Source organism: Euphorbia lathyris, chromosome 2 (genome assembly GCF_963576675.1).
Source record: "Euphorbia lathyris chromosome 2, ddEupLath1.1, whole genome shotgun sequence".
In the NCBI taxonomy this organism is placed as follows: domain Eukaryota; kingdom Viridiplantae; phylum Streptophyta; class Magnoliopsida; order Malpighiales; family Euphorbiaceae; genus Euphorbia; species Euphorbia lathyris.
The window spans coordinates 27,041,000-27,113,088 of NC_088911.1; the positions used below are offsets into that span (position 1 = coordinate 27,041,000).

Below are 72,089 nucleotides of genomic sequence, written 5' to 3' on the forward strand. Positions count from 1 at the left end.
CGTTTCCTGTGGGGTGAGTCTGGAGATGGGAGAAAGGTTCACCTGGTCCCGTGGAAGGAAGCTTGCCAGCCTAAAAACAGGGGGGGTCTTGGTATTAGGCAGGCAAAGGACAATAATAAAGTCCTGTTAATGAAACTTCTTTGGAGAATGTGGCAATGCCCCTCCTCTCTTTGGGTCCGTCTCTTGTGCGGGAAGTATCGGAAAGATAGAATCTTTGGTGGCCCGAAGGAGAGGGTTGTTAGCTGTTACTTCCTCTGGAAAGGGCTCTGTGCCGTGTTTGCTGAATTCTGTACGGGGATTGGCCTGGAGGTGGGTAATGGTAGATCTATTAGCTTCTGGTATGACACCTGGATTGGTGATAAACCGCTGATTGATGTGTGTAATGCCCCTCCGTCGGCTGATCTCCTTTCCTGGAAAATTGCTGATGTGGTGGACTCGGAGGGAGACTGGATCTGGTCAAAGTTCGACTCTTTCTTTAGTCTGGAGACCCTTCTTAACATTAGAGGAGTGAAGATTAGCAATCAAGAGGAGGATAAGGATAGACATTGTTGGGCCTTGACGAATAATGGTACTTATTCTTGTAAATCGGCCTATGAAGCTTTTACCCCTAATAGGGCTGATCCTCCCTTGGAGATTTGGAAGTCCATATGGTCCCTCAAGATCCCTTACCGTATCAGAAGCTTCCTTTGGCTGGGTATCAAAGACAGGCTCCTTACGAATGCGGATAGGCACAGAAGGCACTTGACTGAGTCTAGTGCCTGTAGTAGATGCAGAGGCAATGTGAAAACCTTGTGCCATGCCTTGAGGGATTGCCCAAATAGTAAGAAGATTTGGGAAGGGATCCTCCCTCATCACATCCTCCCTTCCTTCATGGTCTTTTCTGAAGGGGACTGATTCTCTCAAGGAGCCAAGGGGAACTTGCTGGCCAACATGGAGCACGGTGCCATCCTCTTTGCTATTACTTGTCACCAAATCTGGAAGTGGAGGAATGAAGAATTATTTGCGGGTAAGGCTGTCCTTATTCCTGATTTACTGTTTTTCTTCTCGAAGAAACTCTTTGTTATTACTAAAAGCTTTGAAAGAGATTCCCTTGTTCGCCCCTCCCCGGATAAAGAGATCTTGCTAGTTGGCTGGAGTAAGCCTAGAGAAGAGTTTGCTAAGTTGAATACTGATGGCTCCTGCCTTAGCAATGGCAGAATTGCTACTGGAGGAGTTCTTCGGGATGCTGGTGGCAATTGGATGGCGGGGTTTACCCATAACTTGGGGACGGGCTCCTCCTTTTCTGCGGAGCTCTGGGGTATCTTGTCAGGTATTAAACTCGCCATTCGCATGGGTGTTAAAAAGCTCTCGGTGGAATCTGATAATCTGGAGGCTATTAACAGGATTTCAGATAGCCAGGCTGTTTGTCTGAAGAGCCAGAATCTCATCAAAGCTATTTTGAGGCTTCATCCTGCCTTTGAGTATCTTAATTTCTCCCATATTTTTAGGGAGCAAAACCGCGTGGCGGATCGCTTAGCAACTGCTGGGCATGGGAGAAGGTTAGGTGTCCCTATCTGTTCCTCCTTTTCTTTTGCCTTCTCTCCTAGAGGATAGGATTGGAGTCAGCCTTCCTAGACTGATCCCGGTGTAGGTTTTTTGTTGGTTTTGTTTTTTTCCTTTCCTTTCTTACCAAAAAAAAAAAAAAAAGAAAACAAAATATTAAAAAAAACTCAAGTCTAAAATAAAGGTATCCAATACAAAGATTTTATTCCGAGTTTGTACAACTCATAATAACAGCTAAGAAAAATCTTAGAGTTGAATATAATCAGCTATTCAAAGTTACAATATACCCTCGATCCACCAAAGCCTTGTTGATTTCTGCAGAACCAAAACCTCAAACATTCAGAATCAATTCATACTTTGACAATCACTAAACCGCACAATAAGAGACATTCGCAAAAGACATATGTTCATATAAGCTAAAACTAAAATTTGTTATGTACTATAAGCATGTAAAATCCCATGTAAATCCCACTGTGTCTGTCAAAGTGAACATGCACATCTATGCGCATAAAACCATTATAAATTTTTAAAGAAAAATCTAAAAGATTGTATTTGAGAACAATACGAGCAATTGTAGACAAAATATGAGAGAAAGCATGAAAAGAACAATCAAAATGCAAAGTCCATACCATTGATAGGTACCTCTGTCACCATTCCCACAATTTCGTGTTTGCATATATATGAATTAGAAAGATGCCCATAATGTTTCATATATAATTAATACATGAACTAATTTATAAATACCCAGGGACGGGAGGATAAATTGAAATCCCAATTCATTCTTGACCATGTGAACGTCGGAGTGATGCATCCCCCAATAAGTGACTTCGAAAGAAACTTATTCCTCTCATGTTGCCCTGCATTAACAAATTCATATATAAACAATTTGTATTCACTGCTTTATATATGCAAATATTATTTATTACATATGATCTAAGAAAGGCAATCTCTTGGAGAATTTGAAAGGAGAGAGTACCACAAATGAGTACCGCGTGCACTTTAATGCTCTTCCTTCATATAGTGCATTTGCTAGAGAATGAGATCAGATGGTTCAGGATAATGATCTTGCTAATGTTGTGAAGGAAATGAAAAATGAGATCATGTTTTTAAAAGAAACTAATGATAATCTTACTCTGCAATTGCATAGGAGTCAGGAGTCAAACGTTGAGCTTGTTTCTGAATTCAGGAGTTGGAGAAAACTGTGGAAAAGCAAAAAGCCAAAATAGACAATGCAGATAAGAACCAAGCCAAAATAGGAATTATGCACAACCCTAAGTCTAACCAATGGAACAACATGTTAGGATTCTCCATATCACTGATGCACCTCTTTAGTAATAGAAAGCAAGACCTTTAAATTTATTTTCTCCAAAATACTAATTTTAATAAACTAACCATTAATGTGAACCCTTACTTCAACAGAGGAACTCTCCAACATCATCATCTGTATCCCGGTAAGGCAGCCAAGTTGATGGAGTTCCATTTTCCACCTGCTCAGAAGAGCCATTCTACTAATGCTTCACCAGATTGAATATATTATGTCTATAAAGAAGCACTTAAACTCTAATCAAAGTATTATCCACTCAAATTCATAATGTAAGCAAATGGAAAGAAGATACAGAGCCATACGAATATGAAACTAAGATGCAGACCAATAACAAACTAAAATTGAGCTCTCTGCTAAACTGAAATTAAACAATGTAACTAAATAATTAAATGTCTCGGTTTTAAATTTCAAAAGGTCTAAGAACCAACCAATTTGAACTAGTTCTAAATTTCTTAGCAAGCAAAAAGGCAAAACAAGTAACAGAAAACAGAGATAGAGAGAGTACCGCACATGGAGTTGACAACAAAGTTGTTGTTGCCCAGAAAGTGAGGAAGAGTATGAATCAATCTAGGGCAAAGAATCTTAATTTCAATTATTGGAGTCGATTAGAGAGAGAAAACGGGAGTGAGAAGAAAGAGGTAGAAGGAGCTGTCGAGAAAACAAACCTGCGGCGGCGAAGGAGGATTCCTGCGGCGGCGGCGAAGGACGGCGGTGTGAAGGAGGTGGCTGCGGCGTGAAGAGCTCTTCTCTTCTCCTGTGTTCGTGAATCGTGTTGTTGTGGCTGTGCGGCGTTTTTTGGATGGAGGAGGAGATTAGGTTTAGTCTAACAAATGTTTATATATTTATATTTTTGCCAACTCTTTTTGGTCCCTTTGTAAAGATGAAATTAGTCTAAATAAATTTTAAAATGATAAAATTAATAGATTTATAGTTTTTGGGGAAGTATCAATTTAGATTTCACGTACAAAATAGTATAAATATAGGTTTAACGTTTAAAAATAATATTAATTTAGGCTTCAATAATGGAACGAGACACGTTATTGGTATTACTTCGTTAAGTTCTGTCAATTGTACATGGAGAGAAAAATCAGAACTTAATGGAATAATATGAATGATGTGTCCAATCCGGTATCGAGACCTAAATTAATACAATTTTTTAAACGTAAAGCCTATATTGATTTTATTTTGTACGTGGAACCTAAATTGATATTTTTCCAAAAACCATAAACCTATTTTAACACTTTATCTCTAGTTTTAACCTCTCACACATAGTAATTGATTATTAATTTTTATATAATTATAGAAATTTTATTTTAATAACTTGAAACTTGTTTTATTGAAAATGAATGAAAATATTTTAAATATTAGTACAAAATTAGGAGCAAAACTAATTTTAATAAAAATTTTGAACAAAAATTAAAAATAGTACGATTTTGTAAAATTCATAGTATTAGTTTGAAAATACTATATTAAAAAGAAGAGAATACTTTAAGAGAATAATAATAGAATATCTGGTTTCAAAAAAAAAATAAAACAGTAGAATATCTCTATATCAAGTATAGAAATATTGGTATATAAATACTCTATAAAATTTACATTATAAAGATATTAATTAAATTTCAAAACTAAAATGATAAGTTTTTATTTATATAATTAGGCACAATTTTGTGTTTTAATATGTAAAAATGTGTATGGAGACTAAAGATTTGGTTAACTTAAAAACTTTAAAATATGTGTTCACTAACTAGGTAATAAGTTTCTTCAAAAAAAAACTAGGTAATAAGTTAAAACACATTACTAATAAATTATATATCCTAGAATTAATTAATTTTCTTGTCACAAAATAAATTATTCGTGGTATAAGTAATTTTAAGCCATAGGTAAGTTTTTCCCGTGGCATAAACATATATAGCCACGAAAAAAGTTTATCGTGGCAAAATTCGTGGCATAAGTGTATTTTTGCCACGAAAAATAATTACCCGTGGCATAAATATAACAAGTAATCTAAAGCTTCTACTGGATTCTCTTTTTCCCGTGGCTAATTGGAAATATGCCACGAATTTTGAATTCTCGTGGCGTGATTCGTTGCGCAAGTGATGATTTGTTGTAGTGTGAGTACCGTGCCCTAGCTTCCACATCTTGCGAATTACATTGGCTCCGAAATCTACTTCATGATCTTAATCATTCTCCACAAACCGCTGCACTACTCTTCTGCGACAATATTTCAGCTTTACACATCGCTCACAACCCTGTTTTCCACGAGCGCACTAAGCACATTGACATCGACTGCCATGTTGTGCGCGAGCGAGTACAATCAGGTTTAATCCGTCTCATGCCCATCGCGTCCTCGTTGCAATTGGCTGACCTTTTCACAAAAGCTCAACATGCTCCGCAACTCAGATTTCTACTATCCAAACTAGGCTTGTTCAATCTGTACCAAGTCTAGTTTGAGGGGGGGTCTTAACCGTACAAAATGCAGATACAATTTCCCCAATTCTCTAACCTAATTTCACCTTCTTTCCTTTTTCCCAAAACGCAGCATTTTCACCAGCCTTCTAGAAACATCCTTTCCACATCAATGCTCTTATCCTTATCCTTCCCCATTGTTACCGTTGGGCACAAGGACAACACATGGGCCAGCTCTTTTTATTACAGCACAGCTATTTTGTCATTTTCCTTATTCTGTTATTAGCTTTGCCTATTTAAGGTTCTGTAAGCTTTTTGTTTCAATCAATGAGAATAAAAACTTTATTCCATTCTTGCTTTCAGCAATTCATGAGTTTTCACGTTTTCATGTGTTTTTTTTCTAATTTTTCATGTTTTACCATTTTCATAATTTTCTATCTCGTGTTTTTATCGTGTTCACGTTCTTCCAATTTTTTTCCGCTTTACCTTCATTCATGTTTTGCAAGTTTTTCCTTTTTCGTGTTTTTCACATTTCGTTTTCACATTTTTTGTTTTTTTTTTTTGCATTTTTCAAACCATTTTTTTTACGTTTTTCACGTTTTTTATTTGTTACTATTTTCCAGTCTTTCACGCTTTGTTTTACCATTTTTTATGGTTTTTCTATTTTTACTGTTTTTTTTTTTTTTTTTGTTTTTCCTATTTTTCAAAAATTATTAAATGGGTTAAGTTGGTCAACTTAATTAACCCACTATCTAACCTTTTTATTATATGGATTATAGTTGGATCGAATAGAAAAAAAAAACACATGCATGAGTCAGGACTGAAATTAGAAAAATGTTTTTCTCTTTTGGAAAGAGTAAAACATTTTTCAAACATTTATTATATTTTTTTATTATTGACTAACATGATATTATCTAAGAACATATAAAAATTTGAAAGGGTCTCTCCAAATGTTGTGACGGTTTTTCGTTTGTCCTATCATTGTGAGGGTTTGTCATCTCTGTTATTGTGAGGGTTTTTTTTCCGAGTGCTTTTCTTGCTTTTGTTAGGTAGTGATCATTCCTTGGTTCTTTTCTTGTGTTTTCATCATGGGAAAAAAGTTGGCTAATCTCGCTATTTCTGACGATGGATAAGACGAGTTGGATCTCAATAGTTCGTCGACATCCATAATTTCCAAGCGCAGTGGACTGTCTATGGTTGGATAAAAAAGGGATAACACCATGGTTGATCCTTATTGTAATTTTGATCATACAAGAGAGGCTCAATTCAGCTAATAAATCTAGAAGTGTAAAAACAAGTTGTTACGTTATAATTATATTATGTAATTTCTATACTTTACCTGATTATATATGATATTTTTTTTGGATAAAAGTTGGGACAAACCATGATAGAACCTGGAATCCCAACTAGGTTGACACCCTAGACCCAAACACAGAAAACCTGATATTATTAAAAATAGAAAAGCGTTCAAACAAAGGGGAAGAAGAACAAAAGTAGCAAACAATTCAATGAAATCTAAAATGACCAACGTTACAAATGTCATCAAAAAGTAAATGATGACAAAAAAACGGAGCCGAATGCCACCACGAAATGGCAGATGAAGAGACACCAAAACGCGCCAAGACATCTGCAAACCGATTCCCTTCTTTGAAAATATGAGAAACCACAATGTTCATTAGTGAACATTGGTGAAGACAATTCATCCAAGCGCGTTGGATAAACCAGGGGACATCTCTTGATTTAGACTTTAATTTATTAACCACAAGCAAAGAATCTGATTCAATCCACAAGTTGTGCCAATCCTGATTATATATGATATAAATACAAACAAAATGGTAATAGTGTCAAATGGATTACGTCAAGCACGTTGTCTCTGTTAGACAAACGATTACGTGTGTCTTAAGAATGTTAGACAAACGATTACATCTGTCTTAAAAATATTAGACAGATATCGTCGCTATTGACGATCGTCTCCCAGTATACAATAGATTTCGCAAACGAACTCAAACCGTGTGTAGCCTAGTTATCACCGAAGTAGGAAAACAAGACATTATGAACAGACAGAGAGCATGAAGAATTTCAGAGAATATTTTCTCAAACAGTATTTAAATTTGACAACTTATTCTATATAAATAGAACTAAAAGGATATGTCTTTTCACGAATGAAAACAACTGTACACGGACAGACACGACTGTTCACGTACGAATACGACTATTCACGATGGACACGACTCTTCATGAAAGGAGGTGTTTGTTGGTATTTAAATTAATATATAATTTTATTCAAAATTTTCCAACAGTCTCTGTAAATTGTATTGTCATGTTAGAAATTGATTACGTCAAGCACGTAAAGAAATCCCAATTTAAATCGACCAACTAGAACATGTATTCTATTCGTAATATTGATTTGTTTTAAGTCTTTTATGGTTAAAATGTAAAGTTTGTTATAAATATTCGGATTAAAAAAATAAAAATGGCCCATGCAGGTTTCAAACCTGCGACCTTCACGTTATTAGCACGACGCTCTAACTAGAGCTAACCAGCTGAGCTAATAGGCCTGAATGGTTTTGAAAATATTTCATGCTCTAAAGAATATAAAGGACACAATGCTATAAATCGCCCGCACACTTATCTTGTTTCATCAATAATTTCAATTACTACACTGATGATTACTTGCTATTGAAATTGTTTTTCTAATAAACGAAACAAAAGAATTTTTTTTTGAGAATAGTAGAAGCATCAAAAACAGAAAATATGTGAAAACTATGATTTTTTTTTCCATTTTCGCGTTTTTTTACCTTTTTACACTTTTCATTTTTCTTTTGTTTTTTTTTTCTCATTTTCTACTTTTTCATTTTTTTTTACCATTTTTTACTTTTCCCATTTCTCGTGTTCTTACTATTTTCGCAATTTTTTGGTTTTCGTTTTTTCCATTTTCAATTTTTTTCATTTTCAATTGTTCTCATTTTTCAAGGTTTTTTTGTTTTTCATTTTTCGCATTTTACTGTTTTCAAAATTTTCAAATTTTCACTCCTTCCGGTTTTAGTGTTTTTCATGTATTTAATGTTTTTGTTTTATTTTTTTTCCACTTTTTATTTTTTTACCGCTTTTCACGCCCCATTTTTCATATTTTTACGTTTACGTGTTTTTCACATTTTCATTGTTTTGTGTTTCTCGCTAAGGTACAGTCAACAAAGGAGGACATGCATAAATTTTATTCTCTCCAACACGAAGAAAGTTCAAAGCAAGGAAGAAGAAAGCTTACAAAAACAAAGAAAACAAACTTTTATAATCCATAAGAAACTCAAAGGACACCTCGAAAAAAGTGATCATGCAAGTCTTAACACCTGATATTCACACACTGCAACTACAGTACCACCTCATTAATGCAACTGACAGATGACATCACGTATGGAAGGGCAAGTGTTTTACACTTTAATAGTTTACATCTGACAACAAGCGCACGAACCAGCCCCCTGCCATCCGAAATCAATCATTGAGCACAACCATCGGAAGATTTTCTACCCGCCAACTAGTGAACAATATACAATTAATCGGAACATATGACCATGAATCAGCACTAGTGGTAACTCCGCATGAGGTGCTCACATCAAAGGGTTCATCGGACGGTTCGACAACCTAATCAATTAGGGAGGAGGGGTACTTGATAAGGGATATGGGCCAGGACCATCCCACTTTAACTCAACCTGGGCTCGAGGCCCACTTGAACATTTGCTCTATCTATAAAAGGGGCACTCAACCACCAATAAAAAGACCTAGACACACACTCTCTCTCTCATTGATTACTCTCTCTCTTATTCTCTTATTTCTCTCTCTATATAAATTAACTTGGGTGTTAGAGTGTTTCTAGGGAGCGCTCCCTGCACAGAGAAGATATTCGGCTCCGAAGGTCCATAGCTGCCCCACATCTACATTAGAAAGTACTGAAGGAAGGGGTTCACATAATGATGGAGAAGGTGTGATGGAATTAGACCTGTCAATTATCGTGTTCGAGTCGTGTCATTTTCGGATTCGTGTTAAAAAGAGTAAACCAAAACCCAAGCCAAAAACTTTCGTGTCACAATCGTATTAACCTGTTCGGGTTAGTATCGATTTCGTGTTGTGTTTTTGGGTTACATGTAATTTTTTTATGCATATATATTAATGATAATTTTTAAAAATATAAAAAGATGGTACTATTTTTAAATAATTTATGTTGTTTTTAAATTAGTATGTTAACACTAACCATCGAAAAGTCCGCTAATATCATATTAGGAGGTCATATAATTTGTTTATAACAATTTAGGTGGTTCAAATCATATTTTCAAGTAATAACTATTATTTTATTATCGTTATTAATAAACTGACATATAAATACATTAACGTCCTTCAAGGCATCCACACGACGTGTGGGAAACTCCACACGCCGTGTGAAAACATTTTAAAGTGGACGTATGTTACTAACATGCGTCACTATTGATGAACGAATTAACAATTTATGTAAGCTCAATAACAACGCACGAGACTTACGTGCATCACTATTGTCCAATCAACAGTGATGCACTTTATCTACATATGTCGCTATTGATAAATTCATTTAAATTAGAGGTTTAATAGTGACATACATGTATTAAGAGTGTCGCTATTGACCCATCAATCGCTACACATGGTACACACGAGCGTCGCTATTGATAGTGTCGTCACATGGACCGTCGCTATTGATAGCGACATGCGTCACAATGGGCGTCACTAATAGCCATTTTTCCATTAGTGAGTTTTACTCCTAACGTTTAAAATTGTTCAATTTTATTCTTAATATTGGCACTAAAGAGCAATTTTAAACCTCTAACATTGACAAATTAGGTCAATTTCAGAAATTATTAGAAAACACACATATTTTGTTTGTTATTTTGCACCGGTTACATACCGACTAGTTTTAAAAAAAATTCATATTTTTTTTGGGATTTAGTAATATAATTTGAGATTAATATTTTTATATCCGACGAAATATTTTGGTTTTTTTTCCAACTCGTACAAAAAATAAAGTATAATTTTCTAATTTATATTTATATCATTTTCACATCTATTCATGTGTTTGTAATCTGTTACAAATGAGTGATTCAATGACGCATATGCGAAGTGTAGATGACAAAATACGTGATTAAAAAGACAGTTTGATGAATTATTTCTCAAATTAACAAAATTCACTAACGTGATGAGTAAAATTGCTCTTGGCTTATAATGTTAGGGGTAAAATTATACCATTTTAATCGTTATAGATAAAATTACTCGTAACTGTCAACGGTAGAAGTATTTTTACACCATATCCCTATAATCATAATAAACACTAATATCAATCTTCAAGTACCAAACAATATTTATAATTAAAAAAAATTAAGAACTACATTAAACAAAAACCAAACAAGTCCTTAATTTGAAATTCTACAAAATTAGAAAGAGAATCCTTACACAAAAGTCAACAAACCAATAAGGAAAAAAAGTGTGACCTACCCCGTTAAACGTGTGACACCGAAATGTCCTATATAAGATAAAAAGATACCTACTATTCAGTGTGTGTTTACGTTTACACAGCCTATAAATCCGAGAAGAAAACCCAAAGAGAAAAAGAAGCATTTTCTGCGATTTTCTTCCATTGTCAAAATGAACAAGGTTCTTTTTCTTCACTCCTTTACATTTTTCTGGTTTCTTTATTCTGAACTTGTATATTTACTTGCTGGTTATGATTGCTAAACTTCCTTTTTGTTAAACTTGTTTGGCTAAAAAAAAATGTAAGCCTTCTTAGTTTTTAAGTTTTAAGATGTTAGGGTTTTACCAAAACTGACGAACGTAGTTCAAACTCTCACCTCTTCCTCAATCCCTAATCATGTCTTACATTACATCTCATCATTTTCATTTAATTTCATCATCTGTAGATCAGTACGAAATGATGGGGTAAATTATGGGGACTCCATAACTATTCGATTTTGTCCTTACAAGACATTATGGGGACTCGATTTTAAAATTTGAAATAAAAGTATGATAACTTTTGAAAATCACTTTTCCGTACCTCTTTGTTGTAGATTTGGTAACCTTTTAATTTAATTTAATGTGATTTAGATGTTGTTTGGTTGTGAGTGAAAAAATGATATGTGTATGGAAACAAAATTTTGAAAATAGAAAAGATGATTTGATGATAAATATGCTGTTAAAAAAGCTTTGATTCTGAGGGTTTTTCTATTTTGGGATTGTAAAAAGTCATTTAGGCTTTTTTAATTCGATAAAGAGTTATTTGGGATATTGAAAAGTCATTGGGGATTTCATAAGAAGTTATTTGGGCTTTTTAATTCGATAAAAAGTCATTTGGGATTTTAAAAAGCTTTGATTCTTTGGGCTAGCAAATGATAAACTTGGGTGATTTTAGTTTTTTTGAAATATAGTTGAATGAGATATTGTTAGTGAGAATAAAAATTAGTCTCCATAGTTGTAATTTATCCCTGATGGTTGTCATAAAGAAAATAGTATTATTTTATTTTGAAAAGAATAATAATAAATTTTATGAAGATCCTGGGGCCTCTTTGCCTTTGAAAAATCAAAATAGGGAAAATGAAAACATGTATGGCGCAGCAGCTTTTCAGCAAGCTAATGGAGACAACTTTCATGTAAAAGTACTACATTGAAGTTTTTATATGCTTTAATCAGTTATGAGTTCTAATTTAAGCAGTGAATGATTGTTTTAACATAGCTTTAGAACTAATTAATTAATGATTCTAATCTAATGGTGAATTGGTTTAGAGTGGTTCTATTGGGAGCATGGTAAAAGAGATAAAAAAGCACCAGGATAATCTAAAGTTTTTGAAGTCTCTATCTGACCAATTGGATGAACGTATACTTGATTTACAAGGTTCATTCCTTTTCTCTATTTCTCTATTTCTTTTGACCAATCTAAAGTTAGTTGTTACTTACTAACATATAGTTATTATCAGGGAGAAACAGTTCCACAAGTGCAGGACACATTAAGGAAGAAACACAAGAGCAAATAATGAAGCAAGAAGAAACAGCAGCAAATAAGGAAGAAACACAAGAGCAAATAATGAAGCAAGAAGAAACAGCAGCTTCCTTATTCCATCTACTCAAAACTCGTTTTCCTCAACAGTTCTCATCGATGCCATTGGCCATGAATTTGCTTGGTACAGTTGCAATTCTTGGTGGAACTGATAATCATGTCCTCAACAGGTTAATTACTAGCTTTCCCTTCTTTCTTTTTGATTTTAGGAGATGTATCATTACCCATTACCCCTTTGAACTTGTTTAAAATGACATCATGATTTATCCCCTAAGTTCTACGTGGTAGATTAAACTGTAAAATGTTGATTAGAAAATGAAACATGTGTCACTTTTAGCAATTTCAGAAAGGCCAATTGGCTATTTTAATAAACCAATTTAACTAAAAGCTTACATCAATTAAGTACTAATAATAGTTTTTATTATAATTTCTATACTTTGAATAGGCTTTTGTCGGAGTATTTGGGACTGGAGAAAATGCTAGCAATAGTCTGCAGGACTTCTGAAAGTGTGAAGCTTTTAGAGATTTATGAAGAAGGAAAGATAAGCAGCATTGCTGGTCTTCAAGGCCTTGGATTTTCTATTGGAAAGAAAATCAGTGGCCGTTTTCTAGTTTTCTGTCTTGAAGAGTCCAGGCAAGACTCTACATTTTTTTATCTTTATTCCTGCAAGAATAAAAGCATCTCTATATCTAGATGTTTGAATATAATATTTTATTTTGCATTATTAGGCCATATGCCGGAGGTTTCATAAATGGTGATCCACAAAAGAAGCTAGCTCTTCCAATGCCAAAGTTACCAAATGGATCATCTCCAACCGGCTTCATTGATTTTGCAGTAAACATGATCAATATGGACACTGGAAATTTGTCATGTGTAACTCCAAATGGACATGGTCTTAGAGAGACATTATTCTATACCCTCTTTTCACACCTGCAAGTCTATAAAACCAGAACTGATATGCTTCATGCTCTTCCATGCATAACTGAAGGAGCTTTGTCTTTAGACGGCGGTATTATAAAGAAAAACGGGTTCTTTGCTCTCGGTGATACGTAAGTCTTGTGCTGTTTGTTGTTACTGTGTTAATGTTTTCAATTTTTCATTGCTCATCTTCTTTACAGGAAGGATGTAGAGGTGATATTCCCAGTAGTTTCCAACAACTGCACTAAAACTGAAGAACGATCCCGAATTGAAGATAAAATCAGCAAATTGAAACAGGAACAATTTTATATCGCTGAGGATATGCGAAGAGAGCAATCATTGTTAGATAAAATGATGGCTTTAAGTGGTAAAAATAAGTTTGTACAACTTTAACTTTATGTCCAAAATTGATGTTAGAATGAATTTTCCATCCCTGATATTCCCTAAATCTGCGTGTGTTGATGCACATTCATCCACAGGCTAAATCTTCATACTCTATCTTTTAGTAATGATCATCATACATAAATTAGTTATGAATAAAAAAATGAATATCACATTTCCAAATTTGGAACCATGACCCAATATGTTTGCAGGAAATATTGTATTTTGGAAAAGATTGGGTCTGTTTGATTTATCCACTACTTTTGTTGTTGGAAAAAATTGATTTTAAAAAACTCTAAGATTCTTGTTTTGTAAAAAACTACTTTTTTAATGTATAAAAATAAAAAAGAGATTCTTAACCAACCACCTAAAACTCTAAATAAGAAATTCTTTTTGTTGAAAAATAAAATAATTTCCAGGCTATGATATTGGAATTTTTTTTACAATGTTTGTTCATGTCAACTTTTCACTAAGTGAAAGTATTTGTATTTTAAACTAATATATTAAAAAAAAAAAGTAGAAAAAATGTGAAAAAACGAAAAAACACATGTGAAAAACGTAAAACAAAAAACGAAATACGGGAAAATGGAACATAATGAATGGAAAAAACAGAAAAAAACACAAAAACGATAAAAACGTGAAAAACATAAGAATATGCAAAGAATATGTTTTGTTCATTTTTAGGATTTTTACATTTTTACACATTTTTTGTTGTGTTTTCACACTTCAGTTTTTTTTTGTTTTGTCACTTCTATGTATCTTTACCGTTTTTCACTTTTCAGGTTTTTTTTTCATGTTCTTAAGCTTTTTTGTTTTTACATTTTTTCGTGTTTTTCACGGATTTTCCGTTATTTTTTTTTCTCGTCATGTGTTTATTTTTATTTTCATGTTTGAAGTTTTGTAGTTTTTTTCCTTTTTTTTGAAGTTTTTCATTTTTTTCATCTTTACCGTTGTTCATGTTTTTCACATTTTTTTTATGTTTTAATGTTTTTGACATTTTTTTATTTTATCATTTTTATGGTTTTTATGATATTTCACGTTTTTACAGTTTTCATTTTTGTCTTTGCGTTTTTCACGTCTTTTCTTTTTTTACATTATGTCGTTTTTCATGTTTTTTTTAAAAAAATTTGCGCACAATGCGCTTACATTAAAGAAGAAAGAAAAATCCCCACCAGACCTGGATGTGATTCGAACCCATGACCTCACAATGCGTTTTTCATGTTTTTCTTTGTTTTGTATTTTCTCCATTTTTCACGTTTCTTTTCATATTTTCCACATTCTTCCATTTTCACGTTTTTTCATCTTTACCGCTATTCATTGATTTTTTCCGTTTTTCACGTTTTTTTTCTATGACGTTTTTTTTTACCATTTTTCAAGTTTTCCCACTTTAGTTTTGTTTTTTTTTCGTTTTTCCCCTATCAGAAAAATTCCTAATTCTCCTTTTGGTGCTTCCACTCTGACATAAAGTTCTTGTTTCGGTAATTCAAAAGTAGGTGAATTTTTTTTTACTAATGAGTCGATATTCGAAATCGTTCCATTCCGGATCCTTTTCTCTATCAAAACGTTTTTCCTATTTTTCCACATTGTTAAATGGGTTAAGTTGGTGAATTTCATTGATTTTTTCATTGATTTTTCTTCTTCTTCTTCTTCTTCTTGATTTCTGGAAATCTGGAAAATTCCCAGATTTCCGTCGGAAATCTGGAACAGATTTCTATAAGTTATATTTTTATTATACATTTTATTACAATCAAAACAAAAGAGAATAAAAAGATGCATAAAACAAGAAAAATGAAAAATTATTCTTAATATCTTCCTGTTTCTATTCCCTCTTATTTCTATGAACCAAAACCAAACAGTCCCTAATAGAGAGAAATTGGATTAATAGCAGAGAGACAAGAGAGTGGATTAATAGCAGAGCGGAATAAGCCTAGCCCGTATCTCTGTCAAGAAAAACATTATTTCAAACGGAGCTGCCTTGACCACACAAAGTCAGCTGCAACTCGTGAATTGAAGATAACAAAACTTATGGACCACCGTAAAGCTTGTGCTAATATTTATATCCATATTACTAATAATAATAATACTAACAACTAAATCTGACCAATATTATATAGTTTGGTCTGCTCTCACTAATTTGGAAATTTCCAGATTTTGGAAATTTCCAGATTTCTTCGAGTAAGGGAAATTAAAAAAAAAAGAATAGAAAAAAAAGAAGAAGAAGAAGGAGGAGGAAGAAGAAGGAGTGAAGAAGAAGAAGAAGGAGAGAAGAAAAAAGAAGAAGTAGGAGGAAGAAGAAGGAGAGAAGAAAAAGGAAGAAGAAGGAGAGAAGAATGAGAGAAGAGATGAAGAAGGAGGAGGAAGAAGAAGAAGGAAGAAGAAGAAGAAGGAGGAGAGAGAAGAGGGAAAAAAATAAAAAATAAAATAAAAAAATCGATTTTCCCATTTTATCCTTGTGCCACGTCAGCACTTTAACGGTGTTAAGCCATTTTCCGTTTTTCGGGTAACGGCGCAAACCACAGTCCTTTTTTTTGTATTAACAAACCAAAATGGTTTTTTTGGAAGAACATCAAACCACATTGGTTTTTTTTTTGGAATTTACCCAAAAAATTATTAGGATAATGTTTTACAGGTCATCAATTTGAGTCTGTTTCCAATCTCATGAATACATTTTTTAGTGGTTCAGTCTCAGTAAGATTAGTTAGTAATAGTTGGGATTTTAATTAATAGCCAATAAATTGAATAAAAGGTCAAATTAGCCTCCTAAACTTAACCTGCAATGTCAATATAGTCTTATATCTTATGTATCAACTCCAGGAATTTTCACGAGAAAGTGAATTTGCTCATTCACCGTTAGATATAGGCTTATTAAATCAAAGCCTCAGGATGCTTTAAATCTCCACCTTAGGATTCTAATAAGCATAGATCTAACGGTGAATTAGCAAATTTTACATGCTCATTAAGGTGCATGTGATCAGGACTGAACTCAACTCAGTCCTTAAAATTGGGGTTAAAAGCCAAACTAACTCATGATCAAATCAACTCTGAAAGTATAATATATTTTTTATATCTAAACTTTATCATGTTTACATTTTGATACCTAATATCTATTTTCATGCTTAAAAGGTGTTGAAACCGTACTAATAAAGGAAATCTCTAAAAATTCCTTGAAATAGGAGTGTGGGTCACGAATAATTAAATTCTGATAAAAATCCTTGAAACACATACAAAACCTCACTAAATCCTTAAAATAGTATTTTTTTAGAATACCCTCAAAATAATATTAGTGCTCCAATATTATATACTGGAAATAATAATATTAAGTAATAACATATGACACAAATAAATTTCGGATATATTTTATTTATAAAGAGAACATACACCAATTTGGATAAGAATTAATTGAATTTATAATTTTAATTGTATTAATTATTTTTGCTAATGAAATAATTCTATTAAGTATTCGAGAAAATAAGAACATGTGCAGTAAACAGCTATTTTATTAAGGTCTCTCCTGTTGGAGTGTTTTAGTCTTCTCGGTTGAGAAGGATTGTGACTAGGGCAAAACTCTTGCTCAAACTTTGGTCGGCGTCGGAAACCGAGAATTTTCACCACCGGTAGCTGTTGTCTGACAGTAAGGAAGATGGACAAAGGCAAAGGGATACTTGAGGCGTATGCCAGGCTTCGCCTGGAGGATGAGAACGACGAGGGCCTGGTGGTTCCGAGCGAAGAAATCCCTGCAATTGTAGCGCAGGAATCATTATTCATCGTAGGGCAGTTTCTAACGGCGAAACCAATTCACCTTGAAAGCATGAAGTGCACACTGGCTTCCATATGGAGACCAGTGAAAGGAGTGACGATCACGGAAACTGACCGAGAGGGGCGATACCTATTTCAGTTCTATCACGAACTGGACGTGCTGCGTGTTTTGAATGACGGCCCGTGGACATTCAATCAGAATGTACTGATTATTAAAAGGTTGAATACTATGGAGCAGGCTGTGCAGGTGGAGTTAAGTAACTTGATAATATGGGTCCAGCTTGCGGACTTGCCAGTAGGTTTCCAGACTGAGGCAATTTGTAAGCTCCTTGGAAACAGCATTGGCGTGTTTATCGAAGCAGATGAGAAGAATTTCACGGGGCTCAGACGCAATTACTTGAGAGTCAAGGTTGCTATCGACATTAGGGTTTCGCTAAAACTTGGTCAGAAGATGAAGCGTAACGGTGGAGAGTGGTTTTGGATTAACTTTCGATATGAAAGGCTGCCCAGTTTTTGTTTTTATTGCGGGATAATCGGCCATTCCGATAAGTTTTGTGTGCAGTTCTTCGATAATCCAGCAGCACCGTTAGAGCGGCAATATGGGAGCTGTCTCAGGGCGACGGTTCGTCGGAATGGAATCATAGCCGGAAAAGAATGGTTGCGAGAATCTGTTGAGGAGGAGGAGGATGTGACTAGAGCTGGGAAAAATTGCACAGTACAGCAGAAGGAATCAGGGGCTGGGAACTCGGTACTCAATTCTAGGAAAATTGATTCCATAATCAGGACCTTTGGCTCACATGTCACAAGGTTAACAAAACCGACTACAAGTAAGCTCCCTGCTCAAGGTATAATTCACGATCCGAAGAGACCGAGAATAGATGAAAGGGAGATGGATGTCGATGAATCAGCCACCCCCAAAAAACGACGATTTGGTGAGTCCTGGAAACCAGGACCGCCACCCGCAATGAGTCTTCTCAGTTGGAACTGTCATGGGCTGGGCAACTCACGTACAGTTCAAGTGTTATCGGACCTTATTCGGGTTCATAAGCCTATGGTGATCTTTATAATGGAAACTATGATTCAAGAGGAGAGAGTGCAGGAGGTGGGTAGAAAGATTGGGTTCAAAAGGAATTTGCAGTGAGCAGAGCAGGGCATGGGGGCGGACTGGCTCTCTTTTGGAAAGAAAAAATTCAGGTGGATATTTTGTCCTCCTCACTCAACTTCATTAATGCAACCATTACATTACCAAACATCACTCCGTTTCGTATTACTGGATTCTACGGTTACCCCAAGCGTAGTAGAAGGCGTGCCTCCTGGGAATTGCTGCGATCCCTCAAGGAACAGGATGGTATGGCCTGGTGCTGTATAGGAGATTTCAATGACATTCTTCATGGAAGTGAGAAGCGGGGCGGCCGACAACAACCGAATTGGCTATTAGAAGGGTTTAAGAAGGCTGTTGAAGATAACGAATTGCATGAGGTTACGATGGAAGGCCACCAATTCACATGGGAAACAGGGAGATACACGAATAAATGGTTGGAAGAGAATCTTGACCGGGCAATGGTTAACATCACGTGGAAAGAAGCTTTTGTTGATTCTAAACTCCGGAACCTAGTAACGGTTGCGTCTGATCATTCGACGCTGTTATTAGAACTAAAAGTGTGGGTACGCAGAGCTGCAGTAAAGAGGTTCCGGTTCGAAAATAATTGGTTGCAAGAAGAGCAATGCGGATCAGTTGTAGACAGTGCTTGGCAGAATGAGGCCGAACAACCGATACAGGTTAAAATCCAGAATTACAGCAAGGCGCTTCAGGATTGGAGCTGTCTACTAGAATCCAATTTTCGAAAGAGGTTGGATGACCTGCGCAAAATAATGGACAGCTATCGGGGAAGAAGGGATGAATACGAATCAGAACAGTACAGAAGTGCGTCGACGGAGTTCTCAAAAATTCTAAAACAGCAAGAAGAATTTTGGAGGCAACGGGCCAAACTTTTCTGGCTCAGAGACGGAGACTCCAATACCAAATACTTTCACGCATATGGTCCAAACTATCAGATGATTTTACCAGAAGTTCTGGAATATTGTGGGCCCGGTGGTTAGTTCGGCTTGTCTGGCTTATCTAAGTACAAACCAAGTTCCTACGCAGCTGAACAAAACTCTGATTATTCTTATCCCAAAAAAACAAGAGGCGAGAACTGTGTCCGATCTCCGCCCTATTGCCCTGTGCAACGTGTTACTCAAGATTCTCACCAAAATGTTGGCAAATCGCTTTAAACAGACCCTCCCGGAAATTATTTCAGCTAACCAAAGCGCTTTTTTGACAGGTAGATTGATCTCGGATAACATTCTGGTGGCATACGAAGTAGTCCATAAGCTAAAAGGGCTGAGACATGGTCAGAAGGGTACGGCAGCACTGAAATTGGATATGAGTAAGGCATACGACCGGGTTGAATGGAGTTTTCTTGAGCATATGCTTGTGAAGCTGGGATATTGCGTAACCTCTGTATCCTACACTATTGCTCATGACGGCAGGGAAGTAGGGCCTATCATTCCGCAATGAGGTCTTAGGCAGGGTGATCCGTTTTCCCCCTTCTTGTTCCTAATCTGTGCAGAAGGCCTCTCGGCAATTTTATCAAGCAGAGAAAGAGCGGGGAAAATTCATGGTTTTAGAGTTACACGACAGGCTCCTCAGATTTCACATCTATTCTTTGCAGACGACAGTCTGCTATTCTTTAGAGCTAACAGAATCGAAGCCCAATGTATACAAGAATGCCTGAACCACTATGCAAAAGCTTCGGGCCAGTGCATCAACTTCTAGAAATCATCCATATTCTTCAGCCCCAATTCCAAACAAACAGATAAGGCAGAAGTCCTTAATGAACTACGAGTTAGGGAGGTTTCGGCTCTTGATAGCTATTTGGGAGCCCCGATTGATGTCGGACGAAGTAAGGGACAAGCCTTTCAATTCCTAAAAGATCGAATATGGGCTAGATTAAACAACTGGAAGGAAAAGTTTTTATCTCGGGCAGGCAAGGAGATCCTGATCAAGTCCGTTCTACAGGCCATACCAACATATGTAATGAGTTTATTTCTCTTGCCCAAAGACTTATGTAGTGAGTTGAACAAATTACTTAACTGCTTCTGGTGGAGATCAAATGGCTTGAGGTCCTCTGGTATCCATTAGAAGAGTTGGGAGAAATTAAGTATTCCGAAATCGGATGGCGGTATGGGCTTCCGTGATATTCACCAATTCAATTTGGTGTTGTTAGCCAAGCAGGCGTGGAGATTACTACAGAGCCCGACATCACTAGCAGCTAGAACGCTAAAGGCGAGGTACTTTCCCCAAGGGGACTTCTTGCAGGCACAGCTGGGTCATAACCCGTCCTTCACATGGAGAAGTATCCTTGCGAGCAGAGATTTGTTAAGCAGAGGGCTTAGACGCAAAGTTGGAGACGGAAGCACGACCAAGGTATGGGAAAGCCCATGGCTTCCTGATAACGCTAACCCTTTCCCCACAAGCATACAAGAGAGCAATGATATAGTGGAACGAGTAAGCGATTTATTAGACTGTCATGGCAGCTGGAGGAGAGAGAGGATTCAGGAGGTGTTCAATGTCAGAGATGAGGGATTGATACTGTCTATTCCGAGAGGTTGGCCGGGAAAAAATGATTCATGGCTCTGGCAACATACTAATAATGGAGAGTACACAGTGAAGAGTGGATATCTGATAGGAGTTAAAGCATGGAAAAGGATACATCAGCAGACAAATTCAGTAAACTGGAAGGCTCTATGGAACATGAATGTAGCGCCGAAGATCAAGAATTTCTTGTGGAGGACACTAGCACAATGCTTACCATCTATGGCTAATCTGAACCAGAGGCACAACGGGCTTCTTAACAGATGCCCAATCTGCAGAGAATCAAGGGAAGATGAGAGCCACATATTCTTGTCTTGTCCTCTCGCACGTCAGGTATGGGGCTTTTCTTTACAGATAATCGAATGGAAGCAGTCCATGATTTTTTCAGCTGGTTCAAACAACTGCTTGAGGTGCGTCTTCCGTCGCTGGAAATTATTGCAGTTATTTTATGGCATATATGGAAGAATCGTAATCGGACTGCCTAGGACAATAAATTTAGTTTACCAGGTTCGGTCTTGACAGCAGCAAACACCGAGTATCAGAACTGGTCGGCAGTCCAAAAAGGAACGCAGAGCCTACAGACAGAGCCAAGGATAAAGTCGAAGCGCTGGCGGAGGCCTGGTCAGGACAGATTGATTTGTAATGTCGATGCAGGAATGAACAGTGAAGCGGGGTTCAGCTCATACGGTCTTCTAATCCGGGATCATGCTGGTGTCTGCTTAAATGCACGGATGGTGGGTCTTCCTCTACTACTCAATCCCACGATAGCTGAAGCAATAGCAATAAGGGAAGCGCTTAGTTGGATCAAACGCCTTAATATTACCCAAGTGGAAGTGCAATCCGATTGTCTAGAGGTAGTAAATGCTATACAACATCAAAGCGTAAACCGGTCCTATTTATCAGATGTTGTTCAAGAGTGTTGTGTTTTGTTGAGAGATTTAGATTTAGTTTCAATCTCATATATTAGCCGGTCAGCGAATCTAGCGGCTCATTGCTTAGCGAAAGCGGTTAGTTCTAAGTCTGATCAAGGTGAGTGGGCATGTCCTCCACCTTTTCTTACAAATATTCTTTCTGATGATTTAATATAATTCCATTTATTCTTTCAAAAAAATAATAATTCTTATAAGTGATAAAATGTGAAAAAATAAATAAAGTATAAAACTTCATTAATAAAAGAAATCTCTAAATATCCCTCAAAATAAGAGTATGGGTCACGAACAATAAATTCTGATAGAAACTCATTGAAATAGTGACAAAAAACAACTAAACCCTTCGGTTTTTTTCGTTGACATATAAAGAAATGCATCGACGCCAAAGCGTTATGCAGAATATAATAGTTTTTATATATGTTGTTAGGCGAATTCCACAAGTATACGTTATTCGTGTGTAGTAATAAAAGATATCGATCCCACGAGGAACTTTTTTAGTTGTTGATATATAAAATTTATTTATTTTTTATTAAAGATTCGTTTTCTCTTAAGTCTATAGTAGAATTGAATGATGAATTTTGGTTTTTTGAAATAAATATAAATCTAAGTTACTTTAATATTAAACTTATTATCTAGTTACGTTTTCATGCATCAACAAAGTTACAACTTTAAACTTGTTATCTAAGTTAAATAATAATCAATCTAATTAATCAGTTCCTTAAAATAATAATCGATCCTAATCTAGTCTCTCGGTTTAAAATTAAGAAACTTAACCAAGAACAATATTAAATCCAACTATTCGAATGGTGTGTTGGTTCGGTGAAAGGTCGCGTCGTTTCGCCAAAAGCTGGAGAAATTCGAAGTGCAGGAGCAAGGCAGGTCGCGCCCGAGAGTGGCCATGTCGCGCCCGCGATTCTGTTTGGAACTTTTGGGGCAGAATGTCACGCTCGTGAGTTACTTATTCACGCCCGTGATTCTGACTGTCTTCCAAAGCTGGTTTCCGTCCGTTTTTCATCCGAATGTGCTCCAATCATCCCGAATCACCAAGTATAAACTCCTAACACAAAAACATAGAAGTAAAATCTTCCCAAAATAACAATAAAACACACAAAATAAACAAACGATCAAAGTAAAATACATGCTCAAAACAAGTAAATTTTAGACTTATCATATGTATAAAAATATATTCAGATATCAAGTATAAGCATGTTAAAGTATGAAAGTATGAGTATCAAAAATATATTATATTTTTAGGACTGATCTGACCATAGGTTAATTTGACTCTGTATGCTAACTTTGAGGGTTGAATTGATATCCATAATTGATTTGGTACCCTACATACTAAGTTGAAGGGTGATTTTGACCCTTTATTTCTAATAAATTAGTAAATAGTAATTTAATTTGTTTTTTTAAACAACTAATTTGATTAGAATTTATTTAGTTTATATAGAAATAGAAGATATAAGAGTAAAGATATAAGAGTAATTTTTGTGTATAATCTTATCTTACTTTACCATCAAACCAAATAAAAGTATATTATCAAACCATTACTTACCTTAACTTTTATCCAAATACAACAAGTTATTTCCAATGTTATCAGAACCGGACCGGACCGGACATCAAACCAGATTTATAACTGAGTCACGGATCACTTGCTCAGACCGGATGACGTAATAAATAAATAATATATATATATTAGATATATATAATTAATTGAAAATGCTTTTTATAAATGATATATTCAAAATAAATTATAAACAACTTTTAGTTTGTCATTTTTGGTCAACTTCGAACTTAAATATATAAAGGATAAATGAAGTTTAGAATAACTTGAAATATGTCAACATATTCTATGCTGTGAGACCTTTTTAACGGTATATTATAACTCAAAATGGACAAGTGGTGAATGAGAAATTGATGCTCAAAGTGAACCACTTGCAATGGTTTGAAAGAAGATAAAAGTAAATTAATTATTTTCATCCCACATATGAAAGAAATGAGAATCTTAACTACTTTATAAGTACATGGCCTTTATAAGTCTTTAACAAATTACTAGAAAAAAGACTCTCTCACGCGCAAGAGGGTGCACTCGAATTATCATCGAGTTAGAGGCGCACCTGCACAACGTGGGCGTCGTGAATACCGCTTCAAAATTGGATCCCTTAGATCGGACCCTTTTGCTAAAATATGAAGATTTTAATTTAATATTCAAATTTTTTTAATTAAATTCTAGAAAACCGGGATTGCACCGGTTCCCGGTTCGACCACCGATCACCGGTCCAACTCCGATTTCCAAGGGTTCTCTAAGGGTCCATCGGTTCCCGGTCAGACTGATCCGATCTGGTCCGAATTTAATAACATTGATTATTTGATACAGCCAGTGGCGAATCCAGGATTTGAGGGAGCGGGGGGCAAAATTCTACATAAAAAAATTTTAGACAAAAAATGTAAAATTGTTCAATTTTTTATGACAAAAAATGCAAAATTGTTCAATTTTTGGTGACAAAAAATGCAAAATCGTTCAATTGTCATACATTATTTTCATGATTTTTTTTGATAAAAAACGTAAATTATAATGTTTCCGACTCGTAATCATCCATTTCCGGGATTCTCGGGTTGTTACGCATCAAATATACCTAACGTTTTGGGTCAGGTGCAATTTTACCCCTAACATTTAAAATGATGCAATTTTACCCCTAATGTTTGTAGCCAAGAGCAATTTTATCACTAACTTTGATAAATTGGATCAATTTCAGACACTATTATAAAATACAGTCATTTTTTTCTTTATTTTGCACCAATTGCATATCAATTTTATAATTTTGCACCAATTTTACCTCTAATATTGATAAATTGGATCAATTTCAGACACTATTATTCATGACCGAGAAGACAGTTTGATGAATTATTTCTCAAATTGATCCAATTTATCAACGTTAGGGGTAAAATTGCTCTTGGCTTCCAACATTAAGGATAAAATTGTATCATTTTAGACGTTAGAGATAAAATTGCCCCAAACGTTACACACCATGGTATATGAAATATTTTACTTAATTGGTTCGTTACATAAAAAACTATTAATTAATTAATTAAAAATAATTAATATTTTATTTTAAAAATATTATTTTAAGGTGTTGCGATAAATGGACTCACAAATTGTAAAAAGAAAAAAAAAGTTACACACCATGGTATATTACTAAGGCCTAATACACAAATAACCTCCTGAACTTGTCCAAATGTTACAACTGTCCCCCTCAACTTTCAACTGTAACAACTTACTCCTTAAACTTGTCCAATTGTAAAACATAACCCAAAATTGGGAATTTTTTTACCCCGTGTTTGAAGCAACCGTAAAAAAGTTTCTCCGAATTCGTATCACACCAAAGATCTGATTATCATACTCCACGAGCGTTGCAAATTTTGTATTTCACGTGTTTCTTTAATTGTAGTCCATGTCAGTAATTTGGGGTTGTGTTTTACAATTGGACAAGTTTAAGGGGTAAGTTGTTACAATTGGACAAGTTTGAGGGGTAAGTTGTTACAATTGAAAATTGGAGGGGACAGTTGCAACATTTGGACAAGTTCAGGGGGTTATTTGTGTATTAGGCCTATTACTAATAGTGGTTATGATTACAAATGTTTAGTTGTCAAATTTAGTGTCCTAACCACCACTATTGATGCTCTAATATTTAAAAGTTTAATCAATTAACTAGGTGCGTGCCCGTGTGATGCATGGGTAAATTAAATCCCTATAAGTATTTAGAATAGAAATTTTAAATAATAATCGATTAAAATTAAATTAAATAAATTTAAATTATAATTTTTTTTGGTAGGCAAAGGAAAGAAAAACAAAAAAACCAGAAAAAATTAACCCTGGATTAGCCTAGGAAAGCTAACCATAACTTGATCAGCAGAAATCAAAGAATAAAGGAAGTCAGGAGGCGACGAGAAGGTAGATACAGCAAGCATCCTCTCCTGGCCCTCAGCAGCAAGGCGGTCAGCGACCCTGTTCTGCTCTCTAAAGACATGCCCAAAATTGATGGTATCGAAGGAGGAACATAACCTTTTGTTCCCTTTTAGTAAATTTTGGCTGCATAAACAAATGGTTTTATTATCAGAGATAATTTTAATAGCTTCAAGGTTGTCAGATTCCACAATCAACCTTTTTAAACACAGGTTCTTAGTGAGCCTAAGCCTAGAGAATATTCCCCAGAGCTCAGCAGTGAAGGAAGAACCCACTCCTAGGTTCTGAGCAAAGCCAGACACCCAAACACCTCCAGCGTCTCTCAAGACTCCACCAGCCGCGATCCTACCATCTGAAAGACAGGAGCCATCAGTATTTAACTTCACAGTCCCTTCCCCGGGTTTGATCCAACTTAATAACCGAACCTCCTTCATTTGGATGGTAAAAGATGAACCCTCCTCCTTAAAACTTTCAATAATTGTATTGATTTTTTTAGAAAAATGGGCAATCAAATTAGGCAAGGTAACTGCACCTTCTCCAAAGATATCCGCATTCCTCCACTGCTACAGCTGGTGACAAACAACAGCAAAGAGAATGGCACCATGCTCAAGCTCCGGTAATAACAAACCTTTGACTCCATCAATGAACCAATCTTGACCAGGATAGGCCAAGAATTTAGGCAGCAGATAACCCGGAAGAACTTCCCTCCAAACCTTAATGCTCTTCTCACAGTCCCTAAGAGTATGGCAGATAGTTTCAGCCTGACCTTTGCATCTACTGCAAGTATCAACCTCCACTAAGTGGCGTCTTTTTCTTTCCACGTTAGTGAGCAACCTGTCTTTAGCCTCAAGCCAAAGAAAACTCCTAATATGATAGGGAATCTTTAGGTCCCAAATGCTCTTCCAATCAGCTGAAGGAGGATGATCCGAGTTGATATAGAAAGCCTCAAAAGCAGATTTACACGAAAAGGCCCTGTTGTTTGTATGGGACCAGCAATGACTATCCCTATCATTCTCCTCACTTAATAATAATGAAAATAAATTAGACTTAATACATACCCAGCCCCCTAAAGTTGTCCATTTTATTCATTTAACCCCTTCAACTTAAGGGACATCCTTTTAACCCCCTAAACTCCAAAAAAAAAACGCTACTTTTAACCCCCTATCATCCGACGTGGCATTGACCTAGTCAACGTTTGTGTCTCAAACACAGGAGGCGCGTGGAAGGATTTAGTTCTTGCCTCCAACGGTAAAAAAAATGCATACAGCCCCCTAAAGTTGTCCATTTTGTTCATTTAACCCCCTCACCTCACGGGACAACCCTTTAACCCCTTAAACTCCAAAAAAATCCTAGTTCCAACTCAAGTACGAGCATTGGAGATAAAGAAGATTTAATTGGTGTCTTTCTAATTTTTAATTGGTGCTTTTTTGGTCTCAATCCACGTTGGAATTGTAAAAAATGCTTTAACTTTGTATGAATTATGACCACAGTGTATATAGATACAGTGGAAGGCAATACAAAGGAAGAGGTAAAATCTGATTTGGTATGAAGTATAGAATACAGTGAAAGAGAAGTGATGACTAAATGATATTTATAACAATTTTTCAATATTAAGGACTTTCAAAAGAAGAAAGTAGGAAAGAAAATAGCAAATTATACACACGGACAACATTATATCACGGCAGTCTAAAATATGAGGTTAAAAGTAGCGTTTTTTTGGAGTTTAGGGGGTTAAAGGGGCGGCCCGTGAGGTGAGGGGGTTAAATGAATAAAATGGACAACTTTAGGGGGCTGGGTAATTTAGGATACACACGTGTCACGCGCGTGATGCACACGGACAACATTATATCTCGGTATTCTAAAATAGGGGGTTAAAAGTAGCGTTTTTTTGGAGTTTAGGGGGTTAAAAGGATGTCCCTTAAGTTGAAGGGGTTAAATGAATAAAATGGACAACTTTAGGGGGCTGGGTATGTATTAAGCCAATAAATTACTACAAATTTAAACTTTAACTTAATAGATTTTTTAATTTAAGAAAAAACAAACAAATGAAGCTCAATAATATTTATAACACATTTTACAAATAATTATATTTGCGAGTTATCAAATTTCTCATTTTTTACATGAAAAATGCATTGGCTCTATGTATCACAAATTGAGGCATTGTTTGATAACCAAAAAAATCAGTTAAAAATAAATATTTTCCTTTAATAAAAAATATATTTTCAACATTTATTAAATTTAAATGTGTTTGATAACTTATTATGGTAAATTAAAACATGTATTTTAAATTTTAAGCTACAATACCAATAATAAGAACTTTTTTTTTTTTTGAGAAATTGCTTGTAATATCATTAGATGAAAAGAGAAGTACAACAAGCAAAACGTAAGGAAAAAAACCTCACATGATTACAGATAAATATAATATCCACGAAGGGATGAAAATGACTACAAAGAGCAAAAAGAATTCATCAAAGGCATAAAAAACACAAAATAACAATATATTTCTCATTAATCCAAATCAGTAGAAAGACATCTGCAATCCAAACTTCATTCTTTAGACCATTCCGAACATATGGATCTGAGTCCTTTTTTTGTTGCAACCATGTAGATTTATTGATCTACGGATAAGATAAACCATTTCCGCTCTTGCTAAATCCGAAAAAAGCATAAACGAAAGAATAATAGAGAGCAGATACAATCAGACGGATAAGGAGTTCCGATGAAATATATGAACACATACTAAAAAAGCAATAAAAAAATATAGAAATCTAACCCGGTGTGAGGAGGAAGAAGGAAGATCCTTCGTCCTCCTCAAAGTAGATCAATAAAATATAGAAAGATTGATAAAAAGGAGAAGGCAAAGGAAGAAGATGAAGATTATAGTTTTTCTTCTCTAACTCCCCTTGAGAAATATAATCTATTTCTATTAACTTTTTTTTTCTAAGAAAAAAAAAACAATTCCAATAATAAGAACTTAAAATCATTAAATTCAGTATTTTATTTTTAAGATCTATCAAAATAGTTACAACATTTAATATTAGTTTCAGCATATTAAGAATATTTGCAATAGCATGAAGAAAAATATATAATTTCATGTCAAAAGTATTACAATCAAAATATTTGCAATAGCATGAAGAAAAATATTGCAAATTCAAGCAATATTATATGCACATATAAAAGTGGAACCCCAAACACTGTAAATTGCAATGTTGTGCCATAAAAATATCAATGTAACCCTTTCAGCACCTATCAATTTTCCTCCAATTTCTTCCAATCTTATGGTCACTCACACTTCTCTACCATTCCGCACTCTTAATTATTATCCATTCATTTCAAATTTTACCCGTTTATATTTCTGTCGGTAACACTCCAGTAAAAAATAAAAAACCGACAAAGCGAACATGACCTTATCATAACCACAAATCTAAAAAAAAGTGTACTGACAGGATTCACCTTATTCTAATATTATAAAATTAAGGCTATAATATGATAGTTGCTACTTTCGTTTCGTTTTGTAAGTAAGTGTAAACTCACCTATTTCTTTTTCAAAAAACAAAAACAAATCACTTGTTCTAAAAAACAAATTGAAATTAACATAGATGAAATATGATCTCTTGCCATCGTAGTATATAACCGATTATGATAATCCGCGACCACCGCCACATGAAAGCCCGACTACATATTTGAATTAACTATATAAACTGACATCAATGTACAAAATATTAATGAACATCATTTCATTTGGTTAGCCCATGTAAGACAAATGGATCAGTCAAACATTGAGTAGGAAACGACATATTGAGTTCCATTCATTTATTAAGATTATTTAAAATGAAAACATTGGATTTTTCTCTATTTCCTTGGCATGCATGTCTATTTGTTTTGAATATGAGAAAAAAAAAGCACTCTTACATAAACAGATTGTTAGAATTTTTTATTTCTCAAGTAATTCACTTAATAAACAGTTTATATTAATGACAATTAAAACTGTTAGAAGTACTAAAACCTTTTAGAGAATTAATAACGACCATTAATTTCATTAATATCAATTAATTCAAAGATGTGTCAATTTTTAGTTCTATAAGTTTTTTAATGGTGCATGCTTAGAGAAAAGAGTTTGAGTTCGAGCTTTTTATATATAAATAGATATAGATATTTCTAAGAAGACTTATACACCGAGAACATGGAAAAAGACAGAAAAAAGAACGAGAACATGGCAAACGAAATCAAAAAGCACGAGGATAATCTAAGGTTTTTGATTTCTCTAGATAAGGATTTGGATAAAGATATACTTGAATTAGAAGGTTAATTCTTTTTCTCATGTTTTGAATATATATCTATCTCACTTTGTTAATTACTTACTAACATAGTTATCTGGGAGTCTTGAAAAGTGCACAATTAGTACAGCAATTGCAGGAGACAAGGATAGTGAGGAAGAAACAATTCAGCAAATAATGAAACAAGAAGGAACAACAACTTCCTTATTCTACAAACTCAAAACTAGTCATCCTCATAACTTCCCAATGCACTCAGTTGCAAAGGATGTTCTTGGTGCAGTTGCAACTCTTGCTGGATCTGATAACGATAACCTTAACAGGTTACTAGCTTTCCCTTCTTTCTCTTTGATGTTTGAAGATTTGCATATCTATAGTCAGGGCCGGCTCCGGACTGTTTGAGGCCCTAGGCAAGATACAAAATATAGGCATTTTATACAAAAGTAAAATTATATATATATATATATATATATATATATATATGCAATATCCTCTCTTTTAACATAAAAAATACTTTAGAATTGAAAATAGATGAATATATATATATATATATTCATGTAATATAAAAATTAATATTTATTGAAAAATTATTCTATCCTTTTGAGATGCAAAATCACACTACAACAAATGTTATCTATAGCTACAAAAGTTAGCTATGACAATTATTTTTGTAGCTAATGTATACTAATTGCTAGAGATATAGAAATTTTGTAGCTGTTAACCAATTGTTGCTTCAATAAATATATTTTGTAGCAGTACGTAATGCATTAGCTACAACCTTTCAACTATTAAAAAAATATTGTAGCTAATTAATTTTTAGCTACAAATATGACTTATCTATAACAATATTTATAATTACCAGCTACAAAAGTTAGTTATGCATTAATCGTGGTAGCTAATATATACAAATAGCTACACTTATAGAACTTTCATAGCTATTTACTAGTTTTTGCTTCAACAAGTCTATTTCATAGCTGTATGTAATTAGGTACAATTGTTTGGCTGTGATAAAAAATACTGTAGCTAATTGAATTATTTAGCTACGAATTCTACTTATATATATTATATTTAACATATAACATATGTTTTATTAATTGGAAAAAACTAAAATTTTATAAACCAATCTTGTTAACTGTAAATTTAGTAAAATAAAATAAAAAAATCTCATTTACATCACTTCATAGAAAAGGTATGCATCAAATTATGAAATGTATATAATTTTATTATTGACTAACTCTTTCTAAAATAATAATAATAAATAAAAAGTAAAGTTTTTGTATCATAAGAATTAAAGCTACCTTTTTGAGATTCTTGAAATCCAAAATCAATAAATTTCAATCTTGTCTCTCGAGATTCAACAACTTCAATAACTCAATAGCTTTGCATCCAAACCTGTAACCACAATTGCAACTTTTGAAACGACACCCACTTGAAAAGCCTTAAAAACAACCCTTCCCTTTTCTCGTTACTGCACACTTTAGGCATTTTTTTTAAATGTCTTTTCTATATCCAAAAGAATTTATGTTAGCAATAAGAATATACCCGTATCTACAAATTACTTCATGGATTTCACATTTCATGCTAGATAAACTATTTTTTAAAATATATGTTCATGTATATATCAATTGTACAACTAAGCTTACATCAATAAAATACACAAATCTACTTCGCACCTTTTGTTTTGAGTTCTGGTTCTTTATTTTGATTAATCTATAAAACCAAATCTTCATCATCTGTTTCAGGATCAGAGTCGATAGGTTCAATAACATTACTAGTGATAGTAATATTATCATGACAAGCTTCAATATCATCTTTATCCCAATTTGTCACAACTTCATCCTCCTCGAATAGACTTGTAAAATCTTCTGAAGTATATTGAGTATCTTGTTGAAAAGCTTCTCCCCCAATCAACACTTCACCATTGTTTTCATTATTACTTTTCGGTAAATGCATAAAACTTTCAGAATGCCCTTTCAAAACAATAAGCCAATTAGGAGTCAGTCCATCTTCGACATAAAAGACTTGTTCTACCTGAGATGCAAGGACAAATGGTTCATCTGTAGCCAATTTACGAGTAGTATTAACACTAGTAAAACCATGCTTATCTATCTTTATTCCCCTTCCAATGTTATCAACATCCCACCAATCACATTTAAATAAAACAGTTCGCTTACCTACTAAATATTGAAGTTCTACTATTTCATTAAGAACTCCATAATAATCAATCATTTTGTCACCCATTACTCCTTTCACAAGTACACCACTATTTTGCTTCAACCTTTTTGTTTCAAGTTCCTTGGTATGAAATCTAAAACCATTTATCACATAACCCTTGAATGTTTGAATACCATATAAAGGACCATAAGCCAGAGATAATAATTCTTCATTTACACGTGCATCCCTCTCTTTATGCAATTGCATAATCTATCAAAAAACAAAGTTAACAAAATAAATAAGTTAAAAAATATTGATAAATTAAATTCATAAAGTTTTCAGAATAGATAAGTAATTACAAACTCACCCGATGATGAAACCATTCATCTAAATCCATATTATGGTTATCTTGCTCATATTCACTGTCAACATATGAATTAACTATCATTTGAAAGTCGGGAAGAAAAAGAAAGATTATCATGGAAACAATAGTTGCAAATAGAATTGTTTAAACTAGTTATCAATAACTTGTTAATGGAGCATTAAAAATTCAAATGATTATTTTGTTTTTATTCCTTACTTTCTATGCCATATAATTTTTTTTTTGTAAAAGTATTAACAAATAAATATATAATATCTTATAACATAAGCATATGAGAGGATTTACCATAAAAATGATTGTATTTCTTCACAATTCTTCAACATGTAGATATGAGCTTGTTTTCGTTCTTGTTCGGTAAGAGATCTAGACTTGTCTTGATTCAAAGGAAACCCATTATGTGCAAAGACAGATAACCCTTTGTATAAATCTTCATGAACCCCCTCAGAGTTTCTTTTCAATTGATTAAATTTGGTTTCAATGTCATGCAAGTACCGCCAGAAAAATATTAAACTTTCTTCAACTATATACCCTTCTGCCATAGAACCTTCAGGTCGACTTTTGTTACGAACATAACATTTTAACTTTCGTAAAAACCTGTACAAAGAAATTAATGCATTTATATATGTGTGTTAATTTTTTTCTAACAAAATAAATATATAAGTAAAGCTAAATTCTTAAGAATAAAATTATTCGAATTACAGGTCAAAATCATCATTGGAATTAGCAGGCACGGTCAGTTTAGGCTAAATCAAAATGTAGGTATCAATTCAGTCCCAATATTAAAAAAACTTGACAAATTAGCCCAAATTTAACAAATTTTTAGGTATTAACAAACTTCAGGACTGAGTTGTACCTAAACTTCGATTTGAACTAAAATGACCCTCCCTTCCAACTTTAGGGGTCATTTTGACCCTTAATTCAAAATTATGTTATATAAAATTATAGAATTACGGCATTACCTTTCAATAGGATACATCCAACGATATTGTACTGGCCCACCTAGTTTAGCTTCGGTGGCAAGATGAACAGCTAAATGCACCATTACATCAAAAAATGCTGGTGGAAATATCTTCTCCAACTTGCATAACGTTATTGGAATTTGTAATTCTAGACGCTCCAACATATCTTTTTTCAACACTTTTGAGCATAGTTCTCTAAAATATATGCATAACTCTGTGATGGAATTATAGACCTCATTAGAGACTACACCTCGAATTGCCAAAGGAAGAAGTTGTTCTAAGAGGATATGATTATCATGACTCTTAAGTCCATAAATTTTGCAACCTTTTAAATTTACACAACGTGAAATGTTAGAGGAATAACCATCTGGAACCTTCACGGTCTTCAAAAACTTACAGACTCTACACTTTTGTTCTCGGGATAAAGTATAAGATGCAGTTGGATAAGAAAATTTTCCATCACTTTCAGTTGGATGTAAATCATTTCTAATACCCAATTCCTTCAAATCACGACGAGCATTCAGACCATCTTTAGTTTTCCCTTCAATATCCAATAAAGTGCCAATAATATTATCACATATATTCTTTTCGATATGAATTACATCAAGATTGTGACGTAATAAATTCCTTTTCCAATAAGGAAGCTTGAAAAAAATGCTTTTCTTCCTCCAATTCAAACCCTTATCATCCTTATCACTTTGTTTTTTTTTTCTTAGACTTGCCAAATGTAGTAGATTTAAGGACACTCAGTTGTGCTAAGACATCTTCACCAGATAATACTTTAGGAGCTGGTCTTTTCTCTACTTGTCCATTGAAACATCGCTTATTTTTCCGCCATGTATGATTAATATGTAGAAATCGACGAGCAGACATGTAAGAAAACTTACGACCATGTTTTAATCGAATTGAAGGTGTATCCTTATTGCAAGAAGGGCAAGCCAAAGCTCCTTTTGTACTCCATCCCGACAAATAAGCATAGGCAGGAAAATCATTTATGGTCCATAAAAGTGTAGCACGCATACAAAAATTTTCCTTTTTTACAGCATCATAAGTATCAACACCATACAACCATAACTCTTGCAACTCCTCCACCAAAGGTTGTAAGTAGACATCAATATCATTTCCTGGTGATTTAGGTCCTGGTATCAATAACGACAACATGCAATATGGTTCCTTCATACACAACCAAGGAGGTAAGTTATATACTGTCATAATTACTGGCCAAGTACTGTGTGAAACACTTAAATTGCCAAAAGGGTTCATGCCATCAGAAGCTAATCCTAATCTTACATTACGAGGATCTTTAGCAAATCCTGGGTTTGACTCATCAAAAGATTTCCACACATCAGAATCAGCAGGATGCCTAAGAATTCCATCATCCACTCGTTGATTGTCATGCCAAGTCATAACTTCTGCTGTCTTAGATGACATAAAGAACCTTTGGAGTCTTGGTTTCAAAGGAAAATAACGTAAAACCTTTTTAGGAATATTTTTTCCGCGCTTGTTAAGCTTAGCTACATTGCTATTGGTTTTCCACCTAGATTGACCACACACCAAACAACTTTCTTCTTTTGCATTATCCTTCCAGAATAACATGCAATCATTCTCACATGCGTCTATCTTCTCATATCCCAAACCTAAATCCCGAATCATTTTTTTGCTCTCATAAAAATTCGTAGGTAAAGTCGCACCAGTTGGAAGTGCCTCTTTAAACAATTTCATGATATTGTTAAATGCTGTATCATTCAATCCATAAAGACACTTAATTTGAAATAACTTAACAACAAAAGATAATTTTGAAAAATTCTCACAACCAGGATAAAGCTTTTGTTTAGCATCCTCTAGTAACTTCAAAAATTTTGAAGCTTCATTATTAGGCTCAGATTGTGGAACAGGCTGGTCAATCTCAATTGAATCGAGATTTTTTTTACAAGTTGTATTCTCATTCTCATCTTGTAAAAGTGTATCCATAATTGTAGGTCCAGCTGCATCATGAATCATGTCAAATATATCATCACACTCGTCTGTATCGTTTGTTTGTACTTCATTATCAATGGTTTCCTCTATATCATCAGATTCCCCATGATACAACCATTTAGTATATCCTTTTACAATTCCATTCATCATTAGGTCACCCCAAACATCATCTCTAGCCTTTTGTACAAAATTATTACATTTAGTACAAGGACATGGGATGACACTTCCAAATATAGTGTGAGAGAAAGCAAAATCTAAGAAATCCATTACTCCTTTGATATATACATAGCTCAATCTATCTTGACATTCCATCCATTTCTTATCCATTATTTAATCTGTAGTAACAAAAGTTATAAAAGTAAATTTGTTTACTAGTTCATGAAAGAAATGGTTCATATCCAAAAATTGATTAATCTAATAAAAAATGAACTTTAATCATTATTTCTGATTTATGAAGTAAATATAAGCTTACTTACCACATGAAATCAGCTGCAATTCTCTCTGTAAGCATCACTTGTCCTTATGTAGCTCTGAAACTTGTAATATCCCCTAGGCAATGCTTATGTTGTATCTATACATTAACAAAATAATATAAGCAATGTGAATATGCATGCCCATCAGTTTTTGCAAAAAACTCGTCTATTTCTATAGTCATTTATAAAACACGCTAGGCTCATTAAAGCGCAATGAGGTTCTCAAGCATAGGAGCAAGGTTTAGGTGCAAGGCTGAGCACCATGATGCACATTGTAATAAGAAGAAAGCAACAGTAAAAAAAACACTCTTTAACAAAACTCTTCAATGAAACAAATTCCGGATTAGCTATTAATTCTTCCATAATCATAATGCATAATAATAAATTCTAAATTAAAACTAAAGTTCAATCCACTCCTAAGTTTATTAACTAATAGATTAAACTACTTTTCCATCAAGAATAAAGTTTCCACAGTCCATATTCATCACTCATCAAAGTCATCACAAGTAGTATCATTGTCAAATTCATCTTGAGAGTCAATTTGAAGCTATTCATATTACATAGTAGAAAGAAGGTTGTTCAATTGCATCCACATAGGCTAGCTTAAATACTGTTACTAACCACAATTCAGTGTAATTTATTTCTAGCCCGCATTGTTACCACAAAAAAAATGAACCTGCTAATAAGCCTTTCTTGAAAGCAAAAATTTGCAGTTCTTGTGCAAAAATAAATCAAAATGAGCAGATATTAGTGAACAGAGTGTATTATAAAGCTAACATACTGTAGTTTCTTACATTTATTCAATATCAGTGTAAGTAATCCTTGGTCATTTCGCATTAATTCAATATCAAGCAATACGGAGAACAAAAAAGTGAATTTTTGTTAATGAACTTTTTGACACTGGAAGAAAGAAAAACTAAACCAATAAACAAGCAAATAGAAAAACAACTCCTCTGTTCCCACAGGGTAATGCCCTTCTGCCGCGAAGGAAATTGAATTTTCCAAAAAGCTGCCTATTGCTCTCACTTTTTCTCCCTTATAACAAAATGCCAGCTAAGGGACCTTTCCACATCCCTTTAGTTATTGGAACTTCTTGGCGGCTTCCTAAGTAAGAAAAGCACCTACCAACTCTGGGAACTAAAATTTTAGATGATAAACTAAGAGCCTATAAATGTGGTGGTGAAATAACTTAGAAAATCACCACTGAACTTTTGCCAAATGCTGAAATCAGCAAAAAAACTTCATCAAACCAATTTTTTAACAGAATAATTTGACATGATGATATTAGTAAATTAGACATTATATCCATTTGGCTCGACAAACTAAAGTTTCAAAATCAATTAGGACCCTAAACTAATAAAATTATCAATAAAATCCATGAACTAAAAAATCATCAATTGAGTCTTATTGTATCCTAAAATCAGAAATTGTGACTATTTGATAAAGACTGTAATAATATCTGCGTTGATTCAACATGGGAGGGTCTGAAATTGTTCAACCAAGTGATTTTCGATGAGGCCACAATATGATTTTTTTTAATTAGAATGTGACTCAATTGATGATTTTTGTTTAGATCAATGACCTAATGATGATTTTGATAGTTTAATGTTCTAATTGACTTTGAAACTTTAGTTTGAAGAGTCAAATATAGGTATTATACCAATAAATTATATATCAATTTTTTTTGAATAAATAAATTATATATCAATTTTTTTCCATAAATGTTTTTTTATTATATATTAGAAAATATAATTTTGGATCCCTTTTCAAACGTTACTAAATGTTATTTACTTATATGATTCTATACGAATATAAATTCACCACGTGGCACACACTGAACTTGAGCTATCATTTAAGTAACGTTAACATGTGGCACAACCATAATAAAACTTGTCAATAAACCTCATCAAGTCCGATCAGGGATAGAACCGAGGTAGAAGGCCTAAGCAAAAGAGTGGCCCAAGAGATGGTAATGAAGGGTCGAAATGAGCTGTATTCCAAACTAAAAATGGAGAGAGTGTGACTAGGAGTATTAGTAAAGTGGGTTTACCTCTATATGTAGATGTATTTTAAAATCATGCGGTCCAAGGTGTTAAAATTGGGCAAAAGCCTACAATATCTATATGGTATTAGTTCACAATTTAACAATTGGTATTAGAGCCGATTCTCCACGTATGATGTGTTGTTCGAGGATGAACCAAGCAGAAGTTGTTGCACATGTAACCTAATTTAGGGTGGCAGAGGCTTATTAGTAAGGTGGATTATCCGAGTCAGCCAGCCCACTAAGCGCCACACCTTTCTTGCCATAATGCATTCAATAAAAAGTTGCCACGCATCTTCGCACGACTCATTACACACCACACAATCTACCGGCAACTGTACACCCCTGCGTTGTAGATTAGCACGAGTAGGAAGGCACCCTCTAGCTAGTTGCCATGCAAAGTAACGAATTTTGAATGGCACATCAGCAGCCCATAATATATTCCAAGCCCCATCTACATGGGGTCTCTCTCCACCCTCCATTGACACCGTTAGTCTGTATGCACTCTTAACTGTATATTTTCTAAGCCCTCAATTCTCGGAGTTTGTATATATCCATTACCTTCATCCCGGAGCCATCGTTCGCTCCACACATTTATATCAGCCCCATCGCCAATTTTCCATCTAATACCTTCTTTAATCATAAGCTATGAACTCCTAATGCTTCGCCATATGAAACTGGGTGAGTGCCCTAACCTGGCTCCCAGAAAATCCCCTCTAGGATAGTATTTAGCTTTGAAAATTCTGTTGGCTAGCGAAGACGGATTGGAATACAGGCGCCACCCCTGTTTTGCCAGCATGGCAAGATTAAAGGCAGTAAAGTTTCTGAGGCCAAGGCCTCCAAAACGTTTGGGCGCACAGAGTCTTTCCCAAACCATCCAATTTACTCCTCTTTTGCCAGATTTCTTACTATCCCACCAGAAAGAGTTTAGCATTCTCTGTAATTCTTCCGTCGTAGACACAGGGAGAAGGAACACATTCATGAAATAAATTGGAATAGCTTGAACGGAACATACCTTGCTCAAGCCACTCAGATCCTGCTCTGAAAATCTCATCCCCAATCAGGTTCCAGAATTGTTGATAGAAGCCTGGGTTGAAGTCGTCAGGTCCCGGCGCCTTTTCAGGATGCATTTCGAACAAAGCTTTCCTAAAATCCTCGTTAACAAACGGCAACAAAAGGCGACTATTATCTCTTTCTGTCACCCATTGATCCACACAATTTACCACCTCAACCCACTCACTGTAGCTCTCAAAAAATAGCGAGCTAAAATAAGCATGAGCCACCCCTCTTAAACTCGTCGCATCATACACCCACTCCCCTACCGAGTTCCTCAGGCTATTAATTCGGTTCTGTTTTCTCCTCCCGTTAGCAAACGAGTGGTAGAAATGTGTATTATAGTCGCCTTCTTGAAGCCACTGAACCTTTGAACGTTGTTTCCAATGATCCTCCTCCTACAAAATGTTTCTGAGCAGTTCAGTGCGAGTTACCTCATACATTTCTGCTTCTCTTTCTCCTACTGAATTTCGTAGCCCTTCTAATCTTAACTTTAACTCCTTTATAGACCTCCTGCTTTCTTTCTTTCTTTTTTTTATCCCATAGGCCGAGTGCCAATTGGATCTGCTGAAGTTTTTCTTGGACAACATCATGTTCAATGCTAGTCCAAGCCGCGTCTACCACCTCCTGCAGGTCCTTAAAACTAGTCATCCGCCAATCACCATTCTTCAGATCATGAATCGTGAGATCAATGTGATTAATTAAGTACGAGAGAAGTGAACAGTCGTGATGTCTTCTCCAGAAAGCACAAATCCCACCACTCTGACCCACACAATAAACAACGAAGCAACCATCAAACCCAATCTTGTTTCTGATAAATTCAACTCTCGTTTGGCATACCATTGTCTCGAACAGGAAGATAATGTCAGGCCGTTGAGCTCTAATAAGCTCAGAGAGGATTGTAATTGCCTTGGGGTTGCCTAAGTCCCTGCAATTCCAGCTAAGGATCTTCATCAGGACCGGCAGACGCTAGCGTCCGCCGATTGAGAAGGTTTGATTTTAGTACCTTGTAGAATATTTGGATTGATCTGTTCCTTATCTGCCTCGTTCTGAGCTGCTGGTTCTTTCATCATCATAGATGTCCCATCGACATCCATAGCCTGAACATTTATCTCTCTAATCAGTTTGTCACTATAGTCCGATTTCAGAACATCACTGCCTCGCCTCCTTTTCCTTTCCTCCAGAATTTCGAAGCCCACATCCGAGTTTTTATTACTGCAGCCAGCATCCTCACGCACCCCCTGATAAAAAATGATGGTACCAAAATTCCTTGCTAAATGTTGTGAGGTGTGCTGTTGGCCCTCGGCCAGGTGTTTCCCTCCTCTTTGGGTGGTCACGGGCTCAACATTCTGATTACTACTTTCTGCGTTCTTCCCCTCTGTTTCCTTAAGCCACTTCTCTCCCCCCATCAGGGTCGTTCTCCTAGCAGGAGCTCTCAGTGTGATGTCCCATGGACGAATAAGTTCTTCCTCCTTACTTTGAAAGAAAATCTCGCAGTGCCTGTCGAGATGCCCTATTAAGTCCACATATAAAGCATAATGTAGGGGGCTTTTCATATCTGAATTTCATAGTCTCCCAATTTCGCCCAGCTCTTCTCACCTTTTTCTCTTTCTGTAAAGGTTTACGGATGTCAATGCAGACCCTTAACCTCATGTAATTCTGTTCGTGGGACCACTTGTTCTTAGAATCATAGGCAATGAATTCACCAACTAAGTAACTGAGTGCCTGGGCGACGGTTTCAGAAAAAAGCCCCCTAGGAAGGCCATAGGCTTGAACCCAGAAGAATGAGTGAGTTAGCGAAGTTTCAGCGGGTAATTTCCCTTCCTTCAATTCATACAGGATCAATAGGTTATTATCAAACGTCCAAGGGCTATTCTCCATCACCCATTTCAGATCATACGCGTGATAGAACCTAATTAGCATGAGTCTACCACCAATTTCGGTGATCGTAAGGCCTCTACCCGGTCTCTAGAGGCTAGCTATATGGTGCTTAAAAATCTCAAAATTGAAGTTTCGGTCTGTAATCAGAGAACCAACCAAACATAACTTAAATTCAACTTCTGGCGTACCTTCTCCTTCGATTCCGAATTCGAATCCGTCGTCTACAATGGTGAGTTGCTGCATCTGCGATTCCATGGCCGAGAATTTAGGGAGGGGACTGTCGTTCGGGGTGACAGGTGAGCAGGGAGTTGAGCAAGGTAAGACTCAGGTTCCGCCGTCGGTAATGGATGCCGGAGCCCTAGCAAGCGATTGCGGCAGCGAGGAGGTTATGGAAGGAACTAGAACTCTGAAAGGGAGTAGTTTCAAAAGTTTTTACTAATTTTCCATTAAACGTCAATCTTAATTCATATATTTTATAGGTTACTCAAATATATTATCGTGTGTAGCACATTCTGACAGCCCTAAATAATATAAATTGAGCTTGGATTTATTTAATTTTATATTAAATACATATATAATTTTCAATTCTATATATTATAATACATTATTATTATTATTATTATTATTATTATAAAATAAAAACAATCTGATCTCCAAAAAAAACAACACTATGAATTTTTTTATTTAAAAAAAAACGTGAATGACATATAAATATTATAATATATTAGTTAATAATATCCTATGTTATTTTATCAAAAAAAAAATGATATCCTATGTTAGATAGGATATGCCTTTTCAATTTTTTTAAACTAATGAAATTATAATGATTAAATTGTTTTGGGTGATTATTTCTAATATTTCTTAATGATAGTTCGGCCAAGTAGGAAATCTTCTATTCACAGATTCTTTTCTTAACAAATCAATTTACTGACTTTTAAAAAAACAATTTAAAAACACATTAATTTCTTTTAATATTATACTTGATAAATGATAAAAGTGTTTCACAATAATACAACTCTATCTTTCTTCCACCTCCCCCATTATCAACCACTTCCTCAACGTTCAGTATCATTCTCATTATTTGGTGGGAAATCTAATTTTTACACTCCCTCCAGATTTTCATTGGAAAATTTGTTTACACCTAAAAACATCCCGCTCTTAATTCTCCATCAAATATGTTTCACTATACCTATTTATCAGTATTAGCTTATTTTGTTCTTTTACGTTTTCGCTTGAAGATTATCAGTATTGTGAAGGTCATACCAAAGCTACAACAATCTCCTCCATCTCATCTTGAAAATTAATTAGTTAATTATTTCTTTTATCTCTTTTTATATATAAACTGATTTTTTGTGTTTATTTGGCAATAATTTCCAGTATTCTTTCAAAGAAAACAAGGAGAGATTAACATGCCTAGACATGGAGGATTGAAAAAACGAAAAGTTAGTGATATTATCTCTAGATGTAATTTTGAAAATGAAGTTCAAAAAGAGTTGGAAGTACCCCCTCCTTATTCACATTCTAACACTTCTATGCAACCTACAGGTGTGTAAATTAATAATTAATGTCAATTTATTTAATTTTTTTTTATAGTGAATAGTATTCTTTAATGATATATTTTGTTATCATTATGATATAGGGTTCCAGGTACAACAAAAAATAATCAAATATCATTATGGTGGCTATTTTACATTTTCACCTCATAGGGCCTATGTAAATGGAAGTTTGATGGAGAAAGAATGGGATGAGGATTTAATCTCATACTTTGATATAGTGGGAGATTTGAAAAAATATTGTGACATAAATGCTATAAAAGAAGATAAGTTTTATTACTTGAAAGCAGGGAGCATCGTGAGTAATAAGGATGGACTTGTAGAAATTACAGATGATAAGGGTGTGAAAGATATGCTTAGTAGTTATAGCAAGTTCAAGGAAAAACCAATGGAAATATATACATTAATAGAGAAATACAGTATTGAGTCTAATAATTTTCATGAGGCACAAGCTACAAGTCATTTGGTTCATCAATCGAAAGAAAGTGTTGTTGGTCAAGTTAATGAAGGAGATGGTGGCCTTGAAAACACACCAGGTTCTTTTGTTTATTTTTAATTGTTTAATTGCTATCATTTTTTTTTCTATTTTCACATCCTTGTAATTGAGATTTTATTTTATTTTATTAGGTTCTAACAAGACTAGTAAAAGAAAGACAAGAGGACCTACACGTTGTTTGAAGATTATTGGATTAGATAGCGGACAAAAGTTATCCATAGAATTTGATGCAGATAATCAGGCTGTTGGTGAAAACTCAACTGATTTCATTTGGTTCTTGGGGCAAACAGTAAGAAGTCGAGCATGTTGTCCATTACAAGTGAAGCTGTGGAAGGATATTGACAATGATGTTATTGATCACATGTGGAAAATTATTTTGGTAAAATTATAGTTATTTGTTATTACATAATTTTATTTGTTTTCTAAAGTACTTACTTTTATAGATACTAACATAATTTTCTATGTTCTGAATCTCAAGGAAAAATTCACTTTTGAACAACCAGAACAAAAGAAAGAATATGTTATTGGTCAGATGCAAGCTTTGTATAGAGGTTATAGGTATAAGATGAAGAAGACTTATTTTGATTCAAAATCAACCTATCAACTTCAACTAAGGAACAAGCCTAAACATGTTGATGTAAACGATTGGAAGTATTTGGTTAATCTTTGTAGCGAAGCCACATTTCAGGTTCGTAACTTATTCTGTATTATTAACTGTTGTTAAATATGCTAGTAGGCTTTGTTAACAATCGATTTGGATTTGGAAATTTGAAGTAGCCATCAATATTTTCTGTTGAACCTCACTAAGTTTTTGAAAAATGTTTTTTACTTTAAGCAAAATTTATTTGTCAATTTTAGATTATCAATTCATTGGTTAGTAAATTATTTAAAAGGCATATAAGGTTAAATTTGAAATCTTCCCACTCTGATTGAATTGCCTGAGACAGAGTCTTCTGCCAAACCATAAAAAAAAGTTGGAATGTTTCAGTAGGCCATTCGGCTTTCTCTAGGATGAAAAATCCAACCAATTATCAAATCAAAATTACTTTATTAATTGTTAGAAATAATGGACTATGGAAATAAGAGCTAGGTCCCTTAATAATTGTATTTTGGAATAACACATCTGACTTTTTTTTAGTGTAAAAATCTGAATGTTTTTGGCGTATATAATTCTTAAATCTGATTTTTTTTTTTGTGTAAAAATCTGAATGTTTTTTTATTATTTATTTATTTAGGAAAGAAGCATGAAAAATAAGACAAACAGATCAAAGCGGTCTATGCCTCCATATACCGGAACCAAAAGTTATGCTCGACTTAGACATCAAATGGTAAATATTGTAACGTTCAATTTAAACTTTACAATATGCATCTATTTGTATTTATTTCTAATTGAGTTTATTTAAATTAACTTTTAGGAAAAAAAAGATGGAAAGAAACCATCTCGTGTTGATGTGTTTATTGAGGCGCATAAAAGGAAAAAAGGAAAAGAAGTCGATCCTTTGTCACAAGAGGTTATTGTAAGGAATTTCTTTTATGTTATTGTTATATTATATTATTTGATTTTATTTTCTTTTTTATATTTTATGTGTTAACCTTAAATTTGTCAGGTTAGGCAAAATTTGAACAATTAAAGAAGCAACGTGAAGAAGAAAAAAATTCTTTAAATGATGATGACATATTTTCTAAAGTCCTTGGGCCAGAAAAGAATGGCTATCTTCGTGCATACGGTCCAGGAAAAAGTATCACTGAGTATTTTGGTGCTCGACCAACAAAATTGGAACTTTTAAAGCAAGTTGAAGCAGCTAGAAATGAAGCAAATGAGCATGTACGAGAAGCAAATGAGCGTGTTAATGAAATTCAAAAGCAAATGGAAGAGAAATTTGAAGAGATGAACAAAAAATGGGAAGAAAAGTTCAAGATGATGCTTATAGGTCAAGGACAACCAAATGCAAGCAACAATGGCAACACTTCTACTGAAGCTGTGAGTATTTGATTTTACTTGATTATAAAGAGGTTTAATTGTGCAATTTATGTAAAATAAATTATATTTTATTTTGAAGGAGTTGTTTAATTTTTGCAGTCCGTGGAAGATCTTTAAAGTGGTGTGGAAGACTTTATCGGATATGAAGATTCACTTTGGAGATAACGTGCGTTTGAATATATTTAGTAGTGTAATTTTAATTTTAAGCATTGTATGTTTTAAATATTACTTTTTTCATATTTATTGTTTCGAACAAATGAAAATTCTAAAACTATTCTATTTAGACGATGCTTCATATTATTTATGAATATAAATTTAACTTTTCTTTAGCATTTTTGTCTACCACTAATGGTCATGATTTACCTACGATTAACACGGTTTGATAGTTCAATTAAAAATTAATTTTCACGATGGTAAGATCCCTTGGATCTCAATCAAGCTCCCATCCATCCTTTTTTTGGTGCTAACACTGCTTATTCAACAGCTGATAGGCTTACACCAACAACAACTACTCTTTCTACTCTCTTACTTAATATTATTCATTTTTTGCTTAAAAAATATTATTCATTTTCAACTACAAATTTAAAAGTTATAGCTAATACATAATTCATTTTGCTACATTACTTTTCATTTAAAGCAATAAAATTTAATTTTTACTAAAAAATTAATTTCAAATCCATAACGTCAAGTTTTAGCTATGCCTTATATAATCACATGGTTGTTTATATTAATATTTTGCTACAAGTTAAATACATGTGGTAAAAGAAGTCGATTTTTTAGCTATGAACATTGTTATAAATAACTAAAGTACAATTTATCCTAAACTTAACTTTTCGTAGCTAATTAAATTAATATTTAGCTACAGGAATAATATTTTCATTACAACAAATAAAATTATTATAGTTATATTTTTTTATTTGTGTAGCTATATGTATATGTTATTAGTTACGAGTAAACTAAATTACGTAGTTAAATATTTAGCTACACCACTTCTAGCTACGACAAGCTACGGAATATTTTATTGTAGCTAAATCATCCTGTCACGGAACTTTTTCACTTTAGCCACAAATTCACCCGTGGCTATAAATGATATTTGTTGTAGTGTCACTAATTAAGATTTGGGTAAAGTTCAAATAAAACCCTTGTGGTTTCACTAATTTTCAGATAAAGGATTGTGGTTTACTTTTTGTCAAAACGAGGATTGAGGTTTTTAACTTTAACAAAATAAGGACTTTTTCGATTGATACTATTAAAATCACCTTTGACGACTTCGAAAATGGCATATTTTAAGAACTACTAATATTCTAAGCAACTTTAATTCTTCAACTTTTTTATTTTGAGATTGTTTAGATGATGTTTGGTAAAAAGAGAGAAAGTTAGTGTTTAGAGAGAGAAAGTTCCAAAAAAGATGATTTTCGAAAATCGAAAATGTAGTTCCATAGAAAATATGACATTGAACAACTTTAATTCTTGGAAATTTTCATTTTCAGGTCGTTAAAGATGGTTTTAATAGATTTAATCCAAGTTTGAAACCTCAATCCTCGTTTTGACAAAAAGTAAACCACAGTCCTTTATCTGAAAATTAGTGAAACCACAGGGGTTTTATTTGAAGTTTACCCTTAAAATTTTAAATTCAATGTCCTTTAATGTCTCTTTTTCAATAGATAATAAAGTTAAACCATGTGCTTTAATAGTATATATAACTATTTTTTTATGTCATTTAAAGTTCGAAAAAAAAGACATTGCAAGATTTTGAAAAACGGTAAAATACGGATTTGACAGACAAATATATAAAATATAGACTCGATAGACATATGTATATATAAAATATGGATTTGATTGACAGATATATATTGGATTTGGATAATTCCATGATGGTCCTAACATATTAAACTAAAAATACATATGAGGCCCTACTGTTTTTTGGGGCCCTAGGCGGTGGCCTTGGTTGCCTTAAAGGCAAGCCGGCCCTGTCTATAGTCATACTTGAGTTAGTATTGTTAAAGATAATAAATACTATTTTCAGAATGCTACTTTGAGCTATAAAAAGCAAACATGAGATCACTAACCAAACAACTAAAACTCTCAATTTTAAAGTGAAAAACCAAACTCCCACTTATTTTTAACTATCAACTTGAATGGGGATACTGACACCATCTCATTTAGGCCAAATAATATGAATAATCGGATTGGCCCTAAATTTTAGAGATGCCCTTGTGCTTGAAGCCTATACAATACAACCGATCTTGTGCAATTTCTTTTAATAAATCGGACATGATTCAGACCTAATCTAAAAGACTTTTATACGGTATCAAACAACCAATTGAACCAAATTAAATCTTAATAATAGTTTTTATTATAATCTCTGCACTTTGAACAGGCTTTTATCTGAGTACTTGGGAGTAGAGAAAATGCTGGGAATAGTGTGTAGAACTTACGAAGGTGTGAAGGCTTTGGAGACTTATGAAAGGGGAGGCAACATAAACAACAAGGCTGGTATTCATGCCCTCGGAGCTTGGACTCAGATGAAAATCAGTGGCCGTTTTCTAGTTATCTGTATTGAAGACATGAGGTAAGACTACATTTTTTTATCTCTATTCCTGCAATAATAGAACCACATCTAGATGTTTAACTGACTATAATATTTTATTTTGCATTATTAGGCCATATACTGGAGGTTTCATAAATGGTGACCGACAAAAGAAGCTAGCTCTTCCAAAGCCAAAGTTACCAAATGGATCATCTCCCACGGGGTTCCTTGATTTTGCAGTAAACATGATCAATATAGACACTCGAAATTTGGCATGTGTGACTGGAAATGGATATGGTCTTAGAGAGACATTATTCTATGAGCTTTTTTCACACCTGCAAGTCTATAAAACCAGAACTGATATGCTTCATGCTCTTCCATGCATAACTGAAGGAGCTTTGTCTTTAGACGGTGGTATTATAAAGAAAAACGGGGTCTTTGATCTTGGCGATAGGTAAGTCTTATGTTCTTTGTTGTTTTTGTGTTAATGTTTTCAATTTTTCATGGATCATCTTGTTTACAGGAAGGATGTGGAGGTGAAATTCCCAGTAGTTTCCAACAAGTGCAGTACAACTGAAATCCGACTTAAAGAGAATATCAGGAAACTGAAATGGGAAAAGATTACAATAGCTGAGGATATGCAAAGAGAGCAGTCATTGTTAGACAAAGTGAGGGCTGTCAACAATGCTAACTTTTGGAAGCGGGTACAAAGTTTAGAATACAAAAATTACTTTGTTTAAGCTATGTCCAAAATTGGTGTTAGAATGATTTTCCATCCCAGATTGCAATTACTTCCATCTGCCATAAATTTAATATGCTGGCATGTAGTTGGTTAATTCTATTTATGAACTTTTCTGAAAAACAATTCCGCAATCATGTTCATTAATTGTGTTTATTTGAAATTTACTTAATAGAAAACTACATAGCTTTAAAAGCTATAAAACTATGTTATTTTACATTTTCTCTTTTACATAAATACAATTATTAGAAAAATAATGGAACCAAGATTTCTTATGAGCCGTTCATGAACATTAAAATCAAGTTTGTTCATGAACCTATAACCGAGCATCTCGTAAGCTTTCAAGCCGAGTTTCATCGTGCTCAAGTTCAATTCGTTTATAAATCGACTCGAACACGGTTAAGCTTTTTTTTTTTTTGGATCCATGACACTTTTCCATGACAACGGCGTAAGGGGAGGGAGTACAAACAATTCCCATGCACGGGGCTCCAAATTTAAGGTGGCCAAATTTTTATTATTATACAATATCTAACTACATTATATTTATTATTTATTATGTCAAATTAAGTGAATGTTAGGTTATCCAAGAAATATCTAGAGTCTCACGGTCTAAGAGTCTTAAAGGATTCAATTTTTTTTAATTACTATTATACAATATCTAATTAAATTATTTTTATTATATTTATTATGTCAAAAATCAAGTTAAAGTACTTTGATATTTCATTTTAGGGTTAATTACAAATAACTACCATGTGGTTTGGCCGATTTGTGATGTGGTACCTGTGGTATTTTTTTTTTTTGCAAACGCAACCCTATGGTTGCAAAATTTTACATGTTTTTTTACTTTGCCAAATTTGGCAGATAACGACCTCAAAATGAAAATTTTCAAGAATTAAACTTGTTTGGTATCATATTTACTATAGAACCATATTCTTAATTTTTCAAAATCATCATTTTTGGAGTTTTATCTCTCTAAACATTTTCTTTCTCTCTCATAAAAAACAACAACTAAATGACCTCAAACCTAAAAACTTGAAGAATTAAAGTTGCTTAAAATATCATTTAACTCTTGAAATTTTTTTATTTCGAAGTCATCATCGGCCAAATTTGGTAAAGTAAAAAAAAACATGTTTGCTTAAAATATCATTTAACCATAGGGTTGTGTTTGCAAAAAAAAAAAAAAAATACCACAGGTACCACATCGCAAATCGACCAAACCACAAGGTAGTTATTTGTAATTAACCCTTCATTTTATAGAATTTTTTTTTGAAAGAGTAGAAAACATTATTTTTATATGTTACTAGTAATGAATATGGCTCAATTTTTTAATTTTAGCACATGGTTCAAAAAATGTTTAAGACGATATCCCTTAGATGCTCTTGTACCATCTGTTTTCATAATCATCTTTTAGTAATGACCATGAGAACATAAATGAGTTAAAAATAAGAAAAATCAATATCACATTGTATATTTACATTTTCAAATTTGGAACTAGAAAGTGGAATAAGACCCATTTGTTTGGAGGAAAATTAAATAGTTTCTGGTGGTTAACTGATAGGGGTCAAAAAACCCTATCTTTGGGTACGGTTTTAAGACGGGTTTTAGCGTTATTTTGTTAATAAGCGAGCAATTCTCGCATTTAAATGCTTTTGTGTGAGTTAGTTAGAAATTGGAAACGTTTTATTTACTTTTCGTTGTTTAGGCTCGTTTTATGATCAATTTAGGAAAATACGGCCAAAATGACATGCATATTATAATTCCGTTATCTTTTGAAGCTAATTGATCCGTCAAAAGTCGCACCAAACGAAGCGTTTGCTCAAATAAGCGATTGGCGGGTCAATTTAGCCCTTGGACTAATGTTGTTTGGAGTTTATGTGCGTGTGCAGGTTACAACATGATCAATTTCAGGCAAAAATCGTGTCTCGAGGACCCCGGCAGTCGCTCGGCGAATTGAGCATCGGCGCGCAGCCCGGGCGCTGCTCGGCGAGCAGCCCAGGCACTGACCAGGCATCGCCCAGGCACTGCCCAGGCACCGCCCAGGCACTGACCAGGCATCGCCCAGGCACTGCCCAGGCACCGCCCAGGCACTGTGCCTGCTCGCCGAGCAGGCCACCAGAGGCCTGCTCGGCGAGCAGGGGGCTGCTCGTCGCGAGTAGCCCTGCTCGCCGAGCAGCTCGCCCTGCTCGACGAGCAGACCTGCGGGAATTGGTCAAAAAGACCAATTTTGCCCCCACGATGCCACGATGGACCCCACGACTTCCTACATCAATAAGGACACGAATTAGGTCAAGAAAAGGGCCCGAGCCGCGTCTATAAATAGAGTTTTTCCAATGTAAATTAGATATCTTTTCCTTTGTAATTTTCTTAGCTTTTCACCTTGAGAAATCCTCTCCACCTCCTCCATATCCTTCAAACCTCCATTGAAGATACCTCCGAAGCTCCATTCACCGAGGATTGCTCAAGCTTCATCCTTAAATCCTAGAAAGACGCCTGCATTGGTAGACAGGTTCCCTGAAAGGGATTTTTCTTCTTTTACATTCTGTCTAGCCTTTGATACATGCTATGAATTCTAGGTTTATTGTAACTTCGTGACAATGTTTCCATCTTTGATATATATTATAGTTCTTGTTTATTCAATTGTTTTGATGTTTTAATCTTTGTCTTACGCTTTGTCTGATTGGTTTAACTCATTCGATAATCCCAAAATTAGGTTGGCACACATTGCGAGCTGAATCTGACCTAGTCAGTGCCTATAGGATTGACGACCCTATAGAAGATTAAGCCCAAATTACTGAGCCTTAGAGCTAGTTTCGGCCTTACAAGGGAATCACGAACTAGGGACTTTAGGAGGATAGGTCGGGTTAATCGCCTTGGACACAAGTGACTTAGGTTTCAATTCAATTGTTTAAACATCCTATTTTCATTATCATCGTATCCCTTCATGTTTCTTCGGTTAATTGCATTGGTAAAAGATCACTTAGGAGTAGTTTAACTTAATTAGGGGTAGAGTAACTTAATTAGGCGTAAAATAACTTAGTTAGAATTGGATAACTTAGCTAGGAATAGCGTAATTCAACCTAGGAGTAGATTAATTTAAACAAACCAACTCAAAACCCCCTAAGCCTAGATAACATCCGAGATCGAGTAGCTCGGTACTTGCAGAAATAAATCTTGTGGACGATAACCTGGACTTAAACCAGAAATTTATTACTTGATAACGACGGGGTACACTTATCCCTTAGTGAGTTCTCATCTAACCTTAGGTGAGGGCGCATCAAGTTTTTGGCGCCGTTGCCGGGGATTTATTTCTTCTGCAATATCGAACCAAAGGTCGATTTGTTAGTTTAGGCATTCATTGTGAATATCCTTTGTTTATAATCGTTTATACTTGTTTATATATAATCCTTTATACTTTTCTTTTTGTGAATATTTGATTCTAATTTTTATTGTTATTTCTAATGATTCTTCTTTTTTGAGAAAATGGCTAGAAACAATGGAAATAAGGAGTCTATTGCGCATTTGCTTAACTTTCTATCTACTCACGAAGATCAAACTGACGATTTGTATGCCTCAATTAAAAATTTATGCATACAAAAAGGGATCCTAGTTGATTCAACCGCGGACGAATCAATTAAAGAACCCAATTTGGTAGGTCAGGTTGATAAGGTAATATCTTTTCCCATTAACAATGAAGAACTGATCCCTAATTATGAGAAACCGAAAGTTTCAATATTAATTGAGGAATCAGTTGAAATTGAGCCTCTAGAGAAGAATCCAAAAATAGAAGAGTTCGGTTTTGCTCCAAGTCCAAAAATTTCCATTCTCTTTGATTTACCAAGAGAATCAAAAAGGGAGCAAACTAAATTTTTTCATAACTTATTTAAATTTTATCCGTTGTTTTTATTAAAATTCTTTGAAACTGATAATCCGTTTTGCAGGTACGGATTATTTATTAAGGAATTTGAATTCCTAACGCGAGTAGAAGCATACACCTAGGCGGGAATTCTATGTCGAGCTCACCGACTATAACGTAGCGCTTCTTGGGAGGCAACCCAAGTTTTAATAAAACTTTTCAGGTTTGTTTTATTTAGATTATACATTGATCTTTTAGTTTAGTCTTTTTAGTTTTCTTTTACGTTCTTTTTTAAAAATGTTCGTTTAAAAAAAAAATAAATAAGTAAATAAATAAATAAATAAATAAATATTTTTTTATTTGTTTAGTTTTCTTTTATTTTATTTTATTTTATTTTTATTTTTTATTTTAAAGTTTTCAGGTTTAAAATAAAATTTAAAAAAAAAAAAAAATTTGGCCCCAAGAGGCCCAGCTCGCCGAGCTGGGCACTGCCGCCCAGCTCGGCGAGTAGGGCCCTGCTCGCAGCGAGCTGGGCGCTGGCGCCCAGCACGCCGCTGGGCACTGCGCCCAGCCCGCCGCTAGGCGCCCAGCACGCCGTTGGGCACTGCGCCCAGCCTGCCGCTGGGCACTGCGCCCAGCCCGCCGCTGGGCGCTGGCGCGCAGCCCGCCGTTGGGCACTGCGCCCAGCCCGCTGCTCGGCCGAGATAAGCAGCGGTTCGGGATTTTTTCCCAAACGAAGCTGAAATAAATAAATAAATAATAATAATAAAAAAAAAATTTCCACCGCAAATCGTCAAGCTTTTGGCGATTGCGCTAAAATCAGTAATTTGTCTTCTCCGCCCTAACTTTTTGCACTTGTACTCTATGGTTTGTGATGCAATGTTGGAACTTATTGCATATTTTTAGTGTGAGGAGGAGGGGTAGACAAACTTACAAAAATTGTATAATTTTTAAATTTTTGTTGCGTCGTGTCTAGTTTAGTTTTGCGTTTTTCGGGTTTTATTTAGGTTTTGCATGTTTAGGACCTAAAACCGTGAACCTCCTTCGAATCTAAACTTCGTTATTTGTCTTTGAGGGCTGAGAACCGAATCTAAAATTGCATGACAACTAGTTTAGGTGTGGGACACAACTCTTGTATCTGTAAAAGCATGAGCTAAGGTTTGCATTTAGACCCTACTTTTGAAGAAATGCTAAAATCATTACTTAGGTAGATAACTTAAGAATCGAAGGCATGTGACATTAAACTTGAGTTTAGGGAAAACTAGTAAACACAAAATTGAAACCCAAAGAATTGTGAGTTGAATTTGAGCCTAAGAGCGAACATCAAAAAACTCTTTTTCTTGACATTTTTGTGTGAAAGCTTTGACTTGTGGAAGATTACAGAGTTTGCACCTAATACTGTGTTGAACCTACATGCGATGGTTTGAGATGATAAACGATGAATCAGCCTCATTAGAATTAACCATTTTCTTTACCTTATTTTTTCTTTTTCATCCACTCTAGGAAGCCCCTTTGAGCCTATATTTTTGTAGTTTATAGATTTTTCTTTCGTTCTAACCTGTTTTTGCAAACCACAACTTGGTTTGCTACTTAACCCAATTTCTTGTGCAAAGCTCAAATAGAGCCTTTGTTTTCTTCTAGCGCTTTATCTTTGTTTATGGCATTACAGTAGCAAGCCAAAAGGCTAAGAAGTGAATGAGCATCACTATCCCAAAAAAAAAAAAAAGAGAAAAACAGAAAAAAAGAAAGAAAAAGAAAAGAAAAGAGACGAACAAAAGGGAAGAACTTCATTCCCCAGTTCTTAAAAATAAAAAAACGTCTCAAGAAAACATCCCAAAAAGAAAATAATAAGGGATGAATAAAAAGCTCAGTCACTTCATATTTTCTAAAGCCATTTAAACTTAGTTTTTGTAGCGCTAAAACTATTAACCCTTGTTGTACCTTTAACCCTCTAACCACATTACAACCCCGATTAGAGGCTGTTTTTGATATCATCAGAATCATATAGCATAGTAGAGGAACGCGGATGAACGTGCAAAATCAACGTAATCCTAAGCAAGAACATAAGCCGAGAGTAAACACTTTAGCCACCAAAATTGTGTGAAATGAGTGAACTACCTATGGTGAGGTGTTTTACTTAGCGATCCCCTCAAGCTCGTTTAATTGAACATGTGTCCTTTTGCTTAAAACTATGACCTATGATAATTGAAATGCAGCTTTTTGATATCGTGTCTCTACTTTGTATTTCCGAATGCATGTAATTACAGATGCTCGAAATTGTGTCAAGCACCTAGTCAAACCGGGAGGTTTTCTAGCTTGCTTGTGATTACGGGTTTAGTTTTTTTAGTTTACTTGGGGACAAGTAAAGTTTTAAGTGCGAGGAGGTTTGATAGGGGTCAAAAACCCCTATCTTTGGGTACGGTTTTAGGACGGGTTTTAGCGTTATTTTGTTAATAAGCGAGCAATTCTCGCATTTAAATGCTTTTGTGTGAGTTAGTTAGAAATTGGAAACGTTTTATTTACTTTTCGTTGTTTAGGCTCGTTTTATGATCAATTTAGGCAAATACGGCCAAAATGGCATGCATATTATAATTCCGTTATCTTTTGAAGCTAATTGATCCGTCAAAAGTTGCACCAAACGAAGCGTTTGCTCAAATAAGCGATTGGCAGGTCAATTTAGCCCTTGGACTAATGTTGTTTGGAGTTTATGTGCGTGTGCAGGTTAAAACATGATCAATTTTAGGCAAAAATCGTGTCTCGGGGACCCCCGACAGTCGCTCGGCGAATTGAGCATCGGCGCGCAGCCTGGGCGCTGCTCGACGAGCAGCCCAGGCACTGACCAGGCACTGCCCAGGCACCGCCCAGGCACCGCCCAGGCACTGCCCAGGCACCGCCCAGGCACCACCCAGGCACTGTACGGTTTTAGGATGGGTTTTAGCGTTATTTTGTTAATAAGCGAGCAATTCTCGCATTTAAATGCTTTTGTGTGAGTTAGTTAGAAATTGGAAACGTTTTATTTACTTTTCGTTGTTTAGGCTCGTTTTATGATCAATTTAAGCAAATACGGCCAAAATGGCATGCATATTATAATTCCGTTATCTTTTGAAGCTAATTGATCCGTCAAAAGTCGCACCAAACGAAGCGTTTGCTCAAATAAGCGATTGGCGGGTCAATTTAGCCCTTGGACTAATGTTGTTTGGAGTTTATGTGCGTGTGCAGATTAAAACATGATCAATTTCAGGCAAAAATCGTGTCTCAGGGACCCCCGGCAGTCGCTCGGCGAATTGAGCATCGGCGCGCAGCCCGGGCGCTGCTCGGCGAGCCGCCCAGGCACTGTGCCTGCTCGCCGAGCAGGCCGCCAGGCGCCTGCTCGGCGAGCAGGGGGCTGCTCGTCGCGAGTAGCCCTGCTCGTCGAGCAGCTCGCCCTGCTCGACGAGCAGACCTGCGGGAATTGGTCAAAAAGACCAATTTCGCCCCCACGATGCCACGATGGACCCCACGACTTCCTACATCAATAAGGACACGAATCTGCTGCCCTCCATAATAGATTCTTGTATTCTGACCCTTTGAATTGCAACTTCATGTTCTCCCACATATGCCTTACACAAAACCTGTGCTCTACCCCTGGCATGACTTTGTTCATTGCCCCCACCAACCCCTAACATTGACCAAACAATAAACAAACAAAAGTAATCAGGTTCAATGAAGAATAATAATAAATCATATCTAATTAATTACAATAATGAATCAAATTAAAGGAAGTACCTTTTGCTGGTCTGACATGAAGACCCATTTGGTCTCATGTGGTGTACCAAAATCAGAAACCAATAATTCCAAAAACCATTGTGTTGAGCGATTTCCGCAAGTGCACGGTATACGCTTGTAGTAATAAAATATATCGAACCCACAAAGAACGCTTTTTAACGAAAACTTATTTTGAATCAGTTAGATTTACTTTCAAGGTTTATAAAATGTAAAATCGTTTAATTGGATTTGGTTTTGAAATTGCTAGAATAAGAATTAGATTAGAGTATAACGAATGTTAGAAATCACTTCTGATTTAAAGGTGAATTTGCAAAACAGAAACGTTTAGTTCTTTAGAAAAGTAAACAAATGTATTCGTTTGCATTAAGCAAATAAAACAACTTTAAACTTTGTATAAATTATGAAAATGAAATAACGTAAATTCCTCTAATTAAAAGGCTTTGAACGCAACAATCCCCTACCGGGTTCGATTGCTTCTTTAACCAAATTAATACTCTTCCGAGATATCAATTTGTCTAAGTGTTCAATAAAGTTTCCTTGTAAAGATTTTGAATTCAACTACGTTTTAATGAAAACACTAGAACTCACTTCGGATCATTTACCAAAGTGCTACATAAAAATCTATCGAGTAAAATGAACTTTATTAGATGAAATGTGAATTTGATACAAGTTTACAGAGAACAAGAAGCATGGAAACTTTCGACGACTTGCAAGCAAACGGGTTGTCAATCCTTTCTTTGGGTTTCGTTAGAGTTTGTCAGGCTCAGGGGCGGATCCTCTACTAAATCTTCTCGTTGAATCTTCGGAATAGCGATTGGTCTATCGACTACCAAAATGTAAACTAATATGAACAAATCTAAATGCTACTGTGTTTGTAATTATTTAATAAACAATGTGTGTACATCATATTGCTCTTTACAAAATCAAACTTCTAACTCTGAATCGCTTGATTCAGAATTTCTGCATTAATTCTATACTAATCTTCTCTTCAATTTTCTATATATCCAACTCTGAAATCAACTCTTTATTTATAGATGTTGAAGAGTCGGGTTTGAGGGACGTGTCTGCTACGAAGAGGCATTCTTATCCAATCGAACGAACGCATTTTTTTGTGAACGAACGTGTACGTATAGCCTTTCCAGAATTTCTGCCCTTACCGAGAATCCAAATTCTCGGTCGAGAATGGGGGAGCAAATATTTAGCCTTCGAAATGGTAAGGAGGAGAAGCTGGCGACACGTGTCGCGACCGAGAATGGAGGATTCTCGGTCGCGACATGGAGTGATGTCCTCTGTCTTGACTTCGTCATCATCCTCGTTTCGGTGCATTTGATTTTCGTCATCTTTGACTCCTTTTGTAGGGTTTTTCTTCTGTTTTTAAGCTCTTTTCGTTCCTATTTGGATTTTACCAAATATTTAGGTACCTTGCAAGAAAGAAACATATTCGGAAGTAAAAGTACGCTAAATAGATATAAACAGCACGAATTCGTAGCAAAACTAATGTAAATATTAATGATATTTTAGGTATATTTTGGGCTTAACAAATCTCCACACTTAATCTTTTGCTAGTCCCGAGCAAAATTTCACTGAATTTATTCTTTAACTAGTCTCTTTATGAAAATAAAACATATATCATTGTATTCCTTTCTAAATTAGTTAAGCTGAAAAGACTAACTTCACATGGCAAATTTATACGCAAAATATCAAACTAACTAGTATAAATACGATACATCATTCGTCTTGTATTTTTAATTTTGAATTGAAGTATTCAGGACGATATAAGCACGCATGTTATTGAGTCTTTCGTCTCAAGGCATTTCAAAGCACAAAATTTCCTTTCCCACACCTAAACTAATATATGAGATATATTAAATTTAAATAAGTTCTTAGGTTAATTTTCTTTTGCTAGTTACGCCCGAGATAAAGGTGGTCTCGATCGTAACTATATATGCTTTTGATTTGCATTGTGTTCGCTTAAGAGGTACCGACCATGCCATGGGTGGACGCAATCGTTACTTTAAACTTAAACACGCTTATTTTTTTACGTTTAACGTTCCTTTCATACCTCAATTGTGATAAGGGTGGTCGCAATCGTGGCCAAAAGTAAACGGTACTTAATTATTCTTCCCTTTCATACCTCGATTGTGATAAGGTTGGTCTCAATCGTGGCCAAAAGTTAAGAATTCAACTAATTGATTAATTAATATGAATTATAAAATTTAAATTGTAAATTGGGAAAAAGAAAGATAGCACATTCATCCTATAAAAAAGGGCGGCCCGGTCGCACTACGCGTCCCCGCTGAGCGAGGGTCCGGGGAGGGGTCCCACCCCAAGGGTGTACTGGGGGCAAGCCTAGCACATTCATCCTATATTGACTTAAAATTCAACATGTATTATGGCTAAAGTTTCCTTAAAAACTTCAATTGGTGTTAATGTAAGATGAAATCAAACCGAGCAAAAATTGTTAGTTCAATTTAATGCCTATAAACCTCATTGAAAATTTAAAATAAGATTTATTGTATCATGATTTGCATGATATAAAATAGAGATTTAAAAATAAAGAATTTATTTACTTAAATACATTTACTCGAGACAATTTTACTTAAAATCGTATCGAAGATTTGTGAAATTTGAAAAATAATATTGCGCATATAGAAATATTATTTCTATTGATAATGATAACCCAAAAATAATCATAAGTTAAACATTTTAAAACATATGAAAAATAATGGAAAGTTTAAATAATTTGTGTTTTAAATTGTGTTGTAATATATGTTGCATTTGCATAAACAAGCGTTGCATTTGAAAATATTCTTTATAAATATTAATATGTTTTTTTATGGTAAAATGGATGACAATTGTTCTTACTCGCATTTATTCGTATGTGTATAAATGATATATGTATATCTCTTCCCACACTTAAATTGGACCATGTCCTCATTGGTGCAAAAATTGATATAACATGAAAAATGAGCATAAAATAAATTATACGAAAAAGAGAATGGAAACAAATGAAAATCATCCATCATAAAATGAAAAATTGTACCAAACATAATAATAAAAATAAAATTGTACCAAACTGAAATTAAAAACAACATAACAAGATAAATGAATAAAAGGATAAGATAAAACCTAAGCATTAGGTGGTGAGTCCGGAGGGGTTAGTGAAATTTCTACATTTTGGCGACACAAGAATGAAAGCATCCGACGTCGGGTTGACTTATGCTCCCTCCTCAAGGTATTGAGGTTGTCATTGATAACCATATTGTTTTCCACCAAATCATCAATCCTTAAATTCATATTGCGATTATTTTCATTGATTTGGTTCAGAATGCGCCTCAAATCCACCGGATCATCATCTTGAGGTGCTTGGGGTTGTGGCTGTGCTTGTGGTTCATCCTCCTCCTCTTCTTCCGCTTCGGCCTCATCGGTACCTGCAAATTGAGAACTAGAAGCTCCGCCACCCATAGTGCCACGAAGATGAGCAATTCGAGATTCATAAGATACAAAAACCGGAGAAACCGAAGTAAGCATCAAATGTGCTCGCTCAAGAGCCGAGATATCCAAAAGTGGAACATATCCATGGTAGGTAGACATGTCATAATCTTCCAACTCTCCACGGGCACCCAAAACAATAGCGGTAATAAAATTACCAAGAGGGCCTTGAATGGTGTGAGCCCTCGAAGCACGAAACAAATTATCAAAAAGCATCCCTATGCTATCAACCCTCAATCCCTTAAGCAAGCTATCAAACACAAACAAATCCCGGACTTGAATCTTTGAGCTCTCAACCCGGCCCAACAAAGAAAAACTCAAGAACTTGTGAAAATAGAGAAAACAATTATCCCTAATCATTTTTCTAGAAGTGTTCTTTGAATTGAAAGAAGATTGCCCCGAAAGAATATGCCAAATAGCATCATTATCAAAATCCCGAGGCTTGTCATGGAAATCATGAGTAGGAAAACCAAACATGTTTCCCATGGCTTCATAATTAATAGTGTAAGTGACACTATTATTGCGGAATCGAATTGTAGTCTTTTTCTTATCAATTTCCAAAGTGACCAAGAATTCCACAATATATTCCTCAATATGAGGAAATCGCATAGAGGCAAAGGTTTGCCAACCCAAAGTGTCCAAGAAGGCATTAATCCTAGTAGAGAAGTTTAAATCCCTTACCGTATCAAAGTCTAGGAATGGCATTTCCACGAACTCTCTCTTAGGTTTATAAAAATGAGTGTATCTACTTGCTTCTTCTTCCGAGTTGATGTCGAAAGGAGCTCCACAACGGACACGGAGGCCATTAGCTTCCGTAACTTGTGGCTTGTGAGCAACACGTTTTGTTCTAGGCATGATTTAGGTAGTTAGGGTTTGGAAGAACAAAGATGAAGAAAGGAAGAAAGAAAAGCCAAAGGTTGAAGATGAGTTTGAAATAGTAAGGGTAATGAATGAATTGGTATGGTTGGTGAAAGGGTTAAGTGATTAGAAAGGGTAATGAGTAAATTGGGAAGAGGAAAAGTTATGTATTGGGAAGAGTTTAGAGTAGGGGATTGGGTAAAAAGTGAGGTGATGTGAGGTTTGTGTAAGGAATAGGTATATATAGGGTGAAATAGAGTGAAGTATAGGTAGAGTAGGAATAGGAATAGGCTCAAAATTATGGCAAAAATCCGGAATTAGTGTGCATACAGGACGCATGTCGCGACCGAGAATCCTGATTCTCGGTCGCGACACGGCAAATTCGGAGAAATTTCTCTCTGAATTTTGGCTCGTTTTTTGCTGAAGTTACCGAGAATTGGTAATTCTCGGCCGAGAATTGGTCCCTGGTGGCTGAAATTCGCGCGTTCTAACTCAATTCGTGCAATTTTCTGGAAATTTATGTCCTGAACCTAATAAAAACTGAACCTGTACTTAAAAACATAAATGATATAGCATTAATTACAAGGAAAACCAAAGGTTTGTCCTTATTTAATGGAAAAAATAATGAATACAAATTAATGTAAGTTAAGAAAACCAAAGGTTTTCACTTCTTAATAAGAATTGAATGAAACATTAAAGTACATTAAATCATATAAGTTAAATGAATGAATACTAATAGAAACAAAGTCATGGATTTATTAAGTCATAATGATTAACAGAAATAATCTGATTAATGTGATGAACTTATGGACATAATGAAGATAAAACATCTTATTAGTGTATTGCTTAAATTATTATCTGATTGGAAATAATCTGAGTGAGAGGTCTTTATTTATTATTTATAAGTTCCAAAACAAAATTGATTGAAAATAAACCAAAAAAATAAGAAAGTTAATTAAATGAACAGAAATTATTATTGAATCAAAGATGTACAAAAGAAAACAAATCAAAGAAAATATGTACAAAACACACAAATATGTACAATATGAAAATGAAAAAACTAAAACTATTCTATATACTCGTCTCTATCGAGAGGGATTTCTCTAGCCCTATAGCGATCAATTTTCAATTGCACAAAAGCTTGACGTTCTGGTGCAGAAATAAAATGCGGACCTGCTCGAAAAACACGTTTCACGAGACCTTCATATTCTAAAAACTCATAATCCAGCGTCGGAAAAGATTCATCCTCACTCCAAGGAACAGAAATGGTGCCCTTGGTACCGAGAATTATTCCGCATATTATATTGCCGAAACCAATCTTTTTATCCTTAGATCGAGAAGCGGCAACAAGACCCTCCATTAGAATCTTGGAAGTATCAACTGGATTCCCTTGGAATATATCTCCAAGGACATATAAATCGGTGTCTCTGACCACACTGCTAAACGTGCGACCGAAAAGACTGTGACACAGAAATTTGTGTAGATACAACATCGAATTGGAGTGAAAGGATTGGTTGTAGGCGAGTCGAGGATTGAAACGCCAAAATCCCGTTAGCATCATCCATATATCGGTGGATGTCATATCTTTACCAGGATGACGTTTGATTGTATCCCTCGGGGGAAAACCAAACCAGGCATATAACTCATGATACCCAAAAGTACAGATTTCGCCATCTCGACGAAAACTAAGATGCACTCTTCGTTTATTCACAAAATGAACTGTACAGAAGAACTCGAGAATCTAGTCTCTAGTTATAGGAAACCGCATGTTGGCAAATTTAGTCCATCCTAATCTTTCCAAATAGCGACTCATGTCATCGCTTATGCCGAGTTGTTTATTTAAAAACTCGTCCATATATAGCATACTGACGAAAAACTTGTAACGAAGCCTATAGTAGCGCCTGCCTTCGTCATGGTTGAAGATAGGAAATGGCGCACCAGTTTTGATAAGTCGGGACGCTTATTGCTGTTGAAAATAGGGCTAAGGTATAGCAGCGGAAATATAAAAATTTTAGCCTACTTCCTTTTAACCATAGGATCCGTTAATCGTTATTTCATATAAAGAGGAATAAGAAGAAATACCTTTCGTTGATCAATCTACCGTTGCAAACGAAGTGCCCACAACTTCAAAGGAGAGGTAAACTGTTTACCAATCTGCCCCTATTCGAAACAGACCTTCCAGACCTCCGAACGACAATCCCATCGGTGGAAACGTGGAAGAATATGTCTAGAAGCTACTGTCCAAAACTCGCGACGATCCGACGGTTCAATCTCCGGGAATCCTCGAAATAGTGAACTGACCTGATGTAGGCGAAGAAAAACGAATTTCTCCATTTTGATTGTTTTTCTTCTTTCGTGAACACGGTGAGGTTAAATTAGAATCAACCCTTATGAGATGTAACCAAAATAGATTACCTCTAATTAACCAACACAAGATCAAGGAGAAAGAGGGATGAATTAGATTAATCAATCGATGGAATGCCGAATGAATTCTTGTCCACGAACTTGGGGATGGGAATTCTTTTCTCTCTCTAACTAAGCAATTTCGAAAATCACTTTAGGGGAGGGTAGAGGCTTAGGTCGAAATTCACATGTAGGAGGGGTATATATATTTGATTGTATCTAAACCCTAGTTAGATAGGAATATGTTACTTAATAGGAATCCAATTCGGAATAGGATTTCTAATTATTATCTTACTATATATCTAATATAATTAGGATAATAATAAATAACCTAGTTAGATAATAATAGGAGTATATTAATCTAATTAAAACTCCTAACTTGATTATCTCTTAATTAATTTAATTTCACAATCCTAATCAAATTAGGATGAATGGAATAAATTAATTCCTTACTCAAATACATATAAATTTCGGCCCCTCCATGTAATTGGGCCTTACTGGGCTTAATTTTGGGCTTCCATCTATTAATCATATCCATCTCTCCTTTTGGTTCCAAGTCTTATGTGTGATCCATTAGGTCCTTACTACTTCTGGCCGTATGCAACCTATTAAATTAATTTCTTCAAGAATTATATTTAATCCCTTGCATAATGGAATGATGTACAGAGTATGTTATTGGCAAGTCCATAATCATTCCCCCAGAGTCCGTTAAGAAGACAGGTTGATTCTGTCGTTAACCCTTCCGTATTAGTTACTGTATAATACGATCCTTTATCAACTACATCCTTGAACTGAATCTTATGACTATGGGTAATGTCAAGTCACATATAGCGAGACGTTCATTTTACTTGTTATTGGCCGAGTCAACTCAAAAGATAGGTTAAGTGAAATCCGAATTTCTACTCTTAAGCTATCACCTTGCAAGGGTTTAGAGTCGAGTCTTCCACAAGCGATCCTTGGATGTATCTCCCATTCATCGGGAGTGATAAATGCTCAATCCAATGTATAACTACCCTGACATTATCTCCTGTGACACCCAACCTTTGCAGTTCACACCCCAGAGTCATCTCTGTTAAGGATCGTGGGACCACGCGATCAAAGTCTCACATTCAGTAATTCGGGATGACCAATTAACATTCCTTTGAGTCTGAGGATTAGTTATACCTATTAATACTAATGAGATGAACAGGTGACAAGGATGAATCTACCCATCCTGTTATCTCAAGTCGGATCCCCAATCCTAATGAACAACGTTTCACCGGATCTATGTAACTGTCCAGATATCTATATATGTGAAGCTTGTGAGATCATCTTTCTGTCGGACAGAAGACATTGTTACATACAAGTCTCAACAGTGATATATCAATCCTAAACATATCACTTGACTTGGGGTGGTTTTAAGTTTATTAGTTTATTATAAAGTTTTGTCTCACTTCATGCTTGTATGAACACTTTATAATCACTTTAAACAAACTTACGGATTTCCTTTTATTGGACTTTATTTAGTGCTTTAAAAGGGATTGCCTTTATATAGTTATAAAACATATATCTTATTAAAACAAATGATATAAAGAACAATTCATTTACAATAAGTTTGTATCCTGCAACAATTGTCTATAGGACACTAAACCCCAACATACTCCCACTTGGACTAAAGCCAATTGTTTCTAAAACTTATCCCAATAGAAGTTAAATGACGATCATGTACTTTCTGGGATAATGGCTTTGTCAACGGATCTGCAACGTTGTCCTCGGTAGGTACTCTTTCTATTCTCACATCTCCTCTAGCCACAATCTCTCTAATGATGTGGTATCGCTTTAGGTAGTGCTTGGATGCATTATGAGACCGTGGTTCCTTTGCTTGCGCAATGGCTCCATTGTTATCACAGTACAGAGTAATGGGATTGACAATGTCAGGCACCACTCCTAGTTCTGTAATGAACTTTCTAATCCAAACTGCTTCCTTTGCTGCTTCCGCTGCAGCGATGTACTCTGACTCGGTCGTAGAGAAAGCTACGCTTCCCTGCTTGGAACTTTTCCAACTGACCACGCCCCCATTCAAGATAAACAGGTATCCTGATTGGGATTTAAAATCATTCTCATCTGTGAGATAACTAGCGTCTGAAAATCCTTCAATTTTCAGATCTCCTTCTCCGTACACTAGGAACATATCTTTAGTCCTTCTCAAGTACTTAAGAATGTTCTTGACGGCAATCCAATACTCGTCTCCCGGATTCCCTTGGTAGCGACTCGTTACAGATAACGCGAACGCTACGTCAGGTCTAGTACATAGCATAGCATACATAATCGAACCGATCGCACTGGCGTACGGGACAACAGCCATGCGTCGTTTGTCATCATCAGTTTTAGGACATTGATGATTGTTTAACTTTACTCCATGTACCATGGGTAAGTTACCTCGTTTCGATTCAAGCATGCTAAACCGATTTAGCACCTTTTCAATGTATGTAGCCTGTGAAAGACCAAGCAGTCTACGCGATCTATCTCTATAGATCTTTATACCAAGTATATAGGCTGCTTCACCAAGGTCTTTCATTGAGAAGTTACCGGATAACCATACTTTCACCGATTGTAATAGAGTAATGTCATTTCCCATTAACAGTATATCGTCCACATATAGTATGAGAAATGCTATAGAGCTCCCACTTGCTTTCTTATAAATGCAAGCTTCTTCGCAATTTTGTTCGAAACCAAATTGTTTTATGGTTTCGTCAAAACGCTTATTCCAGCTTCTAGATGCTTGCTTGAATCCATAAATGGATCTCTGAAGTTTGCAAACTTTATTTGCATCCTTTGATATGAAACCTTCAGGTTGCATCATGTATACATCCTCAAGCAGGTTTCCGTTTAGGAAAGCTGTTTTCACATCCATTTGCCAAATCTCATAATCAAAATGAGCGGCAATTGCAAGCATGATTCTGATTGATTTGGACATAGCAACGGGAGAGAAGGTTTCGTCATAATCAACGCCTTGTTTTTGACGATATCCTTTCACTACCAACCTAGCCTTGTAGGTGCTAACCTTTCCATCCATGTCAGTCTTCTTTTTGAAGATCCACCTGCACCCAATGGGTTTTATCCATTCGGGTGGATCAACCAAAGTCCAAACTTGGTTAGTATACATGGAATCCATTTCAGAATCCATGGCTTCAAGCCATGCTTTAGAATCTGGACTAGTAAGAGCCTCTTCGTAGTTTTCGGGTTCGTCGTCTAACACGGGAACCTCATCATCATCTCCCACTAGAAAACCGTATCTAACTGGGAGTTCATGAACTCTTCGTGATCTACGAATAGGTGCCACTGGAGTCTCATCTAATGGGACTTCTTCGGGTACCTCGACCGCCTCCGTTGTTTCAGTCGTTGTTTCTTCCTCTTGAACTTCGTCGAGTTCAATCACGCTTCCCTTTTGTGTTTCTTCGAGAAACTCTTTCTCTAAGAAGGTTGCGTGTTTGGATACGATCACTTTCTGATCATCTGGATGATAGAAGTAATATCCCATAGTTTCCTTAGGGTATCCAATGAAGAAACATTTATCAGATTTAGAATCTAATTTGTCGGACGCAATGCGTTTGACATATGCTGAACAACCCCATACTCTCATGAAAGAGAACACGGGTTTCCTACCAACGAACAATTCATATGGCGTGGAACTAGCGGATTTAGTTGATACTCGATTCAGGGTGAAGAGGGCAGTTTCTAAGGCATAGCCCCAGAACGTCTTTGAAAGTAAGGCCATGCTCATCATGGATCGTACCATATCTAATAGGGTACGGTTTCTCCTCTCGGATACACCATTGTGTTGTGGTGTATAGGGAGGTGTCCATTGTGAGCATATCCCACATTCAGTTAGATAATTCAGAAAATCATCAGAAAGATATTCGCCACCTGGATCAGATCGAAGTGTCTTTATTTTCTTTCCTAATTGATTTTCCACTTCATTCTTGAAGCATTTGAACTTGTCAAAAGCTTCTGATTTGTGCCTCATCAAGTAGATATAACCATAGCGAGTATGGTCATATATGAAGCTAATGAAGTATCTGAATCCTCCTCTTGCTTGGACTGACATAGGGCCACATACATCTGAATGAATGAGTCCTAGAGTGTCTGATACACGCTCACCTTTATTGCTAAAGGGTGTCTTTGTCATTTTTACCTTTTAAACATGATTCGCATGTTTCCAATGATTCAGAATCGATTGGATCTATAAGCCCATCTGAATGTAGCTTTAGCATGCGTCTCTCGTTTATATGACAATGCCACAAGTAAGTTGAATTATCTAGCTTATGTCTTTTGGTATCAATTGCGAAAACACATAAATCCCATTTTGTGATATTCCTGAAAAATAGAATATCCCATCTCTATAAAAATCGCAATGTTTGTTCTTTATCGAAATATAGAACATACCAGATGTTTGGAGTACCGGCTTTTCCCTTCTAGAGGGTAGCTCGGTACAAAGAACAATTTCTCTTCCAATGCCCCATGTCACCACAATAGTGGTACTTTCTTTTAGGCTTCTTCACTTCCTTTCCCTTAACTTTAGTGGGCATGGCTTTCTTACCTTTCTTGGGATGTTTAGGATCGGGAGAATTCCCTTTCCGCTTCTTTGATCCCTATATGACAATAGCCGGTATTGCCTTGCCTTTCTGAATATTGGGCTCAACTGACTTGAGCATATTTGCAAGCTCTTCAAGAGAGGTTTGCAAGTCATTCATCTGATAGTTTATGATAAACTATGAATAACTCTTTGGGAGGGATTGAAGAATTAAGTCTACACTTAGTTCATTATCCATCGCGAATCCAATACTAGAAAGTTTGGTAATATAGCCAATCATCTTGACATAATATGTCATGATTGATGTTCACTCTTGCATCCTGCAACGATATAACCATTTGGATATCTCGTAGCGTTTGCACCTGGTTTGTTTCCCAAACAATTCCTTTAGGCGCATGATGATGGAACAGGCATAGTTGCCTTTGTAATTCCGATGTCATCGATGCAAGTATGATGCATCCGGCATGATCGTCATCAGCCTTGTGCTTCTTGTAAGCATCGATTTCCTTGATTTGGAGCATCATTATTAGGGATAGGGGGTATCGGTGTATCAAATACATACCCTATTTTATCGAACTTCAAAACAATTTTGAGGTTGCGATACCAGTCGGTGAAGTTTGAACTATTCAACTTGTTATCGGTAAATGTGTTTTGCAGATTGGTGTTAGTCATGATTTTAAGAGTGTTTCATTAAACTGAGAGTGAGAAAGAGTAAACGTATGTTATTCATTTGCTTTAAAGTATAACAATCTAAAATTATAGGCCTTTTAATTTATTTCAGATTGCTCCCACTATTTTGCCAAATTAATAACCCTCCATATTAATTCGAAGAATTTCACAAATCCTTTAGTGAGCTAGGATCCTAACTCCTGAGATTTCGCCTTAACTTTAGCCAACAAACTAGTCTCATTCGTTAGGTAGATTCATTCAATCAATCACATCTCGAATGCGATTCCTAGGTTATTGGGTTACTAACCACATTAGTAACTAATATGTCATTCATATTAATCCCAACCATTTTGCCCATTAGTGTATGACAACATGAGTTTGCCCATCCAGTTATCATACTCTAATTTAAGTATTACCCCATATTCATGAAAGAACGATTTTCGATAATCCAGGTGTTACCATAAGACCCCGAGCTTGACTTTGGCCAACAACCCAAAGGCCCCCAGTACTGCCGGCTGAATTATAATATTAGGGAGGGGCAACCGATTTTAATAACTTATTTATTTACTTAACTTTTTAATGAGGGATTTTTATTTAAGTCTCATAATCTAACTTAGTCTTGATTTGCTTTAGCATACATCAGACATACATTCACACATACATTGGCGTTATGGACATATCATCTAAATTATTCCGTCGAGCCAGAGACGGAATAAAATGGGCAAACCTAAGGAAATACTAACTATTACATATTTCTCTTTAGGTCCTCCGTCTTCTCCATGGCGCCTTGAAATTACATATTAATTTCTATACTACTAAAAGAAAACTTCAATTGAATTGAAGGGAATCAGATGAGAGGAGAAATTACAATAGATAGTAGAAAGGCAGGACGCGCAGGCCCTATTTCAAAAATACCAAAAGACTAAAAGAGGGTCCAAATATGTCCATAACTCCAAACATGCAAAGACTCAATTAAATAAATTTAATTGGTTGATTACATAACTGTCTTATGTAATATTTAGGTTAATCACATTAACTTATCAAATTAACTTTCATCCAATTTTACTTCTAATCGTTTTATATCTTTATATTAATTTTTAGATTAATATAACCATACAAAACGTTGATTATGCATGTCCCAATTATTTTGATTTCAATTCATTTAACGCTTTGATTTACAACTTGGTAAAAACAAACTTTTAAACGAATTTTCATTCGATAATCAAAACAGAAAACTATTAATTTCCGAAACATGTATATATATTTTATATTCAAAACTAATTTTAAACACATATATATCAGATTTTCAAAACGGTTGAAAAGCGATTTTCAGAAATAGGAAAAACTACAATAGATTTCCATTTTATCTTTAGAATCAATAAAACTAATTTTATTAATCTAACCATAAAACTAATAGATTTTGTTATAATGATTATCAACCGAAATAATTAGGAACATAAGCATAATCAGTTTTAATTAACAATTAATCAAAACTTTATTTATCTTTAGAATTAATCAATCAATACTATTTGTCAATTAATCCTAACCATAAATATTTATTCAATCCTATTGAAAACTTCTATATTTTCATATATGAAATAACGGATTTAACGATGGCTCTGATACCACTGTTGGAAATAGGGCTAAGGTATAGCAGCGGAAATATAAAATTTTTAGCCTACTTTCTTTTAACCATAGGATCCGTTAATCGTTATTTCATATAAAGAGGAATAAGAAGAAATACCTTTCGTTGATCAATCTACCGTTGCAAACGAAGTGCCCACAACTTCAAAGGAGAGGTAAACTGTTTACCAATCTGCCCCTATTCGAAACAGACCTTCCAGACCTCCGAATGACAATCCCTTCGGTGGAAACGTGGAAGAATATGTCTAGAAGCTACTGTCCAAAAATCGCGACGATCCGACGGTTCAATCTCCGGGAATCCTCGAAATAGTGAACTGACCTGATGTAGGCGAAGAAAAACGAATTTCTCCATTTTGATTGTTTTTCTTCTTTCGTGAACACGGTGAGGTTAAATTAGAATCAACCCTTATGAGATGTAACCAAAATAGATTACCTCTAATTAACCAACACAAGATCAAGGAGAAAGAGGGATGAATTAGATTAATCAATCGATGGAATGCCGAATGAATTCTTGTCCACGAACTTGGGGATGGGAATTCTTTTCTCTCTCTAACTAAGCAATTTCGAAAATCACTTTAGGGGAGGGTAGAGGCTTAGGTCGAAATTCACATGTAGGAGGGGTATATATATTTGATTGTATCTAAACCCTAGTTAGATAGGAATAGGTTACTTAATAGGAATCCAATTCGGAATAGGATTTCTAATTATTATCTTACTATATATCTAATATAATTAGGATAATAATAAATAACCTAGTTAGATAATAATAGGAGTATATTAATCTAATTAAAACTCCTAACTTGATTATCTCTTAATTAATTTAATTTCACAATCCTAATCAAATTAGGATGAATGGAATAAATTAATTCCTTACTCAAATACATATAAATTTCGGCCCCTCCATGTAATTGGGCCTTACTGGGCTTAATTTTGGGCTTCCATCTATTAATCATATCCATCTCTCCTTTTGGTTCCAAGTCTTATGTGTGATCCATTAGGTCCTTACTACTTCTGGCCGTATGCAACCTATTAAATTAATTTCTTCAAGAATTATATTTAATCCCTTGCATAACGGAATGATGTACAGAGTATGTTATTGGCAAGTCCATAATCATTCCCCTAGAGTCCGTTAAGAATACAGGTTGATTCTGTCGTTAACCCTTCCGTATTAGTTACAGTATAATACGATCCTTTATCAACTAAATCCTTGAACTGAATCTTATGACTATGGGTAATGTCAAGTCACATATAGCGAGACGTTCATTTTACTTGTTATTGGCCGAGTCAACTCAAAAGATAGGTTAAGTGAAATCTGAATTTCTACTCTTAAGCTATCACCTTGCAAGGGTTTAGAGTCGAGTCTTCCACAAGCGATCCTTGGATGTATCTCCCATTCATCGGGACTGATAAATGCTCAATCCAATGTATAACTACCCTGACATTACCTCCTGTGACACCCAACCTTTGCAGTTCACACCCCAGAGTCATCTCTGTTAAGGATCGTGGGACCACGCGATCAAAGTCTCACATTCAGTAATTCAGGATGACCAATTAACATTCCTTTGAGTCTGAGGATTAGTTATACCTATTAATACCAATGAGATGAACAGGTGACAAGGATGAATCTACCCATCCTGTTATCTCAAGTCGGATCCCCAATCCTAATGAACAACATTTCACCGGATCTATGTAACTGTCCAGATATCTATATATGTGAAGCTTGTGAGATCAGCTTTCTGTCGGACAGAAGACATTGTTACATACAAGTCTCAACAGTGATATATCAATCCTAAACATATCACTTGACTTGGGGTGGTTTTAAGTTTATTAGTTTATTATAAAGTTTTGTCTCACTTCATGCTTGTATGAACACTTTATAATCACTTTAAACAAACTTACGGATTTCCTTTTATTAGACTTTATTTAGTGCTTTAAAAGGGATTGCCTTTATATAGTTATAAAACATATATCTTATTAAAACAAATGATATAAAGAACAATTCATGGTTTTGTGAGGAATAAAGAAGAAAAATGTTTCTGTTACTTTTCTGTTAATGGAGTGTTTGAGAAAATCAGAATTTTGTTCTGACAGAGAGGAAAAGAAAAAGGTTGTAACAAAAATCTGAACCTCTAAAATTTATTTATAGGAATCATAGGACGAAAAGAGGTGTTGTTTTGATGCGAAAAGGCATAAATTCATACCTCAAAAGGTTGAAGAAACTCAATATTTTGAGTTTGAAAGGTTGTGTCTGCAGGATGAAAAAGAAACAAGTCTGATGGTGCAGAAAACACCCGTGTCGCGACCGAGAATCCCAATTCTCGGTCGCGACACGCTGATTTCCTTGCAGAAATCAGGCGTCGAAACCCTATATTTCTGATTCTCGGTCGAGAATATAAACTCTCGGTAAGTTCAGAAATT

The 72,089-nt window shown here is 35.0% G+C and overlaps 5 protein-coding genes across 5 annotated transcripts; 2 read left to right on the forward strand and 3 right to left on the reverse strand.

The window, feature by feature from the left end:
* Positions 1–1,707: 1,707 nt before the first annotated feature.
* Positions 1,708–5,104, reverse strand: LOC136216777 (uncharacterized). The gene is made up of 8 exons (XM_066003335.1): positions 5,063–5,104; positions 3,532–3,689; positions 3,377–3,433; positions 2,935–3,029; positions 2,675–2,741; positions 2,519–2,571; positions 2,287–2,399; positions 1,708–1,857 (listed from the first exon to the last, which is right to left on the reverse strand). Exons 1-5 carry the CDS (start codon positions 5,102–5,104, stop codon positions 2,725–2,727), a joined length of 369 nt encoding a protein of 122 aa, XP_065859407.1. The 3' UTR covers positions 1,708–1,857; positions 2,287–2,399; positions 2,519–2,571; positions 2,675–2,724.
* Positions 5,105–10,876: 5,772 nt separating this feature from the next.
* On the forward strand, positions 10,877–13,738 carry LOC136220452 (protein DEFECTIVE IN MERISTEM SILENCING 3-like). The gene is made up of 6 exons (XM_066008268.1): positions 10,877–10,942; positions 12,065–12,173; positions 12,256–12,505; positions 12,781–12,969; positions 13,065–13,385; positions 13,455–13,738. The coding sequence occupies exons 1-6, from the start codon at positions 10,934–10,936 to the stop codon at positions 13,645–13,647; spliced, it is 1,071 nt and encodes a 356-aa protein (XP_065864340.1). The 5' UTR covers positions 10,877–10,933; the 3' UTR covers positions 13,648–13,738.
* Positions 13,739–30,104: 16,366 nt separating this feature from the next.
* On the forward strand, positions 30,105–48,415 carry LOC136216778 (protein DEFECTIVE IN MERISTEM SILENCING 3-like). Its single transcript, XM_066003337.1, has 5 exons — positions 30,105–30,225; positions 30,329–30,518; positions 47,526–47,717; positions 47,809–48,129; positions 48,199–48,415. The coding sequence occupies exons 1-5, from the start codon at positions 30,105–30,107 to the stop codon at positions 48,413–48,415; spliced, it is 1,041 nt and encodes a 346-aa protein (XP_065859409.1).
* LOC136217525 (uncharacterized) lies at positions 31,681–34,425 on the reverse strand. The gene is made up of 4 exons (XM_066004112.1): positions 33,691–34,425; positions 33,017–33,325; positions 32,717–32,771; positions 31,681–32,619 (listed from the first exon to the last, which is right to left on the reverse strand). Exons 1-4 carry the CDS (start codon positions 33,852–33,854, stop codon positions 31,906–31,908), a joined length of 1,242 nt encoding a protein of 413 aa, XP_065860184.1. The 5' UTR covers positions 33,855–34,425; the 3' UTR covers positions 31,681–31,905.
* Positions 34,384–36,247, reverse strand: LOC136217524 (uncharacterized). Its single transcript, XM_066004111.1, has 2 exons — positions 36,144–36,247; positions 34,384–36,002 (listed from the first exon to the last, which is right to left on the reverse strand). Exon 2 carries the CDS (start codon positions 35,992–35,994, stop codon positions 34,384–34,386), a length of 1,611 nt encoding a protein of 536 aa, XP_065860183.1. The 5' UTR covers positions 35,995–36,002; positions 36,144–36,247.
* Positions 48,416–72,089: the final 23,674 nt, after the last annotated feature.

Coding starts and splice junctions, on each gene's coding strand:
- LOC136216778 (XM_066003337.1), top strand. CDS start 30,105: ATGGAAAAAGACAGAAAAAAGAACGAGAACATGGCAAACGAAATCAAA. Junction 30,226..30,328: donor AGATATACTTGAATTAGAAG/GTTAATTCTTTT, acceptor CAATTAGTACAG/CAATTGCAGGAGACAAGGAT. Junction 47,718..47,808: donor ATCTGTATTGAAGACATGAG/GTAAGACTACAT, acceptor TTGCATTATTAG/GCCATATACTGGAGGTTTCA.
- LOC136216777 (XM_066003335.1), bottom strand. CDS start 5,104: ATGTGTAAAGCTGAAATATTGTCGCAGAAGAGTAGTGCAGCG. Junction 3,690..5,062: donor CGCAGAAGAGTAGTGCAGCG/GTTTGTGGAGAA, acceptor AACATTTGTTAG/ACTAAACCTAATCTCCTCCT. Junction 3,434..3,531: donor ATCCTCCTTCGCCGCCGCAG/GTTTGTTTTCTC, acceptor TCTTTGCCCTAG/ATTGATTCATACTCTTCCTC.
- LOC136217525 (XM_066004112.1), bottom strand. CDS start 33,854: ATGTTGGAGCGTCTAGAATTACAAATTCCAATAACGTTATGCAAGTTG. Junction 33,326..33,690: donor TGGATGTATCCTATTGAAAG/GTAATGCCGTAA, acceptor TTCTTTGTACAG/GTTTTTACGAAAGTTAAAAT. Junction 32,772..33,016: donor GAAATACAATCATTTTTATG/GTAAATCCTCTC, acceptor ATATGTTGACAG/TGAATATGAGCAAGATAACC.
- LOC136217524 (XM_066004111.1), bottom strand. CDS start 35,994: ATGGATAAGAAATGGATGGAATGTCAAGATAGATTGAGCTATGTATAT.
- LOC136220452 (XM_066008268.1), top strand. Junction 12,506..12,780: donor GATAATCATGTCCTCAACAG/GTTAATTACTAG, acceptor TACTTTGAATAG/GCTTTTGTCGGAGTATTTGG. Junction 12,970..13,064: donor TTCTGTCTTGAAGAGTCCAG/GCAAGACTCTAC, acceptor TTGCATTATTAG/GCCATATGCCGGAGGTTTCA.